The 72,089-nt window shown below is 41.4% G+C and overlaps 3 protein-coding genes across 3 annotated transcripts; 2 read left to right on the top strand and 1 right to left on the bottom strand.

Moving 5' to 3' along the window:
• Positions 1-10,862: 10,862 nt before the first annotated feature.
• Positions 10,863-14,595, top strand: MMP7 (matrix metallopeptidase 7; the record flags this gene model as incomplete). The annotated part of the gene is made up of 5 exons (XM_079548028.1): positions 10,863-10,970; positions 11,499-11,722; positions 11,829-11,977; positions 13,783-13,908; positions 14,420-14,595. The coding sequence occupies 5 exons, from the start codon at positions 10,863-10,865 to the stop codon at positions 14,593-14,595; spliced, it is 783 nt and encodes a 260-aa protein (XP_079404154.1).
• A 25,187-nt stretch (positions 14,596-39,782) lies between these two features.
• Positions 39,783-54,442, top strand: TMEM123 (transmembrane protein 123; the record flags this gene model as incomplete). The annotated part of the gene is made up of 6 exons (XM_079539167.1): positions 39,783-39,852; positions 44,440-44,511; positions 46,241-46,294; positions 50,645-50,830; positions 52,166-52,319; positions 54,418-54,442. The coding sequence occupies 6 exons, from the start codon at positions 39,783-39,785 to the stop codon at positions 54,440-54,442; spliced, it is 561 nt and encodes a 186-aa protein (XP_079395293.1).
• Positions 54,443-64,057: 9,615 nt separating this feature from the next.
• On the bottom strand, positions 64,058-70,835 carry BIRC2 (baculoviral IAP repeat containing 2; the record flags this gene model as incomplete). The annotated part of the gene is made up of 8 exons (XM_079547295.1): positions 64,058-64,312; positions 65,170-65,211; positions 65,329-65,583; positions 66,698-66,940; positions 67,768-67,813; positions 68,512-68,590; positions 69,756-69,855; positions 69,962-70,835. The coding sequence occupies 8 exons, from the start codon at positions 70,833-70,835 to the stop codon at positions 64,119-64,121; spliced, it is 1,833 nt and encodes a 610-aa protein (XP_079403421.1). The 3' UTR covers positions 64,058-64,118.
• Positions 70,836-72,089: the final 1,254 nt, after the last annotated feature.

Below are 72,089 nucleotides of genomic sequence, written 5' to 3'. Positions count from 1 at the left end.
GGCACATTAAGAAAATGGTGCACGCAGTGTACGTTTGTTCACATAAGATCATACCTGGAAAATGTTTCGCTTACTTTTGTATATGTTCTAATAGTCAGAGAATCAAAATTCTGGTTATCATACCCCTGTCTTCCTAAAACCCAATGTTGCACTTGGAAATGCAGTTCCAGACCTCCAAGGAGAGTAGTAGGTAAGTGGCTGATGTCTTTTTAACCTGCTGTCCTCAAAAGTTTCTTGTAATGGAGATTTGAAATCTCACCAGGTAATCTGCTGCAACACTCAACTATCTTGACATGAGAGCACATTTCCTGCCTGCTAAGTTTAATCATCCGCAGCAGGCACTGAGAAAACTTCCTTCCTTCTTTCCCTTTTGTCACTATGACCCATGCAGCTGTGGAGTGGTATCACATCTTGCTTCAACTCTTCCTTCTCCAGACTTAGCAGCTCCACTGCCTTAAACCTTTCCACATAGGTCATGTTTAAAATAGCACTCCTGTGACTCACCACTGTGCTCTCTCCAGTTGCTCCCTGCTTTTCTACATGCATCCTGCTGTGGAGAGCAATTTAAATGCGTATCACAGTCCACTTTAATGTGCAGCTGCAAATTCCAGAAGTTTTCACTACTATGAAGTACAATACCTGTACTTCACATTACATGCTTAGTTAAAAAATAATGGCTGTGGCTGATTTTGTTTCCTAACTCCAGTATATAAAACACTTTCTAGCATGTTTTTATGTCTCTGTGAATATTTCTTTCTAGCATTAATCATTCACATTGCACTAGGAACTGATATATCCTTATGTTTTTTCCAAATAGGAGTATGTCAACAACAACTTAATAACCAAAGCCTCAGCAAAACAGCTACTGCTCTGTCCCCAGTGATCAGCTACCTGCAGGATGCTGACATGAGCTGTTCTCAGCTCCACACAGAAGAAGAAGCTGGGAAGTCACATTTATTTCTAAGAAAATAAAGCTAACCACTTTGAATGAGACACTAACATGTAACACCCCAGTTTTAATAATGTGGTCAGACAGAACTTGGCCAGGCCTTTGTTAAAATTTACTGGCACTGGTAGGTCTAACATCAATCACATCTTGTCATTTTAAGCATTGTCTACAACTTTTACAAGAGGACTTTAGCATTACATAAAAGGAGCCGTCAAAATTATGGCACCAAATCAAGACAAAGCAGTGAAGATGTCTGGCACTACACTAACTTCTCCAGGGACCATATCTGTGCTCTGGGAGATCAGTAGCTGAGGCATGCACTGAGGCCGAGCGGTAACGGACAATGTGATCCCATGGAGGAAGTGAATGTTGCAATGCTTTGTCATGTGCTTTGCCAACCTGTGTCTCAAGGCCATATTGCCACATTTTACATTGAACATATTGCTCAATATGCTAAAATTATATTTTTCAATATCTAAGGAATCAATATTATTGTTTTGTGAACCCTTTCCTCATTATACAGAATTAAAATTGATCGGTCAATCATAACAAACTTCCATACATCTCACATGACTCCATCAATTCTTTTAAGGGCAGAATTGATACAGGGTTTTTCTCTGTCATTTTGCTGTAATTTTGGATTTGATACAACTTGATACCTTAAGAACCTCAAAACACTGAACTAGGTTAATATGCAGCATACCTTCTATGTCTGTGGTTGCCCTTTTAAAGGCAATTCAGTCCACCTTCATCTGTGCAACTTTGGCTATCTCAGAATCTGAGAATTATAAGATGTCTGAGTTTGGAAGAGACATCTGTGCCCCTCAGACCCAACCCTGCTGCAGCAGGGACACCCAGCGCAGGATGCCCAGGGCCGCGTCCAGGCGGCTTTGGAAGATCTCCAAGGAGGAAACGCTACAGCCTCTGGGCAGCCCGTGCCAGTGCTCTGTCACCTGCACAGCACAGCAGTGCTCCTGCTGTTCAGAGGGAGCCTCCTGTGTGCCAGTATGACCACTGCCCCTTGTCTGGCACTGGGCACCACTGAGCAGAGCCTGACTCCATCCTCTTTGCACCCTCCCTTCAGATATTTATGGATACTAATGAGCTCCCACTGAGTCTCCTCTTCTCCAGAACGAGCAGTCCCAGCTCTCTCAGCCTCACCTCTCTCTACTGTTGTAGAATTCTTTTCCCTCAGTCCCACAGAGCTGTACTCTGTAATAACTGAACATTAACGTAACTTAAATCATGAGGTGGTGGGTGGTGTGTTTCAGTTGTGGCAACAGCAACAAGAAAGACAAGTCATGTTCCAGGTGGCATTGCACAGTTGTCACACCACCAAAATGGAGAGTAACTCAATCTGCTCATCCACATGAATTGGTAGATTATAACCAGGGCAATGTGTACAGAGCTGAATATAGGGTTTAATGCCTATATGCCTGCTGCAGCAGGGCTTGGGTCTGAGGGCTTTAATGTGTTGGAAACAATGGTGACAACATTGGAATATCACAAAGTTTGTCCTGGATGTGTACTATAAATGCTCCCACAGAAAGAGAAAGAACACTGTATGCACATTTGTCAGGACCTACAGAGCAAATATGAGTAGCAGTTTCCTGGATCGCATTATTACCAGGGGTGAGATGTGGTGTCACCCCATCAAAGAAAAGGTTCCAGATGCAGTCGTCAGCAGGTACAGTGACATGCACTGTCTTTTAGGAAAGAAAGGGATGATCCTTCTGGATTTCCAGGAACCCAGATAAATCACCAACTCTGACCACTACATTGTAACACTGAGGTGAAGTCTCAAACTTCCAGAGTCAAGTCAGGGAAGACCAACACAATAACACCAGGCCTCTTACCAGTTTGAAAACCATGGATCACTCTGCCAATTTTGGCAAGGCTGTCCATCCACACCCACCGCATAGTCCTGATTCAGCACCTTCTGACTTACCTCTGTTCTTTCCAATGTCAGGCAGACAGCGTGGGCAACATTTTCCTACCAGCACCATCATAGCAGCTGCGCAACAGTGGGCTGCCTCCACTGGTGCAGATTTTTGTAAGTGCAACATGCAGGCTCTTTTTTATCACCGGGGAAAATGTGCAGCTAATGCTGGTGACTATGTTGAAAAACAGTGTTTTGTAGCTGAGAATTTGCTCTATCAAATAGGGGGGGTGGAGATTCGTGATCCTTGAGGTTTCTTCCAACCCGGGCCATCCTGTGATTCTGTGATTTGTGTCAGTTGTCGTTCCCATGGAAATAAATAGAAGTCATTACTTTCAGACTAACCTACACAATTAATGTAACTGACCTCAGTATTTTCAGTCACACATCCCAAACAAAAGCCTAATGAGATGGATATGTTTTTTTTTTGTCAAGGAACCATGGTAATAAAGCAATGAATTATACAAAAAAATAAAGAGTAATAATTCTATAACCACTGGTGTCAGCAAGTATATGATGCATCTCTTCTCTCAAGACTGGCACTATTGCTCATATTAACCACAGGAAAAGACATCCCTGCTTGACAGGAATGTTCACATCACTGAAAAGATCACTTTTTTTTCCCAGAATTTGGGAAGCCATCATAATCCAAAGTGTAACATCTGTAAGAGCCAACACAGGCTAACATCTTTCTGTTGTGATTAATTTAAACTAATTGTAAACTACAGGGAAAAAAAAAATCACCTGTAAGGGAACTGTATAAAGCATGGTGTGCTCGGTATTTTTCTGCTGGTGATAGTATAGTCACTGGTCTGTTAGCGCAACCTGTTAGCAAAGTCTTTCCACTCTTTTTAGCACAGTAAATGACAAGTATCTCTGGAGCAAACCAGATTAAAATCCATCTAGGGCAGTTCATATTCGGACAGGTTTCTGTCACAAATTAATTCTAACTGTAGAACTTACATATAACACATCAGTTATAATTGTCTCTAGAGAAAATGTAGAGATGACAACTTGATTTTAAAGGCCCAGGATGATGGGTAGTGTTTCACTCCATAGGGAGTGTGGGGTTCTGAAACCAGCCCCCTGACCATCCCCATTCCTTACACTTTGTTTCCACACTGGGAGCAGCCAGATGTGGACAAACTCAAACCTCTTTAGATGGTACAGATGAAAAGCACACTGCCCTCTTTACATCTACACCATAATATAGACATATACTGGGAAGGACTATAGGCAGATTTTCAGCAGTGACAGAACTGTGATGCAAAATTCCCCCTTCCCTTTTTTTTTGCCCTGAAAGCTTTATAGGTACTGGGCTGACCTTGACTGGATGCCTCATGCCACCCAGCTGGTCTCTCACTCCTTGCCTCAACAGGACTGGGAGAGGGAATATAATGTAGAAGGTTGGGGAAGATTAATTTTATTTACTGTCAATTAAAAGTATAATAGAACAGCGAGAAACAAAGGCAAAACTAAAATCACTTTCTCTCCCAGTCTCTATTAAAACTCCTTCAGTACTCACTCTTCTGCCTCTTCCACCAACTCGAGGGGCACAAAATGATGTGGTCAGGTAATAACATTTTATTTGTGTTGCTCCTTCCTCCGCACACTCTTCTGCTCTTGTCTGAGGTCTCTCGTACAATCTTTCACCAGCTGCTCCATCTTTGTTGTTCCCAAGGGCTCCAGTTCTTCATGAACTTCTCCAGCGTGGATCCCTCATATGCACAGTTCCTGCCAGCCCTCCTGCCCCACTGTGGACTGCTCTCTGCAGGCTTCAGCAGCTCTGGCCCAGGGCCTGTTTCTGCAGCTCTCTGTGGGCTGCAGGTTCCCTCAAGCCAAATCCACTGCTGCGCCATTTAAACTGAAAATACCACATTTTTCATTCAGAAAGTCTCAGAAATTACATTACTTTGATGTAGGAGTGACTGAAACATTGAGAAGTCTTTCTATCCTTGTGGTATACTTTTGTATCAGAGAAACATCATTTTTTCTTATCAACTCAGCTTTCAAACAGCAAACCATTCCATATTTCAGTTTTCATTGCGAAATCTAAAAATAATGAAGTTGGAAAGAATGATTAGAGACGTTCTAGACCAAGACAGATGGACCTTGAAACAAATTAGCCATTTCTTTCAGCATATGTGAGTGAACTCTGTTTGGTCCATGGATCTATGTGGACCTATTTCTGTAAGTAGTCCTTGCTTGGACCTCTAGACAGGGAAATGCTTTCTTCCATCAGCCACACTCTGTCACCAGCCTCCAGCGTGAGTAAGCACAAGGGCAGGTGACACCAGTAACAACAGAGGAAGAGGCATCAGTAAGTACTTCAGCCTTTTTCATGCTCTTGGTCATAAATTTCCCTGGGCTGCTGAGCTGTGCAACCACAGTTTCCATAGTCTGCCAATGTAGTCTGCCACAATCCTTTTGCTGCCAATGTACTTACTGCCCTTCACATCCATCGCTTGTTCCAATTCCAGCCCATTTCTGTCTTCTCAGAATCCACCCCTGAATGCCAGACAAAATGTTTCTACCCCTCAGATAGCCCATCTCCACATATATCTCTGTCAGCCTCCTTTGCATTTGAGCTCATTCAGGAGTCGCCTGTTCATTCATGATGGATTTCTGCCATATCTGCTGGAGCATCTACACATCCAGGTGGACTATTGTGGCTTCATTTAAACCATCTTTAGATGATCTTGTAGGTCTTTTCCAACCTTGTGATTCTATGATTCTGTGATTCTACGATTCAGACGTAAGCAAACATCAAATTGAATTCCAGCCTCAGGGTTACTCTTTCCTCACTGGGGTGGACTTTGATGCTGCTGCAACAGGCAGATGCCTAAAACCCGGCAGAAGGACATGGCTCCCTTAAGGAACATGGCTATACTTAAGAATGAAAATAATAATGCTAAGCCATTTCTGCACTTCTGCTGGTATGTGAATGAATGGATTTCACTGATTTTCTGAAATTTCTTCTTCTGCTTTCCTTTGCATTCTGATTTGGTTAGTCACATGGGGTCTGGTTAAGTAACCACTCAGGCTGGTGAGCAGCTATGTGTGAAAGTTAGAAAGACTGTGTGACTCAGTCTTCACCACTTGAGTGCAAGCAGCCCTTGGCTATGCAGCTCTGTAATGCTTATGTTGATTTTTAACGGTATCAAGGTCAAAATGCAGCATTCTAGAAAACAGAACATATCTTGATTTGTGTGAAACAAAGGCTGCAGCTCTGCTCCAAGTAGGACATCTTTGGTGACAGAACATCTTAGTGGTATAAACAAGTTTATGGAGAACCTGAAGTTATTGGCTTTATACTCAGTTGCTGGAAATAGTAGAAGAATAAAAGAAGGACCCACTCTGCATTCAGGGCTGTCTGACTAGCAAGCTGTCAGCTTTCTAGACGTGAATCAGCACCACAAATCAGGAACCATTTCAAAAGAGACAGTAAAGTGATCAGAACCTGCCTTTCTGTGTCTAGTCTGCCTTACAAATTCTGATCTCCATTATCATCAAAAAGAAATTCACCATGATGTATCAGCAGGTATGGATCTGCTAATATGCAGATTTTTAGAGTGAATAAGGAAATGCCTCAGACATTGCCTTACTCCTTACTTTGGTTTACATTTGGTGTGGACAAACTGAGTGCAGTATATCTTTCCATGCTACTACAGTGTACTTTGCCTGCCCTTGCAACATCGCTGCATGACCGGTCTATTTTAAATTGGACTCTGCTACTAATCTCAGAGATTTGCTGCATTACTGGAAATCTGAGATTGCCTTAGGCCAAGAGTGAACTTAAAGGCATGAAGGTATATGTCTTTGTCCAGACAAGATATATGCACTGCATCTTGGCCCAGTCCAGCATTGAGACGGACTTAAAAACGGATGGGGGCAGCCAGCTACAAGACGTGAATTCACAAATGAAAGTGTCTCTAGGAGGTCATGCCCCTGCTCCAGTGTCAGCAAGGTTTGCGTCCATATTGCAGTGAAATGTAGCTGATTGACCTCCTGCCCTCTTCCCTTTTCTCTGTCCTGTACACAGAGGAAGGAAAGACTGCATGCACCCAAAGGTTATATCTTATGACTTCAATTTAAATTGAATAAAGCAAATTATTATGAGGAAAATCTTGAGAGATCTGTGTGTTTCTCTTATCTAGAGACTTCTGATCCATGGCACTGAACAAAGAAGCAAACAAATTCAACAAGGCAGGATGTCAAACCTAACACTGGCAGGATACTTCCCTTGCGTTTTACTGGCCAAGATGTTTATTATAAAAACTTTTCTCCACATTTATGTATTTTTCCTGCATGATGTCCCAGACAAACTGTTCTAAATAGAAAGCCATTGAGTGCAGTTCAACTCTAAACAACCATAAGATGGTAAATCCACAAGCTGAGATTTCCTAATTATTAGTAACCTAAGTCTGTTAGCTCTTGTCGCGTTGTTTGTGCTGAACCCAAACATATAATCCCTTCCTCAGGCCTTCCTTCCCCTAAAGCCACAAGGCATGAGGTACATCCTGCTGAGAAACAGCTTAATGCAGCTTGATCCAGATGAACAAAAAGAAGAACTGGATTGTCTCCCTCCAGGGATGGGCAATGCTGAGAGGCCACGACAGGACCTCAGTGGCTAGGCACCAGTAACTGGAACTTTCTATTCTCACACAAAGGAGTCCTGGATTCCTTGTGCCAAGGGACTATTGAAGAAATTCCATCATAGTTAATATCTACAGAAGTGGAGTGCAGGCACCTTGGAAATGGGGCACTGGCACCTTCTACAGTCTAGATCAGCCAAGAAAAATGTCCATCAATAACCTTGAGGAGACTCCAGATTTGTGTTTCTCAGAGGGAATTCATCATCCACAAGGACTGTGCCCTGCAAAGCTGAGATGAAGATACCAAAGGTTTGTTTTGTGGAAAAATACCACCAAGGTCACAAATGCAAGTTTGAAATATTTTTTTAGTCATATTAAATAACCAGATAACAAAACAAAAGGTATCAAATGTTCTAGAGACCATAATAATCCAGGTCTATCCGGTTTGGTAAGAGCTTATATGCAATATTACATAATTCACAGGTGACCCAAACAAAACATTTCCCAGAAATTTTTGGCCACTCCTTTTGCCTGTTCTCCATTGCAGTGTGTTGTCCATGGCCACAAACTAATCTCTACACAACTGATGGCTCACTCCCCATCTGCAGTGGAACGCATGAAATAATAGAAAGAGCAAAATCAGAGAAACTCATTGATTGAGATAAAAATAGCAATTTAATAAGTGAATAATTAGGTGGAAAACAGAAAAAAATGATGTCAAGGCAATCCCTCATCACCTCCCTCAAGCAGATTGATGTCAAACCAGTCTCCAAGAGATTGCCAACTCAGAATTCTGCCTTCCCCTCCACTTTCTTCTTCTGCTAGCCCAATTTTATTTCTGAACATGATATTATATCATACAGGATATCTCTTCAGCAAATTCACATCAGCTGTCCTAGCTGTGTCCTTTCCTAGCTTTTTGTCCACCACCATCCTATTCAGTAGGGGAAAGAGAGAAAGCTTTGCTCTTTTACAAGCACTGCTGACCAATACACAAAGCACTGATCAACACTTTTAACCACAAATCCAAAAATCATATAGTCTGCTACAAATAAAGCTAACCATACCCCAGTCAGACCCAGTGCATTCACAAAGACAACTTAGCAACTCTTGATATACATCAACTCCATTTTTGGCCACATTCAGGTTAGCCAGAATCCAGCTGAGTATCATGAAACAAATGACCATGAAACAGAGATCATTCACCACTGAATCATTCAGTTTTACTTCCTTTTTTCATCCCACTGCAGAGCACAAAACTGCCCATGTCCAAAGGAGACTCAGGTCTTGATAGCTGTATCTATTTTTTTTCCCTAGACCAGGAGGACTCTGATGCTCATCAAAGGGCTCTTCAAAGGACATAGTTTCATGTAGTGTCCTTGTTCACAGCAGTTACTCGCCTCAAAAAAAAAGACAAGGTATAAGTGTTTCAATAGCATTATTCCAAACCTCCTCAATTGATTTTTATACATCATGGTGCACTTGAATTTTCACTGTGTGGACAGTTCCTGTAGCCAGTATTTCTTCCAACCTCCTTGAACTTCCTACCTCCACTCACTGTCACAAGCATAGGTTCTCTGCTGAATGTAAATGCTGTGACTATGATGATTGGGCAGGAAATGGTTTTTCCCAACCCACAACATTTTTTCTAATTTAAAACGAAGGTAAAAAGACAACATGTAAAATTCACACAGACACATCATAGAATTAGCATCAATTTCTTTTTTATATTGATCTTATTAGTATCAGATTTATTTCCAATGATTTTGAGCCCCCCAAAAATGACTTCATTTTCATTGAAAGATCTTTGTTTCGATTTTAGTCCCATGTTCACTGAAATCTTCTCTTTTTTTTGAAACAAAAGGAAAAAAGAAGTATTAGTGATAGGTGGATTATTGAACTGGACAGTCTTGTAGCTCTTTTCCAATCTTGGTGATTCTATGATTCTATAATTCTATCAAAAAAGAAGAGGGTTGACAAATTTTGAGGAGAAAATAAAATGGAGTATCAAGTCTGTCCTTTCTCAGCAAGCTTTCATGCTTAAACTCTAATTTTCAGCTGTGGCCATGGCCCAGTTAAAGATTCAAAAGATACAAGGGAGTTTTTCAACAGTCTGTTGATTGGAATGGGGCTTCAAATTCTGCTGAAGTATGTGGGGAATTTAATCAGCACCGCACCCAAGACTCACAGGACTCAAGGAGGCTTCAACACATCTCACCTGAAACCCAGGCCCTGGTCCAGATTCTACTTGATTTCCACAATGAGGCATAAAGTCAGTTGTTGAGGAAGAAGACAAACCTGCTTCTAGAAGTAAATCACCTTTTGTCATCAAGTTTTCCAATTTCAAAATTCACGTTTCCCATAGGCCTACCAGAATGTTCAGAAGTGATCATATGAAGACACAGTCCTTTGACAGCTATTTCAGATGAGCAATGAAATTCTCCTACATAATTCATCAGTTCTTTTTGGTACAGATTCTCTCCCTCTGAAATCAGAAGTTTTTCTAATCAACCAGAAGTACAGTGAATTAAAACAGTAACCCAGAAACTCTTCCATAGGCGTTCACTTATGCCCACATGAGCTGCCCTGTGTGAGAAGCAGTAACAGTATTTTCTCTTTTAAGTGCAATTCCTTCTGGATTAGTGCTAACACTGTCACAAAAATGCACAGCCTGAAAAAAATCACAAGTCAGCTTGCAAGCTGATGCTTGCAGTTCTCAAAACTCATCACTTCCAGTGGGGTTTTGTGGAGTGCAGCTGAGACAGTGTTGATCTCAAGGGACCAAGCAAGTGGTCTCTGCCCTCCTCAGCAGTGGTTTCCTTCGCCATGGACCTCCAGGTAGAGATGGAGGTAGAAGATAGCTACATACTTGTTAGGATAAACTCCTTTTTTCTTGAAGGCTTTCACATATTCTTCTCAGGTGATATAGCACACCCATTCATCTCATCTCTGCCTTCTGCATCAACGCAGGCAAGCTGTCAGACCAAAGTGGTGCAAAACTGTCTCTGTGTATAAGGAACTTTGAGGGAAATGCAGTAAGAAGTGATTATACAGTGACTGTATTGATTAAGTTACAGAAAGTGAACTGTGCAACCCTGTGGTTTCACTTCTAGAATAATATGAATAGAGAGAGCCAAAGCTGGCTGCTAGCTGTGACATGACATCAACAGGGAAGTCAAAGGGAGTATTTGTTTAACATGCTTTCATTTATTTCTTAGAATAGCAATGCCATTACATTTATACCACCGAAAACTGAGTCACGTCCATGATTGCTGCATGGAGCTCACAGGATCCATATAAGCATCTTAGCTCTGGTCTTGGGAGACAGAAAGTCTAACACTTTCTGCAGCAGTGAGGCTCTTTGGCAATGCTGGTCACCATGCAATACCTCCTACTTTGTGCTGCCATTCTCCTACCTCAGAGCCTTCCTTTTCCAGTACCACTTAAACCAGCATTATGGAGCAACGCAGACTTAAACATTGCACAGGTATGTTACCAGGGAGGCAACGTAACTGCATCATGAATAGCCTGATTTTTTACTTAACTTCTACATTCCTTTCCTGTCTTTTTATATTATCTGCTCTTAATTTTTGCGGAGGTGACATAGAACTACTTAAACTTGCTGACTGGCTTAAACAGCCTAAGTCTAAATTGCAAAAGAGATGAGTTCCAACTGGTAGGTAAATAGTGGGGACATATCATTTTTAAAGATTATAAAAATATTTTTATGCTATTTTGGAGCTCTGTGTATTTGAATACTCAGTAAATTGCATTTGCTTGAAAGAACTGCTTGAACAATGAACAAAGAACAATGTTCTGCTGTTCAACTCTTTTCATGTACATTAATCTGTACTACAAAGAAAATACCATTTGTTAAACTGAAATGGGACAAAAAAAATGCATCTAAACTAACCATGACTGCAGGACAATGGAGCAAGTCAATCAAATGTAAAATGCAGTTGCTGAAAGATCGCAGGTATAAATACTAATTTTTGTTTTCCTTTTCTTTTTCCAGACATATCTTAACAAATTCTTTCCACTTCTTGAAAAACATCCTGCCATCAGCCTAGAAGAGAGGATTAAAGAAATGCAGAAGTATTTCCACCTGACTGTAACGGGAAAATTAAATGCAGAAACAAAAAACATAATGGAACAGCCCAGATGTGGAATCCCTGATGTAGCAGATTACCAAACATTTTCTGGAAGTCCACGATGGAATAAGAAATACCTGACTTACAAGTTAGTGGTGGTCAAGATTTTATGGAGAAAGGATTTGTTTTGAGCTTAAATTTACAGGTTTCCTTCACAGCTTAAATGTCATTTGTCTGTTTCCTTTTGCTGTTAGGATTGTTAATTACACACCTGACCTACCCCGAGAATATGTGGATGATGCAATTAGAAGGGCTTTGATGGTATGGAGCGATGTGACTCCACTGAACTTCAAAAGAGTCACCCGGGGACACGCAGACATCATGATTAAATTTGCACGTCGTGGTGAGACTATATAATTTTTAAAATTCAGTGCTCTTTGCCTGATTTACAGCATGCATTCTTATAACCAGAGGCTTAGGAAAGAATAATAAGTTTGGAATTACCAGTAAGTTTATCTTCCCTTTATCATGCCACCAATTTTATGCATAATGAATCACTTGAACTCCTATGTAAGCATTAGAAAATCCCTTAGGATTTATAGTTGTGAAACGGAGGGAGAATTCAAACTCCAAACTCCAAACTGAGACATTCAATTTTAGATGTTCAGTGACCGTCTGCCTTGACAATCAGTGCAAACCAAACAAATTAGAAGACGTGTGTAGAGGAAAACAGCTGGTGCTGAAGACCCAGCATCCACAAAGCATTTAGGCAGGTTCAGGCAGCTTTACTTTGGTCTAGCTCCAGTTTGGTAACCTGGACTGAACACCTTATGCAAGCTGGGGTGCATCAGGGTTCAGAGAATCACAGAACTGTAGAGGTTGGAAAGGATCTCTAGATATCAGCTAATCCAAACCCCCTGCAAAGCAGGCTCTCTACAGCAGACTGCACAGGTAGGTGTCCAGATGGGTCTTGAATATCTCCAGAGAAGGAGAACCCACAGCCTCCATGGGCAGCCTGTTCCAACCTCACTGCGTTGGTGCCAGAGAGGATCTTCTCACTGATTTTCTTCTAGAAGGAATCTCACTGGTGGAGTCTAAGACCACAGGTGCAAGACAGAGCATGCTAAATGGGGATGACCATTAGGGCCACTTATGATGCCCATATGTGATTCAGGCTAATATGTAAACACGGGCATATTTTTACTTACACAGGCACTAAATTGACTCAGTATAGCCAAACTGAATGCCTACTTTAAGGCCAGCTGACTTGTTTTACAGAGCCATTGATGATATTTATTAGATCTCCAGCAATGGGAAGTGAAGATCAGACAGCTGGTTTACATCACAGATAATAGCATATAAACACCAAACATGCCTAGCCCCTGCTTTGTTCCTGGGCAGTGTGTTGCTAGGAGGAGTCTATTGATGGGCTTGTCAATGTGAGAAAGGATTCTGCAAGCTGGTTTAAGTTTTAACCCCTTGTCACACAGTAGGACTCGGTCTCTTCTGCCTGTGCTAGCTCTGCCTCATGGTCCATGCCTATTGGTCTGAGGAAAAGGACACATATTCATATTCAGTACCCCAGAAATTCTCACTGTGGTCAGAGATCTCTCAGTGGGAGGGGAACATTTTCACATTTGGTACAAATATCCTGTCCTGTAGATTTTCCATGTAGGAATTGGTAGCATCCCACAGACACTGTGATAGCAGTAGCTAATAGATCATACTAAGACTGGGTAGAAAAGAACTTAGCTATTCAGATACACAGTTTTCTGTACTCCAAACAATTGGCTTCCACTACAGTCAGTACAAGTGAGTGTTTAAAACTTATACTGCACAGCACTGATCTACAATAAAAACATTCAGGGGCTTATAACATCTACCATTAAGGATTTATTCTGAAATAAACACTGGATGCTGCTTCAGAAACAGGTTTCCGGTAAAGGCTCAGCTGTCCATGCAGAAGTTCCATGCATGCAGAAGTTCCAATACTCGAGTTTAGTTCTTGGATTTAAGTCAGGAGTTTGGAGAGTGTTTCCTAAAGCCTTGCTGCCCATTTTCACAAATTTGCTATCATAGCTTTTTTTTTTTTTTTTTTTTAAGAATAATGAAAAAAAGGTAGCACAAACAAGCAACATGCTTTGGTTTGCTGAACATGAGCATTAGAGCTCATGCTGTCTGATGACATTTCTTTCTTTCCCAATGCAGAGCATGGTGACGGATATCCCTTTGATGGCAGAGGTGGCACATTAGCTCATGCTTTTGAACCTGGAGAGGGGCTAGGTGGAGATGCTCATTTTGACGATGATGAAAGGTGGTCAAAATACAATCAAGGTAAAATTCACTTGTCTTTATGAAAGGAAAAGAGCAAACATTGCATATCTGTGTCACAAGAACACAGCCACAGGAAATATTTTCCATAACACTTCATGCTTCATCACCGCTTCAGTATCAACCTTTCCTTCTTTTCAACAGCCTAAGTCCTTGTGTTTGCTTATTATTAGCAGTTACATAATGCTTGTTCTGTCTGGATTTCAAAGCAGGCTAAGCAAGGATCACGATATGCTTAACTTATGAAGAGATATAACAACTTGCTTGTAGGAGTGGGTTGATTTAAATCAGAGGGGGAAAGAGACTGAGTCTCTATGTGTGTGTGAAAGGGGTAAGCAATATTTTTTATTAAAATATTACAATTAAATGAGAAAGTTCAGTAATAAATAATCAAAACTTCAATGCTCCAGTTCAACTGAATGAAAGACACAAATTCTCCTGCTGCTAGGATTCTTTATATGTTAAAAAGAAATGCCCAACCTTTAACATACTTTTCCATGCTTTTATGCTGCAGGAGTTAATTTGTTCCTTGTTGCTGCTCATGAATTTGGCCATTCTTTGGGACTCGCCCACTCAAATGTCCGTGGAGCCCTGATGTATCCTCTCTACTCATATGTGAACCCAGAAACCTTCACACTTCCTCAGGATGATAGGCGAGGAATTCAGAAGTTATATGGTAAATTCACTTGATTTTCAAGATGAAACCTACCAGTGTATAGGTTTCACTCTCCCTGATTGCAGAGGCTTCCTTGTACTACCAAAAAGAAAGAAAGGAGTAAATCTCAGGAAAAAAAACATATTGCTGTATGCACTAATCTGTTCTGTAACATGCCCCTATTGCAACCAAGAGCTGATGAAGAGGCAGTGCAGCAGCCTGGCGCACTGTCTTCCTGCACACCTGTGCATTGCCAGACACGTCCTATAGACCTTACTTTGTAAATGAGCTATTTCAGCAAGTGGGGATATTGTCTGAGTACAGTATTGCTCCCTGGGAAAACGATACCATCCCACTAACCAAGTCAATGGGACAGACGAGTGAAAGCAGAAACTACTCAGAAGTAATAGTGGAGCATAGGTGGAACAGATCTCATGGGATAAACTTTGCCGTGGTTTACTTCCTTTAGGCACCATTTTCATCGGGCGTTGTAGAGGAACACTGGAAATAAAACATAATTATTTGTGTTGTCTATTTCCAGCATTGTCTCTATGTTTCATGTTTCTTTCCCACAGGGAGAAGGTCAGCAAACTCTTGAAGAAGGTGTTTCAAAAAAACCGAAGAATTCAGATCTGGTAGTTTTGGTGTTCCAAAACCATTTAAATGCTCTGGCTAATTACACGTCTAAGCATCACCTTGAACTTTTCATGATTTGTTTACACGTTATCCGATTTCATGTGACAATAAAAAAAATCAAACATCTTGTATATTTTGTTGACTAATGCTTGTTGTTTGTTGTGTTGTTGTGGGTTGGTTTTTTTTTTCCTTCTGGCATTTCAATGGTGTATTGAAGAACTCCTACAGATATATTAGACAGAAAAATATTCTCCTGAATAGAGGTGTGGGTACCAAAAAGAGCCTGTGTGCAACTACTGCTGGATTTATGGTTCTCTTCATGGTTCCAGTTCCCAAACATGTCCCATCCCTTCTCAGTCTCTGCTACTGACTCCTCAGAATCACAGCGTGCTTACTGTATGGCTCATATAAATCCAAGCACAGTGTTTCCAGAGCCCTGGGACCACCTTCTCTCTGCTGGAGCCATTGTCCTGGGGCACCTGAGCTGCTCTGTGCTGTAGAGTGGGCCTGTCTTCCTGCCATAACTGAAGGGCTCAAATGACACAGGGAGATGCATCAACGTCTCTCAAATCCCAGGACAAAATGGCCACGGCTCCCCGGCTCCTTGAGCACTACCTGAGAAATCTCAAAGTCTCCACTGGGCTCAGTCATAAGATGAGATGGGAAGGGTTCTATAAGTACAGCTTTGCAGGCAGGCACTGATGTACAAACACTTGAGATTTTCTTCCTCCATTCATCAGGTTAAAATGGTACAAGACAAAAACTCTTTCCACTAGGAGTTCTTGTGTTCCCTCTTGTGGAGAAAATGCTGCTTCTACTTCAGCACCTTTGCAAAATGACAGATTTCCCAGCATTTCTCCAAAAGTAACGGATGAAGTAGATCGCTGAGACATCTAGAGTGTCAAGATGATATAAACATAGGGTGTGAAGCATTTTCCTTGAGGTGCTTTTTCCTCAGAGAAGTTTCTCAGATCTGTTAAGTCAAAAGTTTGAAAGCACTCCTATCAGTTACCAGACATTTCTTATACCTGAAACTCAAAGATGAAGTATCTGGGACTATTTGGACATTCTCCTGAAGGCACAGATCTCAATGTAAGAGAAAAACAGAAAGTCCCAGGTCAGGTCCCAGACTGCGTAAAAGACTGCAGAAAGGAACTGGTGAGCTCCACAGCCTCTGGGGATGCTTGACCAACTTAGTTAAGCTGTGTCTCAGGAAAACCAGCTGTATCTCAGTGGATCCAATGCTGTTTCACTGATACCAAAGGGAAAAAAAGGAACTATGTTGGTTGCTCTAAAAGTAATGACTCCTATTTATTTACAGAGAAACTACTACAGATACGGAGAGCGCAGTAACATTATTTGATAGAGCAAATGCTCAACTACAAAAGAATATTTTTCAACATGGTCACCACAATTAGCTATAATTTTCACAAGAGGTGAACCAGAGCTTGCATGTCACGCTTGTAAAAATCTTCATGGCCATCACAATGTAGCTTGTCTTTCATGTCACTGTCACCAGTGCTGAAACACATCACCCACTGCATCACTGTGCTCACACCCAGTGCTTGGTATCCAAAACATTCAAGGCATCAAAGAATGTCAGTGGGTGCAATTTTCACCACATGGAAGAATTCAGTGATACACCTTTGCTTCAAAGGCACTTCCATGTACTTCCATGCACACTGCCCCTCTGCTGCCATCTATCACATGGCCACACAGTGTAATGCAATTGCCATACCACCATCTGCCTCTGACCATCAAGGGTCAACATCATAATGTAGGAGGCATTACTGGCACACTTGGTCTTCTTAAATCCAGCTGACAATTGAACCCATGCCAGTGGAGAAGTGGGTCTCTGTCTCCTCCTGTATTGTGGAGGGTTTATTCTGCTCCACATCGCAGACTTTGAGGTCAAGGGGTACCCTGAGGATAACTGGTCTGACTATTAAAGACAGACGTAAAGAAGGCACTGAGAACTTCAGCCTTTTCCTTATCCTCAGTGGTCATATTTCCCACCACATCCAGAAAATGATGGACATTCTTCTTAGCCCCCTTCTTGTTTTCCCAGAGTCTCAGAAAAAGCTCCATGTTCATCCACATCTCATCCTCTAGCTCATCTTATAGCACTCAGGGACAGCCTGCTCCTGCACCTTCAAGTCTTCCTACTTGAGGAGCATCCAGCCTTCCTGGTTCCCTTCACCTTTCAGGATGAATTTTCTTCTAAAGTAGAGACTTTAGGAGCAGCTGTCCTCTGGGCCCCACTGAGGTGAGCCACATAAGGCTTCCACACTGTCAAAACAGCCCTAGCCACTTCTTCTCACACACCATCATCACACAGGAAGAAAGATGAACACGGTATTCATAACTCCTTCCAAAGGCAGCACGGCAGATTGCATGGCTGAAGAGAAAGATTAGTTAAAAGATCTTTCCAGCTGAAGAAAAGAGGAATGCCTGAAGAAAAGAAATGGCCATCACAGTGGATAGTGACTGAGGGATCCTGAAAAGGTTTGATGCAGACAGAAAGTAGCCCATTCTCTTGGCCAAGGTCGCACAGGAAATATAGAGATAAATCATGCCCTTTGTTGATCTCAACCTGATCCTGGATGCTTCAAATAGAATGGAATGGAATGGAATGGAATGGAATGGAATGGAATGGTTCAGTTAGATAGAATCTTCGAAGATCAGTGAGTCCAACTTCCCAATAACTTTAGGACTAACCAAAATTTAAAGCACATTAATGAGGACATTGTACAAATGCCTCTCGATCAATCACAGGCGCAGGCAATCAACTACCTCTCTAGGAAGCCTGTTCCAGTGTTTAACTATCCTCACAGTAAAGAAATGTTTCCTAAAGGCCAGCCCTCCCCTGGCACAGCTCTGTATCATTCCCATCCTGCCATCAGTTCCACGAGCAGAGCTTGGCACCTGCTTCCACTCCTCAGGGAGCTGCATAGAGCAGTGAGATCTTGGCCTCCTCCAGATTGGACAATCCAGGTGTCCTCTTCACAGGATGTGTGCTCCAGACCTGTCATCAGCTTTGTTGCCCTCTTCTAGATGCTTTCAAGTATATTAACATGCTTCTTATATTGTGGGGCCCAGAACTGTATGCAATAGTCAAGATGAGACTGCACAAATGCTAAATACAGTGGGAGGATCACCTGTTTTGAGCAGAAAAGGAGAAAACAGTCATGGGAGACAGACTTCATCAGAGGAAATTGTGCAAGATGCTAGAAAGAGTCATTCCTAAGGTCTCATGGGACAATCCATGTACCATACTGGAGGAACCACTGTACTGACAAAGGAGGAAGGCATGAGAACAAAGACTTGACCGAAAACAGATGTTTTCTAGTGTGCAGTTACTTTCCATATGAACTGAGATGAAAAACTCAGAGGTATATTCCTAGAAAGACCATCCTGATCATAGGACCCATCTGAGGATCTCTTCCAGCAAGCACACAATCTGTCTGCCCTGCATCAGGGCCAGCACAAGGTGGGAGTGAGCACTCTTTTATCTCCAAGGAGGAATCGCTGCAAGAAGCAGGAATTCACATCTAGCACATCTACAGCATCTGAAATCCAGTAAGAACCAGGATCTTCTGCCTCAGAGATGGCAAAGGCAACACTTACTAAGCAGCCAGCGGCATCTCATTGCCTGCCAAGCTCTTGTTGTGGTCCCCTTAATGTAACAGGACATCTGCTTTGGGGAACACAGCTGTCGGTGGCTCACCTCACATTCGGTCTGCTCCTCATCCTGTCTGTTAGATCGAACAGTACAATATCTGCCTCCACCTAGTGGTACAGCTCAGCAAACTCTGTACTGGTTTACACCCTGTTGTACAGTGCATCTAGCCATCCCACATGCCCACAGAAGTTACAATGCAATTCATTATTAAAAGGAAAATCAGAGAGAGGAACAATTTAACAAGGGACTGCTGCCTCTTCCTTCTTCATTTTGTTCTACTGCGTAAGTGTTCACATGATTTCCTGAGGACATGATACTCCTGAGGACATGGAAGTTCATTAGGTTATTTAAATATTATCTGCTCCTTCCTCTGCCGTACAGAAAAAGATATGGGTAATTACATAAGATTTTGTGTCAGTAGGGGTTTGAAGTTTCATTTGCCTGCAATACTGTTCTGTTAAATACATAAAAAGATATCTAAATGAAGCTTTGCACTACAATGAGCAGCAAATTAAGTCTGCGTTTGGAGAGCAAAGTATTTACAATTAACATGGGTCCTTTGACTATCCACATATAAAAGATAAGCCTTACTCCTGTAAAAATGTTCCTGTCCTAGAGACTATTACTGAGCCTTTATACAGAATCACAGAATCACACAATTACAGAACTGTAGGGGTTGGAAGGGACTCTAAAGGCCATTGAGTCTAAACCCCTTGCTAACGCAGGTTCCCTGCAGCAGGTCACACTGGTAGGCAACCAGGTGGGACTTGAATATCTCCAGAGATAGAAAGTCCACAGTCTTTCTAGACAGCCTGTTCCAGTGCTCTGTCACTCTAACAGGAAAGAAATTCTTCCTTGTATTTGTAAGGAACATCTTGTGTTCCAGTTTCTGCCATTGCCCCTTATTCTTTTTTAAGCACTGGAATAGGCTCCCCAGGGAGGTGGTTGAGTCACCATCCAGAATGTGTTTAAAAACCAGTGTGATGCTCAGGGACAAGATTTAGTGGAGGGCTGTTAGTTAGGATAGTATGGTTAGGTTGTGGTTTAAAGTCTTTTCCAACCTGAATCATTCTATGATTCTATTATTTTATTGCTACCTGTCACCAAAAAGAGTCTGCCCCCATTGATTTGACTCGCACACTTTATATATTTATGATCAGAAATCAGGTCACCTCTCAGTCTCTATTCTCCAGGCTCAACAGTCCCAGCTCTCAGCCTTTCCTCATACAGAAGATGCTCCAGGCAGCCAGTCATCTTTGTGGCCCTCTGCTGGACTCTCTCTGGGAGTTTCCTGTCTGTTTTGAACTGAGGAGTCCAGCACTGGACACAGTGCTCCAGACGCACCAGAGCAGACTAGAGGGGGAGGATCACCTCCCTCGACCTGCTGCTCTTTTTAATGCACCCCAGGATACCATTGGCATTCTTGGCCACAAGGGCACACTGCTGGCTCATGGCCAACCTGTTGTCCACCAGGACACCCAGGTCCTTCTCCACAGAGCTCTTTTCCAGCAGGTCACACCCTAGGCTATACTGGTGCATACAGTTATTCCTCCCCAGTTGACTTGTCCTTGCTGAACTTCATCCACCCAACTCATCAGCCTGTCCTGGTCCTGCTGAATAGCAGCACAGCCTTCTGATGTCCCCGCCACTCCTTCCATCTTCATATCAGCATCGTTACCCACTGCTTCGGGTAAACTGAATGTAATTCATCAAATGCAGGGTGATGTTCTGAGAGAGCAAAGTTGATATGCTTGTGATAGAAATGACATGCAGAGAAAATGTAAGAAAAAATAACTTAGATTCACACTGCATATAAAAAAAGGATAAAAAGAATCAAATTGTTCTTACTCCTTAATTTGTCCCCAAAAATTAAACAGTATTTACGGTCTTTTGCTAATTCAGAGGAGCCATGGGGGGTAGAGGGGCAGATGAAAGAAAATGATAAAAGATTCAGGAATTCTCTTTATTTTATAATCTGAGTACTTAAAGTTCACAAGGATAAAATTCTGCTTGAAGAAATTCCTGAAGGGGAAGAAAGAAAACCACCAACAAAGAAATATTAAATAAGTCAGTGCAACCCACTAATTCACAAATTACAAAGCCATAAGCCATTTTTCTGCGACGGTAAAACTATTAATACTTAAGATTTGAGAGGTCTTGCTGTCATTCTCTCTCATTCCTTTTGTCTAAAAGCTCATAGTCAGATAGTTCCCAGCCCAGTCACTTCTCAGCCAAGATAATGCTGCATGTGCCACTCCTACAGCCTCCACCAAGAACCATATCTCCATAGGGATGTCCACATCTCCAGATGTGCACCTGGCTTTGTTAGCATTGAAATGATTTCCCCTCACCTCTTCCTTTTCTTTGAAGCAGTATGTAAGTGAAGTCTCTGCAATTACTTGGCAGAGGACAGGAAGCAGAGCAGAAGCTGCTACCCAAACGGTCTCTCACTACTGTGATAGTTAATAAAGCCTCTGCCTGATCTGTCTTAAACTGTATTTGTGTCACTTTTCTGTGCTGTACTAAGTCCAGCCATTCATTTGTTTGGCTCTTTTTTTCTCTACAGGAAATATCCTTACATCTAATCTGCTTTTTCCAAGCTTCTTTGCAATCTGCTCAAATGCTCTTACACTTCTTTTACCAGCCTATTTTGCCAGCCCAGTTCTCCCTGTCTTCATCTATTTAACAACAGTCTACTGCATTCCTTCCTGAATAGTTCTCCATTTTCATAGAATCATAAAATCATAGAATGGCCTGAGTTGAAAAGGACCACAATGATCATCTAGTTTCAATCTCCTGCTATGTGCAGGGTCACCAACCACCAGACCAGGCTGCCCAGAGCCACACCCAGCCTGACCTTGAATGCCTCCAGGGATGGGGCATCCACAGCCTCCTTGGGCAACCTGTTCCAGTGTGTCACCACCATCGGTGTGAAAAACTTCCTCCTACTATCTAACCTAAACCTCCCCTGTCTCAGTTTAAGACCATTCCCCCTTGTCCACCCTCGTAAACAGCCATTCCCCCTCTTGTTTATATGCTCCCTTCAAGTATTGGAAGGTGATGATGAGGTCTCCCTGGAGCCTTCTCTTTTCCAAGCTGCACAAGCCCAGTTCCCTCAACCTTTCCAGTGCTCTGATCATCTTTGTGCCCTCCTCTGGACCCGTTCCAGGAGCTTTCTGTCTTTCTTGTACTGGAGGCCCCAGGCCTGGACACAGTTCTGCAGATGGGGCCTCACAAGAGCTGAGTAGAGGGGGACAATCACCTCCCTCTCCCTGCTGGCCACCCTTTTTTAATGCAGCCCAGAACACAGTTGGCCTTCAGGGCTGCAAGCTCACAGTGCTGGCTCATGTCCAGCTTCTCATCTACCAGGACCCCCAAGTCCTTCTCTGCAGAGCTGCTCTCAAGCCATTCTTCCCCCAGTTTTTATAAATACCTGGGATTGCTCCAACCCAAGTGCAGCAGCCTGCATTTTGTTCTTCATTTGCATAGAATTCCATATAGGGCCCCTTTTCCTCCTGAAACTAGTAATGAAATGAAAATCCAGGGAATGGTGAATCCAGGGAAAACTGAGCTGTCCGACAGCAGAGCTCCCAGCCCAGCTCTGCACGGAGCTTGGCTTTGCACAACGGTTCCTGTTGTTTCAGCTTTTAACTCTGTAATGGGACTTAATTGCTACATAGTCTAGATGAGGGCCATTATTATTAACAGGGGAATGAGATCTCTGGAGTATAAATTTAATGACATCAATGGCAATATCTCCAGCCTTAGCCATGTACATTAAAGCTGCTGCAGATTAAAGGCTTACAAACATGTCATGGGAAAGACGTGATGAGCCACAGAATTAAGAACTATGGCCTCTCACACTTCCATTCTCTTGGTTTTTCCTCAACAGTATTAACTGCAAATTTCTTCCAATCTGAAGATACATTTATTTTTTTTTCTGTTTTTATAAAATTACATCTTCTACAAAACCTGCCTCAAACAGGATGTTCTTAATGTTATCATATTTATGTTTTCAGTTTCAGCTATGTCAATCTGAAGAAGAGCCACTGACGTCAATGGAATTACTTTGGATTTATCTGTAAGAGTAAATGTTAGCAAAGGACCGGAGAAAATATTATCTGTTTTGATTATAGTTACAACAGGAACCATCACAAGCCAGAGAGCTACAGATAATCACTGCTTGTTGGAAATGACAGAGGAAAATTATTTGGGAGTGGAAATTTGTACTGTTTTCTGACAGCTGTAAAAATAAACTTCACAGATAATAAAACAAAAAGCATAGAGGAAAGCAAAAGGGTGGTCAGAGATACAGGAAAATGCAGATGTCCATCTGTAACAAAAAAAAAACAACACCTGAACAGACAGAAGGTCTTCAGTTTGCTCACATGAAGGGATCTGATGGAGCTGACGTACTGAGCATAGTGAAGATGTCCATTGTTTCTGGTAACTCAAAAGGTAACATACTCCCAATTGAATGCTCTGTTATCAAGAGATCTTAAATGAAGAAGAAAGTCCTTTTTTTTACTCAGCAAATAGCTCGGTTGTGGAGTCCTCTAATAGAAGACATTTACTGACTGTGGAAGCTCAAATTATAAATGGAGTCTGGAAGGGTCAGATATATTGATGTAGGATAAGAGCTTTTGGACCTGAAGGTCTGGAGGGAAATGGTGACTCATTATCTTACTGATGACCAAAGGAAGATCAGTCAAAATTTACCCAGTTTTGTCAGCACTGCAAATCTTGCTATAGAAAGGAAAATCTTGTCTGCAAAGTCAAGAATTCTTAACTTAGCAGCTTAGTCAAAGAATTACTATTATTCCAGATTAAATTATTATAGAGAAAACAAAAGAAGGAAAAATGTAAAAGAAAGAAATGAATACTAACAGAGAAGAAGCCTCAATAATGATATAGCCAAAATAATTAGCACTCATTTCACACAGTTTACCCATTTATCTGATTTTGGGCTCACCCTTCCCTGCCCACTCTGAATTCTACAGCTCTTAGTGTTGGTCCAAGGGGAGAGTTTCAGCAAGGTGCCAGATTTTGTTCTCCCTTCACTCTACAGTCTGCCTGCCGTTGAGCTAAACAAAACAAATTCTATTTTCAGGACACATCCCAGTTCTCTGCTCAGTCTGCTGAATCAACTTTTTTTTTTTTAATTGTAGGCACCATAAATGGATATATTCAAGTGATCGCTTATCATGTCAAAGAAATGGGTGAAGCAAACAGAAGACCTTCATCAACATCTCCTGCTCCTTTGTGAGACATCCTTATTTATTTACATAATGAGTGTATTAAATAAATGCTTTAATTACTGCCTCACACCGGAATATCACATGCAACCAGTTATCTACCAAGAATTACAAGTCACAGAATTAAAGAGTCACAGAGTGGTTTAGGTTGGAAAGTAACTCTGGGTCCATCTGGTCCAACACCTGCTCAAGCAGGTACATTCAGAGTAGGGTGACCAGAATCATGTCAAATCCTTTTCAGAATCAGTGTCCCGCCACACAAAGCCAACACCACCCTCCTCTAAAGGTCACGTCCGGGTGAAAATGATTTATAGTACTACTCTAGGCTTTCTCTAGATGGAGCTTTGCACTCAAAGCAGAGATACATAGAGCAAAAGTGAGATAGTGCACAAGATAGTGCAAAACAGTTTGCATTCAACACATCAGAGCAAAATAATCTAATCAAATCAGGCATTAATTGAAAAATATAATGCAAAAGTATTTGGCCATTCCACTAACTACTGTTTGTGCAAATATTTTGAATATAAATTAGAGTGTCTAATGTTAAATATTTTTGTTTCTCAAGTATAGGAAACTGACATGGTGGCATTCATGATCAGTACTACTCCTCATAAATAATTCACTAAGAATTGAACTGTAATTCTGAAATTAACAGTTACTTGATAAATTAACAATTTGTTCTTTCCAAAAATTTTCTGGCTTGGCTACTGCCTTACGAAACCTTGGGCAAACATAGTCCGATGAGCAGAGCAGGGACAGTCAGCAGCAAAAAGAGACTGCAGGTAAAGCAATCCTGCACAGGGCAGCACTTGGTGCAAAATACTGGCGACAACAATTGGCCCAAACATGTAAAAACTTAAAGATATGGATATATATACAACGTACGTGTAAGACTGAGAGACCTAGGACTATTTAGTCTGGAGGAGACTGAGAGTGGGTCTTATCAATACTTATGGATATCTACAGGTGGGTGCCTGGTGGATGGGCCCAGGCTCTTTTCCAAAGTGCCCAGTTGCAGAGCAAAGGGCAATGGGCACAGACTGGAACACAGGAAGTTCCACCCGAACACGAGAAAGAACTTCTTTACTTTGAGCATTTCAGGGCACTGCAGCAGGCTGCCCAGAGCTTATGGAGTCTCCTCTGGTGGTACTCAAAAGTCAGCTGGATGCTTTCCTCTGCAACCTAATGTAGGGAACTTGCTTTAGCAGGGGGTTGAGCTCCATGATCTCAAGATCCATTCCAACCCCTACAATTCTGTGATATATTTATCTGATAGATTAGTATGCATACGTATATAAAGCATATCAATGTATTTTAACTACATATTTAAGTGCAGCTTTTGTGACATGTAACTAGTTTATCAGCCACAGTTTCAACAGGGAGACAATTCACATTATTCCAAGCTTTGACTTTGTGATTCAGAGATATGTCCATATAGTATGACAGAAATAAGAAAGGCAGTAAACCAATAATTTACTGGCTACCAGTCAATTAAATCAGAGCTGAAAAAGTGAGGTTAAGCCATCGCACGAATATCTACAAAATGTCTGTTTCAACTCAGAGGAGTTATAGAAAGGAGAATCAAAATCATGTATGTGCTGTGATTACTACAGAGAAGCGAATTATCAGCTGCTTGCCTTCTTTTGAGGAAGAATTTGAGAGATCTGGAACACAAGGTCAGGGAGAAAATTCTCTTAATTTACAAACCCATTGCTCAATCCCAGGAAACATTCATTTGTGCAAATTCATGCAAATGGAATGAGGATTCATACTATTTATGACTAGCAATGTATTTCTTTCTCATGGTAGTTATGACTAGAAGATGAAGATGAAAAGGAAAATTATTGCAAAATACATCAAAAGACTGTCTCCTGTTACTTTGAAGCTTCCAATACTGTTGCATTCATGTAATACTTGGGGAAACATGCTGTGTGAACTGACATTACTTAATGAACAGTTGATGTCTATGAGAACAATGGTTTTGTCATCTATCACAGAATCATAGAACTGCTCAGGTTGGAAAGGACCTTAAGGATCATCAAGTCCAACTGCAACCTAACCATACTGCCCTAACTCTAACAACCCTCCCCTAACTCATGCCCCTGAGCACCACATCCAAATGGTTATCTATTGGGATTATTGAAACATTTTTGCCACAGGCTTCCTTCTGAAACATACAGATGGGGCCCTGAGAGACATGGCTAGTGGGCATGGTTGTGATGTGTTGATGGTTGGACTGGATGATATCAGAGGACTTTTCTAACCTAACTGATTCTATGATTCTTTGAATATGCATGGAAAGAGTGATAGAAGAGTTGGGAAAGAATCATAATGTGGTGAAGAAAAAGTGTAGCATTTTGTTTCTAACCATATTCTTGCTTGCATTCCACTTCTGAAGCCAGAAATAGGAATCCTAAGTCAAGGTTATACCTCCTGAAAATGAGAGGATAGGTAATGATCTGAGCAGAATTCATGCAAGCTAAATGCTGGGAAAGCACTAATAATTGCACAATATGCTTAAATGTGCCTTAAGTTTGCAAATAAAACCTGATCATTTTTAATTCCCCTTAAAATAATTTTACAAACCATTAGATGAGTATCCAATCCTGATGTAAGAAGATCCTATTTTTATTTAGCAATAAGTAAAACATTGCATGATAATAAGGAAAATACTAGTTTTTGTAAGAGTCCAGAACAATCAAGGAAGAAATTGATTCCTTCTCTTAGTTGTGCTTGCTGTGTGGCCACAAAGCAGACAGCTGATACCATATTGCTATCAAGCTAGTTCAAACAGTCCAAAGTTAACACAGATTGCAACTCATGGTCACAAAGATGAATAAACATTGGTCAGTGCTTTCACTGAGCTATTTTCTCCCACAGTTAAGCACACAGAAGCACTGTAGATGTTGGACACTTTACATAAGTACACATACATAAGCTGAGGAATACGATCACCATTTTCCTACGTTCCCTCATACAATCTTGAAGGATTAGACAATCCCAGCACAAATTCCACCACCTATTGTATTGTCCATCTTCACACTTTGGCTTAATCATTTCTACTGAAGTTTTTCCTAAATTCTCCACAGTGGTTAGGGATCCTGAACTCCTGCTTCTTAATGCAACAGTACTAACCTTTGTTTCCTATTTTCCTGAGAGTTTTATTGCACTGTTACCACTTAGCTTTGTGTTGTAAAACATTTCAGCTGTTAACAATGTTTTCATCCTGTTTATACAGTATCTCAGACAACTGACCCCCAGTCAAGTGCGTTTGGCCTCTTCACAATTACAGAAGAGGTAGTGGTTTAAGATAATATCCTCTCCCCCCATCATCAACATGCTAGAATTGATGCGTAGAATCACTTACATAAATGGTAATGATAATTCTGCTTATAACTCAGATATAAATGCTACAGACCTTAGGTCAAATTTCTCATGGATAAACATTACTATCTATCTAGATGACAGCTAAGCTGTCCAGGTAGCAACTTAGCACTGTTTTGCTTAACAACCTATATGAAGAAGAGAGAAAAAATACCTGGCAAGAAGTTCTTTGTGAAGAACTGTGGAAGTGACAGATCAGATCAAACACACTGTTTCAAAGAGGATGCTGTGTCCGAAGTCTTTCCTGGACATTCCTCCAAGCAGTTTTAGCTTCTGCACATCACTTGTAAAATGTTTCCACTGCCATGGTTTTTTTTTCTTCTGTATATAATATATACTGCAGTGCAGTCTACCTCACAGAATCACAGAAACACCAAGGTTGGGAAAGACCTACAAGATCACCCAGTCCAACATCCACCCATCACCAATAGTTCTCACTGCACCATGTCCCTCACACAAAATCCAAACGTTCCTTGAACACCTCCAGGGTCGGTGACTCCACCACCTCCCTGGGCAGCCCATTCCAGTGCCTGACCACTCTTTTAGAAAAGTAGCATTTCCTAACATCCAGCCTGAATCTCCCCTGGCACAGCTTGAAGCCATTCCCTCTGGTCCTATCACCAGTTATACAAGAGAAGAGGCCGACCCCCCAGCTCACTGCAACCTCCCTTCAGGAAGTTATAGAGAGCAATGAGGTCTCCCCTGAGCCTCCTCTTCTCCAGACTGAACACTCCCAGCTCCTTCAGCCGCTCCTCATAAGCCCTGTGCTCCAGACCCCTCACCAGCTTTGTCGCCCTTCTTTGAATGCGCTCCAGGGCCTCAATGTCTTTCTTGCAGTGAGGAGCCCAAAACTGGGCACAGTACTGCAGGTGCGGCCTCACCAGAGCTGAGTACAGGGGCACAGTCACCTCTCTGCTCCTGCTTGCAACACTGTTCCTGACGCAGGCCAGGATGCCATTGGCCTTCTTGGCCACCTGTGCACACTGCTGGCTCATGTTCAGCTGAGCATCAATCAATACCCCCAGGACCATTTCCTCTACACAGTCATCCAGCCAGTCTGCCCCAAGCCTTTAATGCTGCCTGGGGTTGTTGTGGCCGAAGTGGAGGACCCAGCACTTGGCGTTGTTGAACCACATCCCATTGGCTTCAGCCCAGCTATCCAGCCTGTCCAGATCCATTCACTGATTCTCAGAATACCACAGTTCCTTCATACCTTCAACCCTCTTTTTCTTAATGTGCTCTTTTGAGATGAGAAAGATGAGGTAACATTCAGAAGAGTTTCTGTGAAAAACAAAGAGAAAAATAGAGCATGTAAGCTTAAGAAGTTCTACTCTTACCAAGTAAGCAATACAAAGAACCAAAGCAAAGTATGCAGCAGTTTTATAAATCAAACTAAGTGCCTAAATGCATTCCCATTTAAAGAGTTGAAGCAGGAACACCATATTTGCAGACATCAAAATTCAAACACTGAAACTTGCAGACTTTCCATGATTGACCTTTATTTCGAAATGTGAGAAAAACATTTCTCTTTATGGTAATTTCTGCTATCAGAAAGGTGCTGTAAATGTAATGTTAGTTACTGTATGCACTTTATTTATAGACTATATCTATAAAACAGAAAATACTTTTGTGATCTCTCAAACTTCACAGCATGCAAATCCCAGCTTGACTGTGATGAGTTCCCAAACTGATGTGCACATTTATATGAAGTCTGTGAATGAGACTCATTGAACTGCAAAACAGCCCATGGATTCAAGTTGCAGATAGCATGTCCCACAAATGTGGCAACTCAGAACAAACTGAGAAGTGAGATGCTCACTAATTGTGTAGTTAGGGAACCAAGTCTCAAGGTGTCGTCTTACTGTTGGCTTCTATCTTAGAAGTCAGTGACACTGGTTTCACTTGTTTTCTTCTTACCAGCGCAATAATTATTTCCACTGAAGTGAATGAAACTTCTGTTTGAAAAATGAACCACGTGTGCCTAAATCTCTACCTATTTATTTTTTTATCACATAATTCCCAGGAATTTCTGACAGCAAATGACTTAAATGAAGGAATTTGGAAATGAGTTGGTGATTGGACTTGGCAATCTTAGAGATCTTTTCCACCTTATTGATTCTGTGATTTTGTAAATCAAATAAAGACAACATAGATGCATATGTACCCATAGTAAGAAGTCCAGGTATTTGGTAAATCCTTTTCAAAATGCCGTGAATTACTGATTGAAAATAGTTCCTGTGATATCTGTTTTTGCCTTCTGAGTTTTACAGTATTTGTTTCAGTTCAGGATCAAAACCTGACATAACTTTTTTGCCCTCATTGTTTTATGAGGTGTTTGTTTTCCAGTTGCTTTGCAGTACTGCTCTAATATTGCCCCGAGAGTTTCAATATCGTGGTGCACACAATGAGCAGTGTGTCAAATCTGCATATGAATTCACAGCTCACAAACTAAATTCCCCAAAAGGTGATCCAATCCACCAAACAGAATGACTGTCTGACTAAACTAACTCTGATATAAATATTCCATATTAGCATTAATCCCAATTCTGGAAGAAACAGAAGCAGAAACCTCTGGAATCAAAAACATACGACGAAGAGTTAGCTTCCAGCATACTGCAGCACTGACCTACTTTGCATGCATTTTCATAGCAACAGCAGACATATCATCAGTGGTTGCTTAAAAGATATCAGCATAATTAGGATCTGGAAACAGTATCTGCTAAAGTGGGTGAAAGCATTTAAAGACCATTAGCAGTGAAAGTGTTGCCCTATATGACAGACAGCATTTGCAGATTTTTCTGTTGCTAAATCACAAATAGTACTTCTGGCTCTTAGAAGGGGTATGGTTTGTATTTTCTGCAACAGTGCCTTGACTGTTTTTCATTAACAAAGAGAAGAATAAACATGAAATACATGTGCTGTACTAGAAAAGCCAGCACATTTCAAGATTCCCAGTAACATTTAAACAAAAAAAGAATGGAATAGAACTTGGCAGCCATGACTAACTGAAGTAAACTGCTGAGCACTGTCTTCATTAAAATGTATTGCCACAGGCTGCTAGTTTCTACATTAATAAAGTTGGAAGACAAGAATTCTTTGTAACTGATCTAGAAAATTTGGCTCTTTAAAAATAGAAACCGTATTTTACCAACCTGTAAACATTTTTTGCATGAAGCCAAAGGAATGCAAAGCAAGGGCTGTGAATAATTTATTGGATGTACAAAACAACTCATTTGAGGATTTGTTAATATTTTCAAATGTCTCCTGAAAATATGAGATGAGAAATTTTAGGCACTGCTATGTGTATAAATGTATTGCATAGAAAATCAAATGTACTTACCAACAAATAATCAATCTGATAGACGTTTTGATCTTTCTCTGTACACCTTGTAACTTCTTTCTCAACCTGAGTGTGATACATTAGAAGATAATACATGAATACTGCTTTGAAAATGAATGATACAAACTGTATAATGTCTTTTAAATTTACCATTATTTTTATCACTTCAATTTCTCTTTAAATTTTATACAAATTTAATATAAATTTATATAAATTTTTATATAAATTTAAATCAAATAAGGCATCTATGGTGCTACAAAAGTAAAGGTTTAATTTTCATCCCTTTTCCTTCAAGTCTGTTCAAATGTTATGCATGCATTCAAATGTTATATTGTTTGAATATTTCAGGAGAAAAATATATATTTGAAAATAAATTTATTTTCAAAATCTCTATTGGAATAGCTGCATAGCAATAATTTTAGTAGTAACTTAGTAAGAATGTAGTCACTGAAAAGAAAGGAGGAATAGCATTTGGCTTCACACACCCTTTATCTTTTCTCATGGCGTTTTTCTTTACCTATAGGACTCTTATCACTGCTTTGTCACATATGGCAATCATCAGATCTGCTTTTATTTTTTTACACATTTTATTTATTTCACTTATGGATTCTTCAGCTTTTTGATGAGGTCTCCTCAAGGTTATCCGAATCACTGAACTCATGTTTCTATGGCCAGAGGGAACTGAGAGGCAATGGCATCTTTAGATATTCCCAGAACAACAACACTGAATCTGCCTCTTTGCAACAGATGGGATTCATTAAACTGATCTGATGCACAGCACAACCCCCAATGGATGCAACAGGCATGGCTAGGACATGCAGTATGGGATCAGGGATAAGTGGCCAGAAGTTCATCAAAACTGATTGCCTGAGTTTCTCACAGTGGGATGAAAGTCAGTGTTGCATTCCTCCTTACTAATATATCTTACGTAGTTTCTATTGCATATTTGCCACATCAAGAAAATGGCGAGCATCAGTTCCACATAATTAAAGAGTTATCAGTCCATTACGCACAGCACGTATCCATGGGGAAAAGGCACAAATTCCCAACAAAAGACAGAACCATGTTTTCAGTTCTCCCAAAAAACCTCATTAATATTGTGGAGATGTTCTCTTTGGAGAATTTATGCCATTTCCTTTATTTCTGATCCAACTATTTTTATATTTTCCCAGTGGGATGCAATCAACAAAATGGAAGAAAACAGGCTTGTATGTGTGCTGAAATTATTACAGTATTACAAACACTAACCATTTTAGAACTGTATAGCAGAAGAGTTCATAAGTTAAAAAGACAAAATGGCCTGTAGCTACAATACATTCTCTCCAAACAGCATTACTGCAGTGCATTACATGCTGCAGTGCGGTGACATCAGCCAGCTGCGAGATGCCCACCAGCCACTCACTGTCCCTCCTCAGCAGGACAGGGGTTAACTGGATGAAAATGCTCATTGGGTTGGGATGCTGACAGGGAGATCAGTTACAAGTTACTGTCATGGGCAAAACAAACTTGAGTTAGAAATAAATATTTTTTTCCAGATAAAATAGGCTTGAATAGTAAGAAACAAAAATTAATAAAAAGCCTACTTCCCACCATACTCTCTTTTTCCAGGCTCAATTCACTGTCCCACACCACAGAGCTGCCATACCTGGCACAGGATCCATCAGAAGTCCCTGTAATGGCCTACTGGAGCCAGGAGTGTAGAAGCACGCTGGACATCTAACCTGAAGTCCATGCAGCCCCAAACCTCCTACTGTGGGCAGGGTCCACCCAGACCAGGCTGCCCAGGGTCCCACCCAGCCTGGCCACCTCCAGGAGTGGGGCTTACACAGCTTCTCTAGGCAGCTTGTGCTAGGGCCTCACTGTCCTCTGAGTAAAGAATTTCTGCCTGACATCCAAACAAAATCTCCTCTCTTTTAGTTTAAAGCCATTCCCTTTTGTCTTATCACAATCAGACGTGTAAAACATTGATCTCCCTCCAGTTTATAAGCTCCCCTCAAGTAATGGAAGGCTGCAGAGAGGTCTCCCCAGAGCCTTCTCCAAACTAAATAAGCCCAGCTCACTAAGCCTTTCTTCATAAGAGAGGTGCTCCAGCCCTCTTCATGGCCTTCCTCTGGACCCACTCCAACGGATGCACATCTTTCTTGTACTGGGGGCTGCAGGCCTGGACACAGTACTCCAGGGGGAGCCTCACAAGGCAGAAAGTTATCATCAAACTTGCTGAGGGTACACTCTACCCACCAAATAGTCCAGCCTTCAAATCCATCTCTCCCTAGTTTATAGATAAGGATGTGGTGTGGGAGCACCAAAGGCCCTGCACAAGTCCAGGTAGATGACATCAATTGCTCTTCTGTTTTCCATCGATGCTGTCAGTCTGTTAAAGAAGGCCACCATACAGGTCAGGCAGATCAGAGGATGCTCTGAGATCACCTGGGTGTAAGTTTCAAAACATGATAACTGGCCTATCAAAGAGCAGTATGGACTGTCCTGTGTAGCCTAAAATTTTATCCTCAGGTCAGCACGATAAGAGGCAAATGTGCTACATTGGCCCTATATGTGGGCTCCATACTACAAGGACTTCTGTTGTCAACAGCACAACTGGGGTGCTCTGTGCTGTCTCTAATCTTCATCTGAGGCCATTAAAGAAGCACAATTCTCTTACTGTTCTCCTTGGAAATTGTCCATACCCTATGGAATTCCTTACAGAATTTCACAAGAACACTCACAAGAAGCTGCGTGTGACTGATATTCTGAATTTACTGATAGAAATATTGCCATGCATTATGTTCAATTCCAGGGCAGACTTCAAAGATTTTTCCCAACATTTCATAACGTACTTGGGTTTTTATTGTTGTTGTTATTGTTTTTTAATATTCACTTTCTCAGAAAATTGTAAGGCTAAGTCAACAATAATACTACAGTGCTGGGTCATAATGATACCTCAGTAACATCTCAAAATCATGGCAGAATCTTTGTTTTACCAATGTATACAAGCAATTTTTATTATTCAAATGCCTCTGGGGTCAGCTTTGCCATGAAAGACAACACAATGCTCTTTTAATTCTTAGGAATGGAATCCCATTTATTGCTTTTCTATCATTAATTTTTGTTATATTTTGAACCAATGAAACTGCTAATCAGATAATGAAACAAATGTACAAAATTAGAATAGCGTCCAGATGAGATCCAGAGCCTTAAGCTAATTGGCAATTTAAAACCTGTACCCTTGTTTCCACTCCCTCTGTTCTGATTTTTGAGCCAGACCTCTCCCAGAAATGCCAGTGCTTATAAAGGAAGTGCACCAGTCATGTTTTGCAAAGCCAAGTATGACATTCTCATGGTACTCAAAGAGTCAAGAAAAAAATACGTGTTTAACATAAGAATATTTTTAAATGAATCTATCAAGATAAATACGAGATATGTTTCAAAACTGTACTATGAAAACCTTTTTCTTTTTATACTTCAATTGGAAGAGTGTACCAACTTGTAAGATGACGCATACTGCAGTTAATAGCAAGCTTGAGATAACAAGAAGTCTGGACCTAGTTAGTGTTGGGATCAGGATTTATGTCACTAGGGTGAGTGCAAAAAGAGACCAGAAGCAGCAGCAGGGAGATCTCACTTTATTAAGAGAGCACTCCAGAGCAAACCATGACCAGCTCACCAGCCCTGCATACTCATTTGCAGGTAGCCAGCTCCTTCAGGCTCTGCCATCAGTGAAAGATATTCGCTTCACTCCTTTTTATTAAAGATTATAAAAGCTTTTACATCATTATTATTTATCTTCATGTTTTATTATTTACTATTTCTTCCAATTTTCCATATATGATTGTTCAAAGCAATAAAAAGTAGAAATCTTTGCCGTGATCAGCAAACTATTAGGTGTGGGAAAAAAACTATCATTTTACAGAATACAACATGTACAGAAACATTTTAAAAGCCCAACTTTTATTGAAGTGTGTTCTGCATATTCCTTCTGTCTCTATTTCAAACTATTTTCTATTTCATTTTTAATCTTGAGATTTCTACTCAATGATTGTCATAGCATGCTTGCTCTAATTTAGGTTATTGTCTCTGGAACCAGGATCTCTTCACATGTTTAGTTTTACATGGTGGTTGTATTCATATTTCTGGAATGTTCATTTCATAAAAACTAACCTAACAATGCTGTGTTCATAATAGGCTCGTATTAACGTGCATTGGAAACAAGGAGAGCACCAGCATCCTCATCCTTCATGAACATGACAGAAGGACCTAAAAATGAACTGTTGAGCACAAGCAGGAACAGCTCAGTGCTGGGAGCCCCAGCTCCCCTTGGAGTGGGTCCAGAGAAGGGCCACTGAGATGATCAGAGGGCTGGAGCACCTCTCCTGTGAGGAAAGGTTGAGGGACCTGGGCTTGTTCAGCTTCGAAAAGAAAAGGCTCGGGGGTGACCTCATTGTGGCCTTCCAATACTTGGAGGAAGCATATAAACAGGAGGGGGAACGGCTGTTTACAAGGGTGGGTAGTGAAAGGACAAGGGGGAACGGTCTTAAACTGAGACAGGGGAGGTTTAGGTTAGATAGTAGGAGGAAGTTTTTCACACAGACGGTGGTGACACACTGGAACAGGTTGCCCAAGGAGGCTGTGGATGCCCCATCCCTGGGGGCATTCAAGGCCAGGCTGGATGTGGCTCTGGGCAGCCTGGTCTGGTGGTTGTGACCCTGCACACAGCAGGGGGTTGAAAGTGGATGATCAGTGTGGTCTTTTTCTACCCAGGACATTCTATGATTCTATGATGCTGTGATTCTATGAATATAGTCCTTGTAACAGCAGCATTCGCGCAAGACCCACAGAGACCACAGCAAGGGCTCAGGCCTTTTTTACCTCTTGATGCTGTAATAATGCAGAGGCAAAACAACAGATTCACGTGAAAACTAGGACACTTCTAGCAATGGACATCCGTTGTTAACAGAGTCACTCCACTTGACTACATGCTTCCTGGCTACAGTCCATCTTTAAAAAAATTATTCCTCTTAGCATCTGCTTAAATTGTATCAAACTAATATAGTTTTAAAATTTTGTTTTGTGGAATCCTTTATTTACACACATGACTTTCATACATTCCATCCAAATGTATGAAGGATTCCCTTCATATTCAACACAAAAATATTTTGGACCAAAATTCCACTTAGAGGAATGAGAAGGAAAAGCATTTGAATATACTAGCCCCTTGTCAAATATCATAAAGCAGTTCATTCTGTGAGAGAGTACAGCCAATTTCACAGATGCCAGGACTAGAAATACATTTTTTTTTTAAGACTTATCTAGAAGCATAAGCCTACTCTAGTGATACATGTGTCATGAGATTAGCCTACAGTGAGAGAAGGAAACAATTACGTTTCCTGAGAGTACCAAATACAAACCATCTGAACTAAATGGAGACGGACAAATTAATCTCTGAGTCACATCAGCGTAAGTCCAGAAAGTCTCCAGATATTTATGAAAGCCTCCCTGGACTGAATCCAGGTAACATGAAATATAATTCATCCCATCCTACAGATAATAAAAACAACACTTCCGGATGTTTTTATTCCATATTGTAAAGCATTTACTTTTTCTGTCCATTCAAACGTACTTTAATATGATCAGAAGTGTCATACTCCCTTTCCTTCCCATTTTTTTCTGAAGAGTAATGTAGTGAAAATGAGTCTACTTCAGGGAAGAGAAAGAACTTCAACCAAGATCTTTCACTCACGTGAAGGGGAAACTATGGATTACTAGACTGTCCAAAATTATGAAATCCATTCAGCACAAAGGAACTTTGACTGATTTTCAGTTTTTGCATTGACTCAGATGTAGTCAGAAGTTTTCTAGTTCAGCTTGAGGACAGCTGAGGTTTTATCTCACTTTTTTTGTTTTTTTTTCCTCTCATTGGAAATAAATGCAGATTGGCTAACACTGGCTAAACAGATTGACACTATGGTCAGCAATGGTTCTCATCTCACTTAAGGGCAGGTTTCTACAGAGCCTGTGTTAAATCTGCACCAAGAAGCATGAATTAAAATTACTCTCGACAGTATTGCAGCAAAATATGTTGCATGTTCCTGTATTTTCCTGAACAGGAGCACTCTGCTGAGCCTGCAATGTTGCTTTAACTCTGACATCTCAGAATATAAAAGCAACAAATCATCTGTTATGTTTGGAATAAGACCTTTGGGGTGGGTAATCAAAACTTTTACAAGATGGATCTAGACACAGCAGACATCAAACTAAGTAAAGGCTGGGAATTTCTGTTCTGGGTGTAACCTAACTTAACGTTACTCAAGAGAAAGGAGACAGCTGATAAAGTATGTCAACGGGAGAGATGGCAGTCTCGTTGATGAGATATAGGAAAGCTATAGTGGTTAAAACTTTCACTGAGTAAATACTGAGTCCATATTTTTTAATATTGTTTCCACTGTTACAAACGGTTGTGGTATCACCCCTGCAAAGTGGTGATTGCACTACAACTGCACTTAGCCAGCAACCCCATTATTGTCACAGACAACAGCAAGAAGTTATCTACCTTGAACTCCTCCCACTCATCCCCAAAGTGTCTGTGAGCTTCCACTATAAACTGAGGTCAAAATAAGGAGTCCGTTGCACTTGATTTTCATTAGGTGCTTTGATCTTTGTAGAGAAACTGCTATATAAGAGAAAAGTGCACTAACAATGTTACTCAGATATCTTGAGAAAGGAAGATAGCTAATAAAGAGAGATGGCAGACTATGGAAGTGAACTTCTGTGGAAGAAGAATGAAACGACCTATCTGAATGTCAGGGCCATGAGCGCATTAATGAACCTGAATGGATAACAACAAACCCTGGGGCTTCCATCCACGTGCCCTCTGCTCATTCATTCAGAGCTCAGTTTCACCTCAGGCCTGCCCTTAGTGACTGACAATGGGAGCAGCACCATGTTCTGCCCCATCCCCTGCACTGACCTTGGGCTTATGTCACAGACTTGTTCCTGAACCATCTCCTGCCATTCCCACCTGGACTCCCTGGATCAGTCTCATCACCATGTCTGAGACTGTTGGCTGACCACCATGTGACTGTCACCTGGCTGTTCACACCCTGGGATTACACCTGGCCACAGAGCTCCCGCATGTGCTGCTGTCACTCCTTGCACACAGACATCTGCTCCAGGGGTAGCCCCATTTTTGCTGCTCCCTGACACAGAAAACCACAAGCAAGATTAGGAAGAGAAAAAGAAAACCCTCACCAATCCCAGTTTTATTAGGAAATCTTGATCACTAATTAGACTATGTACCAGAAGGAGACGGTAACTTCCACTAGATTTTCCCAGCACTTAGCATATGAACAACTCCCTTCCACCCCCAGGTATAATTGTCCAAAAGTCACGTCCCTAGTGAAATGAGATCATGTCAAAACAATAAGCGTCAATTTTTCCAGCACCTCTGTCTCTACACAGTAAAGAGCTTGTACCGATTTTCAACACATCTCAGTTCCTGCTAACTCACCACTTCTACTGCAGTTATGTACATATCTCCCATGACGTCACTGCTTGATGTAGTTTGACTGCTCTTCTCCTGCAGATATACAAGTTGAGCAGTGTTAATAAGGCTAGTCCCAAAATTGTTTCCAGTCTGTCCTGAGCCTGATGCCTGCTAGAGTTGTGCAAGAGCTGAAGGACTTGGATAATTAATACTTTACCTTCTAAATACTTATCTCAATAGAAAACTCCCACTGCAGCTTTGCTCTTATAACTAGAAGCCCTTATGCTTACCAACAGATGTATTTTTACCATTATTGGAGTAAGGCTAGCTGCAGATATTATTCCTAATGCTGTCATAACAAAAAGCTTTGGGGAATCAATTCAGAAAATTCACAGGAAAAAAATGCACGTTGGTCTTCACATACCTTACTCAGAAGAATTGGATAGGAAGCAAAGAACAGAGGCATAAGAAAACCCCATAGGTATAACAGACATCTATTTCCACCAAGTACAAAACCTTTGTTCAAAATTTTAGTTTAGCACTCTGCAGGACTTACAGAGCAAATGTGTGTAGCGGAGTCACGTAGGAGGTAAGCCAGGGCTTGAGCAGTTCCTAAATTCAGCTTCACAGCTGTGTCTATCATCCAGACAGGCCCTTCCTCTTGTCCTTAGATGCTGTGCTCAGCATGCAAATATCTCTGTGTTACAGTGATGTGGAGGTGTTGTGTTAGACATCCTACTGTGACTTTTACAAAGTCACGCATTAAAATGTTTTCTTATTAGACTGCAGTCTGTTGCAGCATATGCAATTATTTTTTCTTCCTTTCTAGCTGTTTTAATTTGTAAGAACACAGAATCACAGAATAGTTTGGGTTCGAAGGAACCTAACAGTCCACCCAGCCCTAACCCCTGCCATGGGCTGGTTGCCCCCCCCACCAGCTCAGCTGCCCAGGGCCCATCCAGCTTGGCCTTGGGCACCTCCAGGGATGGGGCACCACAGCTCTCTGGGCAGCTGCGCCAGGGGCCTCACTGTCCTGAGTGCAAATCTTCCCCGATGTCTAATCTAAATCTCTCCTTAGTTTCCAACATCGATTTTAAGTTAGAATTACACAAGAAAACTGAAAAGTGTTGAAAAGGGTTGTTCCCTTTGACTGTTTTCTACAGCCCTTATAGTTGATTTCACAGCTAACGAAGGATAAGTTTGTCCAAGCACGTGGGAAAACTTCAGATCCCTCTGCGGCCTTAAATCCCGACGGCGCGAAGCACGAGCAGAGGCACAGCGATGCGTGCCGCCTCAGCCCCACCCCGAGCCTGCGCCGAGCCGCTCCGGGCGGGCCGTGCAGCCATGGCCGCCTCTCGGGCCCCGCCCCGCCCCGCCCCGCCCCGCGCGGACAGGCAGCGCCCGGCGTGCCGCAGCCATCCCGGCACCGCGCGGCTGTCTCCGAGGCCATGCGGCTCTTCTCTCCCGGCGCTGTCTGCGCGCTGCGGGCGCTCGCGCTGCTGCTCCTGCTCGGCCCCCGTGAGTAGCGGCAGCGTGGGACGGGCGGTCCGCAGGGCGATGCCCGTGGCCGCGTCCCCGGCGCGGGGAGCGCTGGGGGCTGCGGCTCGGCTCGGGGTGGCGGCGGGCCCTCGGCCGGGAAGTTGTGTGTGCCGTGCTGGGGTAGGCTCCGTTCGGTTCCCGCCCGCGTGGCTCGCGGCGCTGCGTTCCGTATTGCTGCGCGGGCTGTGCTGCCCGCCCTCGGGCGCTGTCCTGGCGGCCGGCGGGTCCCGCTGCTTTCCAGCTCCGCCGTCGGGGCGGGCGGTGCGCTGTGTGTGTTGCCCTGCGCTACGGCGGCGCGTCCGCTCCGGGACTGACCCAATTTCTCGAGCCCGGTTCGGGTGGCAGACGACCACGTTCAGGCGATAAATGAAGTGCGCTCAGATAAAAGGCGAGATGCAGAAATCTGAGCTGCCTGTGCTGCTCTTTCGAAGGCTGAAATGCCCCATGCTGTACGTCACAGCTTTCTAAAGTAAAGATGCAGGGGAAAAAAAAAAAAAGTACCAAGATTAACTTGAACGAAAGAACGTTATTGCACTAAAAATAATGTGTGTATATATATATATATATATATATATATATATATATATAAAAAAGCTTTTTAAAAAAGATTTTAAAAAATGTATTTGCAAAGTGCGTACCGCCCTGCTGGGATGCTGGCATCGCTGTGCTGTGCCAGGCTGCCACCTGCCCCTGTACAGGTGGGCCTCGGCTGCCTTTGGCTGCGTGGTTCTGCCCTTGTGTGCTGTGGCTGCTCCCAGGGCAAGGCCCGGCTCACCACCATGAGGCATTTGGATGTGCTCCTTCCATCACACTTGGTTATGTGATCTCCGTTATAACCTGCTCACAAAAACCATGCCCTTTTGATGCTCACCTCAGTGCACCCCGGAGAAGTTCCTGGGTTTCGGTGTGTTTGGATGTGCCTGCTTAGAACACAGCTGCATTTGGGTCGGCCTCCGCTTATTCAGAAACTGAAGTTTGCGTTTCTTTCAGCAGCATTACTGTGCTTTGCGAGGAGTGCTGCATGAGAAAGTGAGAAACTCAACAAATAGTATGGGTTACAAAACATGAAAGTGGCAGCAGGTTTGCGCTCATTCCTGTTAAGATTTTAGGGCCAACTGGTTATTTCCATGTGATGCTGTTCTTTTTACTCTGCTAGAAAGTTTGTTTCTGTGTCAGGTAAGTGGAAGAAACATTTAGCAAAATATTATGATCTACAAAAATCCAAGAACCCACTCTTCTGTAAAATCCAGCTGGATCCACAACATCTTCCTTTCAAGTACTGAAGACATACTTAGAAGCAGGAGGAAACTGACTTTTTACACAGTCTAGTAGTGGTGGGGCAACAGGGAATGGCTTAAACTTAAAAGGAAGGTTAAGGTTAGATGTTATGAGGAAATTCTTTACTCGGAGGTGCGGCCCTGGCACAGCTGCCCAAAGAGCTGTAGTGCCCCATTCCTGGAGGTGCTGAAGAGCAGGCTGGATGGGCCCTGGGCAGACTGGTGGGGGGAGCAATCAGCCCATGGCAGGGGTTGGAACTGAGTGATGTTTAAGGTCCCTTCCAGCTCAAACCACTCTGTTGTTCTGTGATCTCAGTGAGGAGACACAAGGCAGCCCACCCCATCCAGCTCATTCAAAAGACAGCTACAGCATCTCTGGTGGGCCCACCTGCACTGAGCTGCTCATGAGACCAGGAAAAAGCAGCAGCAGTGTCTCCAGGCCTGACAATGAGTGTGGTCTTTTGGATGTGGTATGTTTCTGTACTTCATTTAAATCCTTGCATGGCAGCAAAAGGTGTAGCTGTGTTTCAGTCTCAAACTGACTGAAGCTCAGTATCAGTTTGATCCCTGCTGTTTCCATAAGCATCTGCGTAATGGTTTCTTTTGCAAGACTGTGAGATGGATTTCACAATGCTGAGGCATGGCAACCTTTCCAAATTGCTGCAGAGGTAATCCTGTGTGATCTCTGTGCCGGGCTCATGCAACAACCTTCTGTTAGCTCAAGACGGCTTGAAAAATCAGTATCAAAATCCCTTTTTGAGTCAAGGGAAAAAGAAGAATGGAGCGTTCAGATAGCAAGTCTTGGGATTTACAGTTTGTCAGATTTACAGATTGCCTGTTGCAATGGATTTAGGGCCACTGGGTAGCTTGTGTTTTAATCTCCAGAATTTGAGTTTCATCTGTTCCCACTGGAAGTTGGAGCATGCTGGGGGTGGTGGTGTTCCTGTTGCTGCTGTTAGCACTCCAGCACTGTGACTCGAACATGTTTGGATTGATCAAAGGCCGCTGTGCCAGCACAGATCTTCGCAGCAAGCTGTGCGCTGTCAGTGCCTCCCTACTTTGTTGTTGTTATATTTAAACTAACAGAAGCAGAATGGCTTGGAGATAAACCTACCTCCTTAACCTGCTTTGCATCAAACTTGAAAAGGAAAGGTTCCCAGGCACAGTTTGGATGACTTTTGAAATGTCCACAAAGTGAATATGTAAAGCTGTGCTTAGAATAAAACATGAGTCCTATTCCAACATCTTTCTGGAGCACTGGGTTTAGTTAAGCCAGGGTATAAAGCCTGAGAATGCTCAGAGATGTGCTTATCTTCCTCATAAGTGTGGGAGTGAGCAGACCACCCCATCTCATGCTGGGAACTGCCTGAGTTGTGCCACTGTTGGTGCATGGGTCTCCTGCCAGACTGCACCTGCAGGGAGCTGCAATTCAGCGTGTGCCTCAGTTGGAGACTGCACATTTCTAACATTAAGAGCTTGTGGGAATTACCCACCGTGTTGGTTTTTACCGGATACAGTGAAATTATGTCAATTTAGAATTACATCCTGTTTATTTTCAGCTCTCACATCTATTTCTGTATTTGAACACTGCTCCTGGAAGCTACCTTCCAGCCAAAGCTGGAGGAACTGGATTGGTTCTGCTCTTCTGGAAGTTTGTGTGTCCAGATTGTCTCAGGCTTACAACTTTATATGCATCAGACCACCAAAACTACAGAGAGGCCCTGAAAGTGCTTGCTGCAACCAGCTGTGCTGTGGCATCTGGCAGGAAGCACGCCTGCCTGCAGTGCACCCCAGCCCGCCACAGGCACTGCTGTTTGTAGCTGCACCTCTGCTTGACCTTGAAGAGAGGAACGCATGGAGCTGTATGATGAAAAACCTGCTTGTCCCCTTTCTCTGTCCTTTTGTGGTATCTGAAGTTTTGGTGCATTGTTGGAATCAGGCATTTCCTTGATTCAGTGCATCGTGAAGAATGAACACAAAGATCTTTTTTCTCCTCTGAATCACAGCGTGAGCAAACAACATCAGATTTTCTCCTCCCAGGATTTCACACCCCAACATTTCAGCTCATCCTGTGGCCTCAAGAGCCATATCTGCTCATGCACAGAGCTTCCTTGCTGCCACATCTATGCAGAAGGGTGTAATGCTTCTCCTGTTGCTGTGACCTAGGATGTCCTTACAGTTTCCCTGGCTAAAGCCTCCTGGTTTCCCCGGTGACTGATGTACGCATCTTGGATACTAAACCCACTGTTTGGGGATGGAGAACAGTTTGGGAATGGTGGTGGTTTCAGATTCTCTCATTCTCACCTGTCCTATTCACGTTCCACATGTTCCAACATGGCATACCCTTTACACTACCCCTTATTAGGATGTCTTTGTCTCCCGGAGCAGCTGCAAATTAAACCAAATTAAGGAACTTAGCAGTTTTGGTTTAAAATACATAATAATAAGTATATCTTTGAAGCTGGGTGAGATCTTGATCCTCTCCAACTTCCATGTCATCCTCCAGGGAGCCCATTCTGCTGACTGAGCAGGGAAGGACATTGCATGTTCTCATTTGTATTTACAAGCTTTATCAGTCTGAGCTCTTTCTACTACTGAGAAAATGCCTTATTTCTGAGATATTTAGTTCAGGTTACTTGCTTTCCTTTAACAGAATGTTGTGGTGAGTTATCAGAACTAAACAGTGCTGGACAAAGGTAGGATCCACAACTGATCGTCTTGCAGGTGTGTGAGTGCCAGGCTTTGCATTCTGCATGGTGTGTGTTTACATCTTACTGCTGCTGTGCAGAACCAGGCCTGAGGACGGACTCATCAGGTCTCTATTACTCTTACCAGTATGATATCTATGTAGGGATGGAGCAAGTGCTCCTCCGCCTGCAAAGGCCCTATAGGAAAAGATTCACATGAGACATTCTCTCCTTTCTGCCATTGATATTGTGAATCATATATAATTACTGAAGGAAGGAGGCTGACTTTTTCCTCTTACTTCTTTCATTCTCCTTACATCTGAAGGAAGAAGAGAACTTTGTGTTGATGGGGAAGATAAAATGGGGGATGGGAAGGAGTTCCAGTACATGTGATGGTTGAATAGTGTGACCGTTGTCATTTGTGATGTGCTGAGAGCAGGCTGTTGTGGTACCATGCTTGTATAGCATCATTACCTAATTCCTGCGTGCAGTTCCTTAGTCATGTAGGTGCTCAAAGTGGCAGTTGCTATACCAACTGTTTTTTTTCTCTTCCTGGAATTAAAATATCTAAACTAAATTGTCTTTTTTTTTTTTTTTTTAAGTTGGAAATGCCTTTGCAGAGGTGAACATCACCAACACAAGCTCTAATGCGACTTCACCACATGTAATGCAAGGTAATACTCTGGCACTTCTTTTTCTGTGTTTCAGTAGTGTTGAGAACAGTAATGCGTATTACTGCATGGCTTGAACTGCCCAGTAATGGTTTAGCTTTTAATGGTTCATGAACAGCTGTAAGGCAAGATGGAGGTACTCTGATTGTCACACTGATTTGCTGACAACTAAAGATATTTAGGAGAAACTGATGACAGCATAAACCATCGGTTCTTATGCCCTTAGATACCCTGGAGCAACAGGATGTTACTCCTTGCCAGAGAGGTGGAACAAAATGAGAAAGCTTTATGTGTAGAACTAGAAATATCTGCCAGCATCAATTTACAGTTAAAAAGAGAAGCAAGTAGAAAGTCTGTTGGGCTGTTATTTCAGTGCTGCTGAGGGAAAGGCAAGGCACTTGTGCATTTGAATATTCTTCATATCAAAACTGATTCCAGATCTCTTGTGCTTGAGCTTGTTGTTAAAGCACGTGTTTGTTTCAGTGTGATCTCTCTTGACTGCATTAAGGTGCACGCCTTTAAGCAATGCATGGCGTTTAAGCCACCCATGCAGAACGGATTTTCCCTGAGTCACTTCTACTCTGTATCCCTTTGCTCATCTCATTTTCTGTTGGGCAAGAAATGGGATGAATAGCCAATGACAATAGACAAATAACTCAATGACTCACTTTGTTATTGTACTGATTGCATCAGTGACTCGCACCCAAATTCGGTGTGTGTGGCTTCCTTTCACCTGTATGAGCATGCAGTCCACGTCCAGATGTGTTCCTGAGGTTGCAGAGCTCAAAACCTTGGAAAGACCAGAGCTGCATAGCTACAGCACTGGGCCAGTGTGGGAAAGGTTTAGCCCTAGGTGTGTCTGTGGCTTATACTGATAGAAAAAGCAAAGTATCTGAGGAAGAACATATTTGTAATTGTAGAATCATAGATTGTTTCTCAAAGTCAATTACATCTGTAACTTGATATCTCTGCTATCAGTATAAAAATTGTGAGTTTAGTGCTCAACGCTGGAGCTAGTTGGCAATAATTAGACCTCAAAAAAAAAACAAAAAGAAAAACAAGAAAAGAATGATCCTGTGCATCTCCAGTGCAGAACTGGAGGGAGAGATGGCTGTTGCAGGAGTGGGAGTTTCAGATCAACCCAGGTCATCACTAGGCAGAAAAGACTGTTGGCCTTTAAGAAATGTGGAAGAGGATTACAGCAGAGAGGACACTGAGACACAAAAGTAGCATGAGTAGGAAAGAAAAGAAAAAAGAAAAAAAAATTGGAAAATTAGAGGTGAGAGAAAGGAAAGAAGGACAAAAATATGAACAGTCTTTGGAAATAGGTGTGTTCACAGGAGCCTTATTGTGTAGAGACAGCATGAGCCAACATAAAGCTGCTTCTATCCCCGCGTCACAACTATGAAATGTTACCAAAACGAGCCCAGTGTGTAATTGAGATGCTGCAAAATGAAAGAAGAGACTGAGAGACAGGAAATGAAACTGAAATGGAGGAATAAAAACTGGAAAAAACATAATGCTTGAGTAGGTCAAGAGTCAGTGAGAACAGGGTTGATACTGAAGTCTGTAAGCATTTTGCAGGATAAAACCATGTGGATTGAGGTGGAATGCTTTCTGCTTTATTCCCACTTGGAGCCTGCAAACATGGAGTATTTTGCTGTTGGTACTTTATAGTAAGTTGAAGTGGAAATGAATATTTGTTTTCTTGTTTTCTTCTTTTTTCTTGAAGAAAACAGCACTTTATCCAATTCCTCTGCTGTGCCATCCACGCAGTCTGCAGCAGGTACGTATGTTCATCAAATAACGTATGTTATTTTGGAGCTAGCTTCTAGGACCATAACTACCCCTAAACCATACCAAATTCTGAAGAAATATCTATGAGATATGGTTATTTGAGAAAGGCTTTATCCTTTTAGGAGATAGAGATGCAACATAAAATAATGCTAAGAGGTGCCCTGGAGTGCCGTAGAAGAACAGGAAACAAAACATAAAGCTTCAGGAAATAATTCAAAAGAAGTGGGGCCGTCATCAATGTTGATTCTTTCTCTCTTCTTCCATTTTCATGGAATACAGCTGAATATGTTGTTGTGTAAACACTGCATGTCTGTTTAATCATGTTTCACAGTAAATAGGTGTAGAGTATAATGAAAGCACTGAGGCTTGTGTTTCAAGAATAAGACTGTTTCCTTTTAGGTGAAATTCATGGCACCTTACCCAACAGAAATTAGTCTTTCTAGATCTCTTAGCCCAAAACATTGCAGTTCAAAGGAGACATGAACAGCAGATCTGGGACAATCTGTCATGGTTATTTTTGCATTGAGTATCTTACCTTCACACCTTCACAAAAAAACTACAGGTAAAAATGACTTCTCGAGGCAGTACTGTTGCAGCTGTGATGCTTCAACATAAGTAATGTGTTTACAAAACACACCTTTATTGAAAGAAGAAATGTCTTTATCACATCAGCTGGTAGAGTTTGAAAGCAGGTTTTTGACCTGAGACACAAACGTGCAGGTTATCTGCTTGGATTAGCAGCTCCCCAACCCTTGGCTATGTTAATGTAGGCTTATTATTTAAAAAAAAGAAAAAGAAAAAGGAAAATTTTAAGAAAATGATTTTCTGGAAGAGTTTGTGCAGGCATATTTAACCACATCAGCAGAGGCTGAGTAAGAATTAATGTCATGCAGTCATTCAGTCTGTGATGCACAGATAAAAGATTGTTTTTGAGAGAAGAAAAGGTTCTATGAATTGGGTCCCCTTCATGCCAAAAACCCTGTGAAAGCAGGGCAGAAATGCTGTGCCGACCGTAAGATACTTTGTGCATTTGTGCAATTTTATGATGATCCTAAGTCCCTGGTAAGTCATTGCATTTCCAGTACAACTCACTGCCACATGCAGATAACCTGAGCTACCCTGATTTGCTTGCAGTTCCATTAAAACATTCATCAGTGGAGAACAAAAAAAACTTTGTAAATGCTTTTGTATAGCAAGGAAGTGGTGCAGTTTCTCATTCCATTGCCTGCAGTATATACCAGTTTAGGCATGCCTTACTCAGAAAGTGGAGAGGTTCTGGTAATCCCCTTGTTGCCTTAAAGTCTTTGTCATGTGCAGAGCCACTGTAAAACACAGGTGCTTAATTAACCCTGCGCCCCAGCCCTGACGTCGGGCTTCTGGCAGAGGTCTGAGTTGTGCTGTAAAAAGCAGCTTGAGCCTGTACACTACCAACCTCACAGAGAGCTGTGCCTTGCTTCACCCAATTTACAGTTCACCTCCTTCTTTTTTTTTGGGGGGGGGAGGGGCTTTTTCTTTTCATTGTTAGAAACTTCATAGACACTAAGATAGTCCACATCCATTTTAATAACCTCTTTTGAATGAAGAGTACCAGGTTTATTACTGGATGCATATAGCTAGTTAATTTTGCTTAGTCTCTGCTTTTCATGGCAAGAATGAAAATCTTATTCCATAGGAAGATCATATTCTGTGAAAAGAAGAGTGTTTATTTTGTGAAGACATTCAGTAATAATTACTTGTATGCTAGCACAGTGCTTATGCAGTTTGGGAGGTTAGTTACACAAAGAGTATTGCATGGTGCTAAGAGCCATCATTACACTGTATATGTAGCTCAAGCAGATAGAAGATAGGTAAGGTACTTTACAAAACAAGATAACTGTCACTTAAAAGTTGTCATAAGCCTGAACTGTGCTCCTGGTGTGCATCCTTTGTAGGTAGGAAAAATAACTTACGCAGCCTGGGTGTGTTTAGCATGATGTTCAATGAAGTACAGCTGGTCTTTTGGGGAAAAGTAATTAGGGAAATAAAAGATAAAAGGACAGATGTTTCTAGCAAATGTTCTTTCATCTTAACTCTGTTGGTAAAATAGTATGAGTAAGTTTTCAAAGAGAAAGAAGAACAGATTGGAGCCCAATTCACGTCAGCTTCCCAAATTTCCTACATGCCTCTGAAAACCTCCCACTGATGTTCTGAAATGACTGGCACTAAATATATCACAGAAGATAAGTCTGTAGAAGATAACCAGATTTTTCTTTTAACACATGTTGTATTACCAAGTGTTATATTCTTATTAGTGATCCTTTTTTTCTTCTTTATAAGAAAGTGACGGGGAGAAAGTAATGTGCAAATTTGCTGAAATTCCTCATGATAGCTGCTTGGATGCTTGGTTGGTTTTTTTTTTTTTTTTTTGCTGACTATGTTTTCTTAAGTGTTATTAATACCCACAGAGCAAATACCATCTTTGTACTGTATAGTCTAATAATGATACACCTGGACCCATCAACCTCTGTAGTGCTCAGAAACATGGGCCACTTTGACACTCTGTGATGGTGGTTCAAAAAACACAGCAAAATAATAAAAATAATAATTAATTTTTAAAAATCCCAACAAACTAAAATGCCACCTGTGGTTGGTTGGCAATTGCATTCAGATTTGCCTTTTCTTCTGCTTGATGTCTTTTTTACATAAAGAATGTAGTTGCTGGGTGTGATTTCATCTCATGACTGTTGATGGTTTCCAAATAGATTTCTATTTCCTATAACGAAGAGCTATTTGATATTTATGAATGGTTGTATATTTGGGGAGTTTGCCTGCCAGTATTAAAATGTGCTCTGAACTTTATCCGATGTGTCTTACACATGCTTCATAGAGGAACTGAATTTCCTAATTGTAACAAGGTAAGCACAGTGTGGTCCTCCATCTGTCCCATCCAATGAATGGTCAACCAATTTCATGGTGTCACCTAGAGCAAAGTACAAGGATAGCAGCAAAGAGGAAGATAAATCGTATTTACTGAGGGGGAGGGTATTGGGCTGTTTCAGTAGTTTTAATGTTAAGTGACCCAGAAAAGTGGCTCATAGGCCTCCTCTTTCTGAACACTTACGTTGTCTCAGTGTTTGCTTTTTTATGTTTTTGGCATCTATGGCTGTATTGGAAGCAGTGAAACCAAAGCCTTAACAAGGACAATGTTTTGTGCGAGGCTTCCTGCATTTTAGACCACATTTACAGGAAGAGCATTCTTTGGAAGCATTTCTGATGTTGTACAAAAAGAACTGAAACTGAGTATCAGGTTTGCTGTGGAACTGAGATGAAAACTATCCTTTATGCAAGTGCTCTAAGTTTTTAGATTTAGAAAACACAAGTGCACTTGGATGTTTGAATTTGCATAATGACAAGCTTTGATGGTGTTTAAAATGAATCCAGATTGTATGAGACTATAGAAATAACACAGCAGTACAGAGTGCAAAGGGAGCTTTTTCACCATGAAATTACGTCATGTGTAAAAGCTGTTTGCCTCATATTATCTGCTTAGAGAGGTTTCAATTCCATAAAAAGCTCATGTTTCTCATTAGCTCCTTAAAAAAATAGATAATTTTCTTATGATTATTCTAGGTGGCTGCCTTCTATTAACGCTATTTGCTATAAATGTCAATCTCCTCTATTGTTGCTCTTGCATTTTGTCTCATGGTACTTCTATTCTGAATAGTTTGTTGCTTTCAGTGGAGAGGCAAGAGGGAGTGTTAGGTAAAAGCAGAATAAAAGTTAAAGATGTTAGATATCAACTGAACTTGTGAAACAACATTCCAGTCCTCTGCTTTAACCTCGGCAGTAGCCTGCTACAAAATAAATGCTACAAGATAGCAGGCTGCATTCCATTAACTTTTCACCGTGTGTGGAAAAAATGGTGACGCTTGAGTTTAATGTATAATACGTTTAAATACACACAACCTTAATAAAATCGCTGTTGTTCAAAGGTAAATTAAATCAAGTAAAATTAAATCACTACTAAAATATTCTAAGTCAGGAGTTATTCTATGGACCTGGATAGTGTTACCAAAAGACTTCATACTTTTAAAAATTACTGGATATGATCCAGGTTTTATCGAAGGCCTTTCCTTAACGCTTCTCCTGATCTTGAGCCCTAGAAATGGGAGTTAGGCCTTTCCAAAGGAAGAGAGCAGGGGAAGGGTTTGTGTGCAAACCTAGGTGTCCATGCAATTTTTTTTTTCATTGTTATTCTTTCATTCTGTGTGGGTATGACAGACGTTATGTTAGTCGGTGAGTATGCCATTGATTAATTTTATCTGTTTTTCTGAACGATGTCAAATGAAAAATTTCCCAGGTACGCCCATCAGTGCCAGCCATCCCACCAGTGCCAGCCGTCCCACCAGCACCGCTGCGTGTGTCACCGTTCCTGTTCAGCCTGCTGAAGCCAACCAGACAAGATCAACTACAGCTTCATCAGTCACATCATCACAAGCGAATGTTACAGTGACCACTTCTAAGACTTCTTTCACGTCCGTTACAGGTAGGTTCACACTTCCACATGTTGACACGTTGTACAATTCTAGTTGATAGTCTCATTTTACAGTAGGTGCAGTAAAGGGAATATATCTGCATACTGAAAAGCTAGAGCAAGTGTCTTAGTTGGCCACAGTAACGTTCTTCTAAGTGCTCCACATGCTTAATAAGGCTTCACTTAACCTGAGTGACCTGAAACATTTAAGAAAAAAATACAAATGCAAGTAGTGTGAACTGGCAGCCACCAGCAAGGAGATTAATGATGGTAGGAGAAAGCCTGTTCATTAAGAGCTGGCAGTAGGCTTTTGAGTACCACTTCAGTACTTCTTCCATTCCCCCTTCTACAGTATATATGAACACATCTTTACTACTTCCTCTGTCTCAGCTGACCTGTGGCTGTAAAAGTGGCTGGCTTGGTAGCAAGGCTGAGTTCTGTTTGCCCTATTTGTGGCAATGTAGTTACTTTTCTTCTTAATGGAGAATGGGTTATGACTATGGATGGTTCACGCTTCATGTAAAAGTTGCCAGGTACACTTTGACAGTACTCTTGAGTACAAAAACAGTAACTGTAGAAATCGGTTTTTCCTTGCAAGTAAAACCTTATTGGGTAGGTCAGCAGAACTTTTATTTGGTTAAGTAACTCGCCGTGTGGCAAATACAAACAGGCACAAACTGGATCATCTTATGGCAGATGAAACCAGTTTTCACACGGAAACTTCTTTATCTGAAGTCAGTATTTATCTATGTCAGTATTTGATCTTTGGGGGACACTTGTGTTGGGCTGTGGAGCTGAGCTCAGTCTAGTTGCTATTAGCTGCAGATTGAGGCAGTGTGCCTATGAGAGTAGAGCAGCCAGCAACTAATAGCCACCAAAAGTACTTTACTCCCGTCACTTAACTGTCCTGGCTGACATGGTGGTTGTTGAACCCTGTGTAGGCTGACCCACTGTGTTCTGAGTCAAAGCAGCTTCCTTTTAGGCTAGGTAATTTCAGGCCAAGCTTATTAAATTAAAATGGAGGATCTGAAAAACATGGGACCTGGTGTAAGAGGGGCAGCAGATGTGGAACAAGGAGAGAGTGGAGGAAAGCAAGGGAAAGAGGAAGGTGAAAAGGAGAAGTGGCAATCACAGTCTTTCAGAGAGAGTGAGCAGATAGATCAGCTGCTCCCACACCACACTGTGGAACTTTAAAAAATGTTTGTGTGCTTGGCTGTTATCTTGCCAGTTGATCTATGTAAAATTTGTCCAGTTGTCTTTAAATGTGAGTCATCTGGGGAGTGCAGGATACAAAGGAGTCCCTTGAAACAAATCTTGTAAAAACTGTCTATTGTTTTCTTCTTTCAGCCACATCAAAATCTGAGACTGTCATAGCCAGAGCCTCCAGATTTGACGTGGGCAGTTTTGTAGGTGGCATTGTGCTGACACTCTGCGTCCTAGTTATTCTCTACATTGGGTGCAAAACGTACCACTCAAGAAGAGGCATTCAGTACAGAACCATGTAAGTTTCAGAGGCATTATCCCTAGACAATTCATCTGACTTTCTCAAGGGGAATAAGTAGAATAAGGATATTATTGTGATGTAAATTTATTTGTGTTTAAGAGATTTAACTATGATACTGTATTTCATCCCTTTAGTGTCTCCTCATTATTCTTATGCCTCTCTTTTGTGTGTTTTAATTTTTTTTTCCTGTGATCTAGTATATAATTACTATTTTTAGGAGACCCTTGTCTGTCAACTATTTCAAATTAAGTCACTGTGGTTATTACTTGTGTACTTTCTTCATTTTCTAGTTTGTTCAGTTTTCCTTCCGTCACCATACCATACCAAGACTCAACCTCCATCCATGCCAGCTGTGACTGAGTCTCATGGATGACGGTTTCTTCTGTACAACAACTTTATAAAATAATTGTTCCACAGCTGGGGTGCCCTTTACACCTTTGCTCTGCTCTGTGTGTTACATACTGGATTTTTTCGTGGCTGGTATTTGCTTAAATAGCTTGGTGCCAGAAGTATTTCTTATGTATGTATGCATACTTTCATCCTAATTTGCTAGCACTGTAAATATTTCTGCCATCTTCTATGCCCCTTATGCACTGATTGTTCACAGCAGTATTTGTGAGATGTTCAGTATATTTGGTAGGCATCTGATTCTTCTGATACTTTTTCCTAGACTCATTTGTCTGTTCATTCTTTACCCTCACTCCATCCCCCAGCGTATTGTTCCTGTTATTTAGATGACATTTTATTGGAACCCTTTTACCGTCTCTCTTTCATATCACCTCTTACGTACCTTCAAGTTTAGTTTGAGCAGCCAGTTTCAAAGCCAGACATGTCATATTCCACTCTCCCTAGCCACCACATTGAAACAGTTCATTTGTTTTCACAGAAAGCATGCAACTGGCAACAGAGCCATTATTCACATTTTTAAGGCTCAGTGTTTGATCGTTGCCAGCGTGAACAAGGCAGCTGGTTGATTTCTAACATTTGTTTTGTTATTTTGTTCCATAAAATTGTATGCACTGAATATTCTTCAAGTAGTCTAGGCAAGTTTGTAAAATCAGGTAGAATTCATTTAACAGAATACAGACATCTGCACCTAAACTGGTTATATCATTTCTACCACCCTAAAGTACACACTTAAAATCTGCTAGATGAATCAGCCTGCCCACATTTGTTTGTATTCAGCTATTGAGGGCAGCTAAGAGTGTTCCATAGAAAAGTACATGTGAAAAGGTATCGTTTGGCTCCCACCCACAGTCACTTGTTTGTTTTGTGTACACCAGCGACTTTGAGCCTTCTGTGAGCTGCAGCATGCTGTGGAGCGTAGGTCCTACACAGCAGTTACAAACATGCTGACAGTACGCTTTCTTTTCTTGAGTTTCTTTTCAAGATCCTTAAGGTTTTCTGTGAGCTTCAGACAGCATACAGATTGCAAGTGGAAAACCACACATTTAAACATTTTCTCTAGGTATTTTCCCAGGTGGACAAAGTAAAGAGTATGTCAACAGCCTCTTCCAGACAACTCTCTTTTCTGAAATAGGTTTGGGGGCCATCTTGTCTTGGGCTTGGTTTGTCCTTGTCGAACTTCTCTTTTCCTCTCTCCTCAGAAGCATTTGCTTCTGAGAACAAAGCACATTTATAATTCTGAGTTCACACTGTATCTGTCTCAACTGTTTGTAATGAATGCTAAAATTTTGATGGAACCTTATTGGCATGTAATGATTAAGGAAAATGAATTGCTTTTTACTTTACTATTGACTTGCAGAACTTATTTGCCATTTATACCCAACTTTTCTCAGTTTTCTTCCAAGCTTGCATCCTTGTCCCAGTCTTAGTTTAAGCATTGGGAATTCTTAAAACTAGGTTGCTTTTCCTATCCAGTATCACCCATCTCATTTGAAGCAGCTTCTTTTAACTGAGGCGATGTCCCCAGGCACAGAGAGGCCTGCAGCGCCAGGACTAACAAGTGCTTGGCCCTTCTCATTAAGATGGCCTTTGTTCACAGAATAGCCTTCTTAGCAGCAACTAGGTGTCAGTTTCTTGTACTGATTGATGATTGTACTGCAGAACATTAATTACTGTGTTTCTATTACAGTGATGAACACGATGCCATCATTTAAAGAGACTTGACAGAGGACGGTAGTGGAAACCCATCCTGTCACAGCTGTTTTAACTTGCTTCTGGAAAACATTCTTTTCATGATTGCAGTCTCTTAGGCTGTTTGTAGGTGTGATCTGCAAAATTATGAGACTCTCCTATGTGTCCTGATTTTTTATTTTTTTTTTTTTTGTGTTAGTTTTGATGAGAACAAGAGGAACTCAGCACTTTTTTGAGAGATTATTTTCTTTTTCCAGTATTTGTAACCAAATTTAAAGAAATCACATTTAAGTCATTTGAAGCTAGACTCACAAGGCTCTAAAATGGGTAACTTGCTAAACAGTAGACCACATCATTACAATTCTAAGTTAAGTTCAACTGTTTCTCACATGTCCCCATAAATCCAGTGTGTACATAATGGGTACTGTAGGATAGGATGGACTACCTTTGAGACCAAGTGTAAGTTCTTGCAAGTAAAGCTTTTTGTTTTTTTTTTTTAATGTTTTGTATTAAATTGTATTTATTTTGAAGTTTGATGTGAACTGTAATTTAGAAACTTGTGGGCTTGAACACTTCAGTTAATTTTTATTAGGATAGTAAAGGGGCAAGACTTGCTAATGGTGTAGATGATAAGTACTGTAAAGTTCAGTCATTAGCTCACCAGTGACTTGTAGAGAATTCCCTTCATAGACTACATGATGAAACTAGCTGCAGGAAGCATGGACAGACTGCAGATATCCATCCACAATCCCTTTTTCTAAGAGGGTTCTTATAAAAAAAAAAATAAATAAATAAAACAGACTATGCAATCCATAACTGCTATTTAATTGTATATCCTAGTGTTCTGATGAAGTCAGAATTTTCCCCTCATAGATATGAAAATTTTTGCTAAAATTATATTTTAAGTTGAATGCAATGTTTTAGCAACATTTGATAAGCATTCAAAGTTACACAGAGAAGTTGAAAATCTGTAGGATATCATTTTAGAAGAATATAATCTGGATTTTTTTTAAGTATTTTCCTAGACAAAATTATCTGAAGGCGACAGGGCCTCTTAGAAAGCCATAGCATTAAGGTCCAAGTTTGCCATTCCTGTGCAGGATTGCAGATGCTGCTTCCATACTGCTATTGCATTTACACTGAAGTAAACTTGCTGCCTTCAGCAGACAGGTACATGATTTACACTGGTGCAGGGAGGAGCACAATGAAAAACAGGAAATGCTTCTCTGTAGCACCAAAAAATTGTTTAGGCCTATCGAGGCCCCATTTGTAGATCAGGTCATCAGGGTCAGTGTGGTGGCACTTCCCCATCAGGCAGTGCACAGAAGGGAGGTGGTGACACCTGGGGAAGGTCCTGCAGGGACTGCTCGCAGGCCTGTCAGTAGTAGAACGTCAGGGGAAGCAGAGCTACAGCTCTGGCACAGATTTATTATTTCGTTGATTCTTACACGTATGCTTTCCTACAGTATTAAGATGGGTGTGTGAGTCTTCCTTTTTCATATAGAGTAATAAAGCTTTGTCTGAGGCACAAATAAGTCCAACAAATCATGACCTAAAGAAACATCAGCCACACGGGTGAAGTAGGGTTTGTATGACTGTTCTGTATTTCACTGAGAGTGAGATAGGGACGAGCAGTAACCTGAAGTAATTTTTCCAGTTTTGTGTTATCGTGTGTATGGTTATTTCTTTTTTTCTTAATGAATTGCCTTGTTTGGTGAATTTTTATTTTTATTTTAACTTGATGATTGTTACATAGCATTGCAATTCTTTACTTTGTAGAAATTAAGAGAATTCAGTGCAACCCCGTTACTGGGATTGCCTCGCCTCTGTTGTGCAGACGAATAAAGGAAGTTAAATCTTTGGAGTTAATGTATCAATTTCAATTGGATTTTTATTTTATTAAATGCTCTTATAAGTTCTTCAGCCATTTCTACAGTCACAACAGTGGAAGAAGTGTTCACTCTGTATACTTCTCAATGACCAGAACCACGACACTTCTGTCCAGCTCAGTTGTGTAGCATACTTACTTGCGGGTGCCATATTTTAGTTGTTCCTTAACTCAGCTAGGCTTTATTTATTTGGTAAAGATTATTCAATACTGTTTGTAGTCCATGCATCCACCAGGACACTGAAGCTGTTTGGTTTTTAAGAGTGCTGGTGCTTGAGCAAATGCTGTTCATGTTTCTCCCTTTTTATTAGGAATCCCTCTGGTGACGTGTCACAGAACTGCATTTGCAGGGTCATGGTTTACGACTGTCACCAGCAGTCAGCTGATTTCACTTTTTCACACAACCCAGACATTCACTTTTAATTAGTAAAATTCACATTTTATGCTTCCACATTAAAAATGAATTCACTTACTCCCTAATGCAATCTTGGGAAGTCATTCACTGACTGCAGAACAGAGCCACTTTTGGGCACAGATCCAGAATGTTACTTTTTTCCTTCCTAAGTAATAAAAAATGAAATAATAATAATAATAATTACTAATAATAATAATTAAGAAGTCTCAGGACTCAACATTGCTCCTTCCTCCCACAGCTCTTTTTTATGCAGCACTCCCCTCCCCTGTACTTTGCTGTTAATTCATAGCCTTTTCAGTTTTACTTTTTGGAGCCCAATATCAATGGCTTCAAGGCAGTCCAGAAATGTTAGAATGCTATATTTGGTTAAAAAAAAAAAAAAAAAGTATTAAGCTGATCAAAGTAACATGATCTTGCTTTGGTAATTTGTACATGATCCCTTTGTAAAGCAGGTTTCATACAGTTCTTTTTTGTTCAGAGACTTACAGCTCTTATGTACTCATGGCATTCTCCCTTTTTGCCCTGAAGATCATTCTTAATGTGCTTTACTGAAAAAGATACCAATAACAAAATAACAATTCCATATAGACCAAATGTTTCCAAAAGTAAAATAAGTAGAATATCATCAGAGACTGAAAATTGCATAGGTAATGCAAGAGGTTAAGAATTTAGTTGTGATACAGAAGCAGATAGGAACCAAAGCAGACCTCTGCAGAATATGAACTTGCTCTCTAGACTGCACTCAGCTATTTAACTCTCACAGAGGTGGCAGTCTTAAAGGCAGGAAAGTTATGCAAGTGTAGGTATTTGTATTTGAGTGTTCTCCCCAAGAGTACAGATATGGAGACTGTTTATTCCTCATGTTGATCCTACAGTGCCCAGGCTATACCTTGCATTAGAATTTAGTGTTTGCTTCACTGTAAGGCACGTTGAAAACTGGCACAATGATTATTCTTCAGTGTCAGGACATTGCTGTGCTTCAAAGTGCCAAATCCAGCAACATAAATTGGAACTCAGAAACCATGGTGTTGCACCCAGCCAGCACGGAAGTGGAGGATGCTTCTAAAGAGTTAAAGTTACAAACAGGGCTCATAACAAAAGAAAAGCAACAAGTGATTGTAAAAACGGGATGGCTTTCCATTGTCATTGTTGTGTATTTGACAATTTTCTAGGCTTCATTCTTTGCTGGCAACTGAAGCTGTCTTCCAGATCACAATGCTAACTAATATGCCGCTCTCCATAAGTATCCAGCATTTCATATTTCTCTGTGGAAAGAGTCGAGCATCAGTGCGGCAAGCTGGGTAGATTTGAGTGGAGGAGATGAAGATGTGACTAACGGAAGTCACATGAGTGCTGAAAGGCTTTTTCTAAAAATAAGCACCAGGCCAAAACTAAATGTGAAGGCCACTTATAATGCATGGCTTGTCACACAAATGACTTCATACTGTGTTTAGCATATTTTGTGCTACTTTGACTTGTTCAAATGGAAAAAGTGACTCACTTTTTCTCTTTTGAAAATAGAACAGCAGGATCTGCTGTTTGAAGTTCTGCTTTTCTTGTCTACAGAACGTAGACAATACTTCAGAGTCCTGACCTGATGGATCCTAAGCCATCAATGGGTCAGCAAGGGAGCTGGACTGGATTCTCAGTAGCTAAGTACTGGAGATTTTCTACTTCCTTAGGAGCAAGAGTAACCAACAGTGAGTAGTTAAAGTAGAGAATGCTTCTTTTTCAGAATATACCTCCTGCCTGAATTCATACACTGAGGTGGGTCACTTAGGACTAGCAAGAGAACTGAAGGTGCAGGTTTGGCACATCTGCTACACTAAGCATAATACTGTATGCCCTAGGCTCACTATGCAACAGTTGCCACAACACAGTGTTAAAGGCGGATGAACACTAATTCCACATGGTTCTCCTCTTCTGATGTCCTGTGAGGGTAGGCTGAATGACTGCAAGAACTAAGTCTTGAGAAAGTCTCACTATGATGTTACTAAAGAACTGCTGATCATCATAAAAAAAGTGCAACATAAAGCTCTTTTCTAGACTGTGCTAATGTTGTTCCTTGATATTTCATGCATGGCCATACATTTCAGCAGATGAGAGCAGTGCTCCATTACAACGTCTGTTGTCCATCTTGATCTTAGAATCATAGAACAGTTTGGGTTGGAGTGGACCTTATCACCCAGCTCCAACCCCCTGCCATGCACTGGTTGCCCCCACCAGCTCAGCTGCCCAGGGCCCATCCAGCCTGGCCTTGAGCACCTCCAGAGATGGGGCACCACAACTCTCTGGGCAGCTGTGCCAGGACCTCGCTGCCCTCTGAGTAAAGAATTACCACCTAACATCTAACCTAAACCTCCCCTCTTTTAGTTTAAAGCCACCCTCTCCTGTCACTATCAGACTGCATAAAAAGTCTCCCTCCTGCTTATAAGCTCTCTTCATGTACTGGAAGGCCACAGTGAGGTCTCCCTGCAGAGCACAAGTGGAAGGGTCAGCAGAGCTATGCAGGAAGTGGGGCTGGAGGGACTTTGGGCTGAACTGCGGGAAGACCTGCACAACAGTTGTGGGACTGCAAAAATGACACAGCTCTTCAGCTTCCCCAGTAAAAGCTCTGGAAAAATGCTTTCAAAGAAGGAGATAAGTGCAGAATGAAGTAGGTTCACAAGTAAGAAATGACTGTTCCTCTCCAAACATTGCTGAACACTGTGCAGACTGCCTTCTGTATGGTTTAACATTTTCCTAGGGTTCTGTTTACAAAGTGCTACAGACAGTTTTACACAGCTGTCTTGGAATAGCGCTGAGAGCATAACTGCAGTGGCACAGAATTACCAAGCAGGGCAACCACAACCATCAGAGCAGGGAGGGGCAGAAAGCTGTAACCTAGATTGGCCTTCCTGCCAAAACTGGGTCAAGGAACTTTACCCAGTGCTTTCTAAATTAAGTTCTCCCACTTCTCAGAATGCAGCTCTGCTGCCAGTGCTTCTGTGAGATGCCTGGGACTCTGAAAGCACTCAGCAGGCAGGGACAATATATATTTTATATATATATATATTTATATATATATATATTAGGGCCTGAGATACCCTCAGACACCAGAAATGCCATTCACACCTGCATGAAGCACCTGAATCACTTGTTGCTAAAGCCCCGTATATGCTGACATCCGAACTGTATGTAGTTACTGATATTGAAAAACACTGGCCCCATATAGGTCTAAAGAAAAACACAGCACAGTAATGGTTTGCCTGCTCCTGTTTTGCCCTACTATCTTCTCCAGGTCCCTCTTCAAAAAGCAGGGCTTCCACACCAGCACTTCTTGTTAGCCCTGCTCCTGCTCCCCATGCAGACTCTACCTTCATCAGTATGAAGTACAGCTGGTTCCAGTATTGCTGCTTTCCAAGTTTGAACGTCAACTTCCAAGTCATACACCTTACGCCCTATCAAGTTGGTTTTTTGGGTTTTTTTTGTTTGTTTGTTTTTGTTTGTTTGTTTGTTTTTAAATCATCTTTAGCTTTGTAAGACAAAAGAGCCTTTAGGAAGTTCAAAAGCAGAAGGATGTTAATCAAAGCTGCTTAAAGTTATGTTCTATGTTTGAAATATTTGCATTTTATATTGCAAAATTAGAGGAATTACATATAATACAGTTGGACAAAAGTACAGCTAAAGAATCCTATGCACTGCAAGGTACGTATGTGAAAGTGGTGCTAGCTGTTGTACAGTATTAAAGCAGCACTGTGTAAACTATGGAAGAATGGATGAAGTCAGCGTCACTGAATTCACACTACAAACATGTAAAGATGAACCACTCCTCCCCCAGACTGCAAAGCAAGACTGCTTCAAGAACAGTACCTCCAGTATTACTTCAAAGGGACTCTATCTTGCTTAGAGATGCAGAGGAAAGACAAACAAGAACTAAAATGCATTTGCACAATTGCCTTCACTAAATCTGCAATACTACTGGTGGAAACACCCAGAATCTGCTAACAAATCAGTCACATAGAATCATAGCATCATTAAGGCTGGAGAAGACCTCTGAGATCATCCAGTCCAACTGTCTACCTACCATTAAGACTGCCCACTAAACCATGTCCTTCAGTACTACACCTACCCTTTCCTTAAAACCTTCAGTGGTAGTGACTCCATCACCTCTTTGGACAGCCTCTTCCAATACCTCACCACTCTGAGAAGAAATTTTTCCTAATATCCAACCTGAACCTCCCCTGGTGCAATTTGAGGCCATTCCCTCTCATCCTACTGCTCTTACCTTGGAAAAGAAGCTGAACCCTTCCCTCACTGAACCCTTCCCTCACCACTATGTAGGCAGTTGTAGAAAGCAATAAAGTCTCCGCTGAGCCTCCTCTTCTTTAAACTGAACAATCCCAGTTCCTCAGCTGCTTATCATAAGGCCTGTGATCCAAGACCCTTCGCAGCTCTGCTGCCCTTCTCAGGGCACACTCCAGGACCTTGAATTCTTTTTTGTATTGAGGCCCAAAACTGAACACAGTACTCGAGGTGTGGCCTCACCAGGTCTGAGCACAGAGGGTTGTCCCTGCTCCTGGTGGCTGCACTATTGCTGATACAAGCCAGGATGCCATTCCCTTCTTGGTCACCTGGGCACACTGCTGGCTCACATTCACAAAGCATCACCCAACTCCCAGATCCTTTTCTTCCACAGCGTCTTCCAGCCACTCTACCCCAAGCCCATAGCATTACCTGGGGTTGTTGTGGCCAAAGTGCAGGACCCAGCACTTGGACTTGTTCAACTTCATCCCACTGGCCCCAGCCCATCAGTCCAGCCTGTCTCCAGGCACCCTCAGAAAGGTGTGGCTGCAGTTCTGCTAGAAATACAACATACAGCTCAGTCCATGCAGGAACTCAGCAGGCAGACTGCCAAGCCAGGAGACCCAGAGGTTTCCCTGAAAGACTCAGACAAGGGCGCTTTTGTTAATCTACTGTTCAGATGTACAACAGGAAAGATATATACAAACACCACCCATGTCACATCTTCACGCATGGATGGCAATCTGCTAGAAACAAGCATTTCCCTGCATAATGCAGGTCTTGCTCTGAACAGTAAGCAGCCATTTCACTGTCACCAAATCACAATAACCAGACACAAGCTGCACAGCTTCTGCCACCTTCATGTCTGTGGAGTGCTTTTTACGAAAGATGTGTACACGTAAGATCTATAGGTGAAGCGATGGGAGTCAGTTACACATCTACATCTTGCCACCATCCTGGAACTTGAGAAACAGCATTTTCATATCACACTAGAACAAAAGACACTAAAATATTGTTATACACAGTTGTGAAGATTAAGAAACCTACGAACACTTCAACATTACCATGGAACTCTGAAAGATGAAGTCTGACAAATCGGCAACACTGCAGGATTTAATAGCTGCCCCAGCATATTCTTCCCCTAAAATCTGATGTTAAGGCCTTGAAAAATATCCATGAATACTTTCCCCCCATAGAGGTGAGCATCTACCATGCCAGCCCAGGGAGATAGAGCAGAAAAAGGTAAAGAGCCAGTAGTTAAAGGAGTCATGGGATTACCAGCTCACAAAACAATCCCAAGGCTTCCAAGGAGGCTGGGAGATCTTACTATTAAATTGCACAGTCACTGTAAACTTTTAAATACAGCATTTACATTTTAATTTTTCAACATTAAGGTTAGACTGCTACACAGCTACCCTTCATTTAATCTCTAGGTCTTTAGAACCATTCCTGGTCACGGTTTCTATTCTTTGAAAAAAAAAAAAAAAAAAAAAAAAAAATCAAGACAGAAGGAAGTACCAGATGCTGCTTTATTTAACTAACTAAATAATAATGTCAGAGTGTGAATCCCCTACTTCGGGGGAGTGAAACACCAAAGACCGCAGAACTGAAAAAACTTCTGATGGAGAATTTTAGTGACTGCAGCCTACAGAGAAAAGCCAACAATGAGAACAGAATAAACAAGCACTCATTTGCTAAGTAAAAATATTTTTAATTCTTTCTTCATATAAACTGTTATTAATATACATTACACAAATATCTAAACACAATCAAAAACTTTAGAAAGTCTTGCTTTTCCTGCAACAGTTAGCCTATTTTCTCCCCCTGGTCTACAAGAAAACCAAACCAGAAGAACAGTACCTGAAATTCACTATCAAAGAACATCCCTCTGAATTGTTTCCTCACATCCTGTACTGACCTTACATAGGAAGATGCTGGAGGCAGAGGGTGCTTACAAAGATGGCCTCTGTGAGAAGAGACCATAGGCTGACAGACTTAACCAGTTCCAACATGGACTCACGGCTGGCAAAAAACAATCCAGTGAGCAATGCTGCTTACATTCGATAGCAGATTTAAGAAAGAGTAAACACCTCTAGACAAGCAGCTGGGAGAGACAAGGGAGAAAAAAAAAAAAAAAAGAGTGAAACAGCCCTGCAGCCACCAAGGTCAATACAGGAGGAGGGCAAGAGCAGCTCCTGGCACCAGAGCAGACTGCCTTGACCATGGAGGATCAGGCTGTCCCCCAGTAGCCCATAGAGGATCACAGCAGAGCAGATATCCACCTGCTGGCAGAGGGCATCCTCTGTGAGCTGTAGGTTAGTTATGAAGCTCCTGCAGAAGCAGGCTCCTACTAGAAACTGTGACTCTGGAGAGCAACCCCCATAGAGCAGGCTTTCTGGCAGGGACTGCACACATGGGGCAGACCCACACCAGAGTAGTCTGTTCTGTAAGAGCAGTTCTATACTTGAGTCTTCAGAAGCAGCAGGCGTGAATAAAAACCACATTCTGGGCAGGGGGGAGGCAGAAGAGTTAGGAATAAAGCTGAGCCTAAGAAGGCAGCAGGGGTGGGGAGGAAGGTGGTCTGTTCTAGTAATAGTAGGACAGTGAGAACTAACTATCAGTAAATTAAATTCACCTTCACCCCATCACTCTGCCTATGACAGAGATTCTTGAGCCATCTCCCACTCATTATCTTGACCCATGTACTTTTCTATCCTGTCTTCTTGCCCCACCTTGTTAAGGAATGAGAGAACAAAGTTAGCCCACCACACATCAAGGAATAAATGCATGATGAAGACTTATGCAAAGCTCCATTTGAGAAACTTGACCAGAGGGGTTTTATTATTCAGATAACAGCATACTAATAGAACTACTTTCCTTAGAAAGGAAACATCATCTTAGTACTGAGTTAGTGTTATAAATAGAAATTTTCTTTGGCAAGCAAGACCCAAAATATTCATTATGTTGATACGCTCCACTGTTACACAGACTGTGTTAGATAACTGATTAATCATCTTCTGTAACACAGTTTTCCCATTCCGGAGACATTGCTGGTTTAAGCATGAATGTTTCTGTCATCTGTTGGGCAGAGATATTCTGCAAGTTCCCCTCCTTACGAAAGAAATGTACGAACTGTACCCTTTATTGTCCCCCTGCAAATAGGGCATTTTCTAAGGGATGGTGCACATTCTTTGCATACCACTAAGTGCCCACACGGAATAAAAACAATAGAAACTTCTTTGTCCATGCAAACTTTACATGTTCTTTCCTCTTGCAATCTCCTCAGTTGTTCTTCCATAGGTAAACCTGGGGGGAAAAAAAAAAAGAAAAAAAAAAAAAGAACTGTTAAAAAGCCTGAGTAGAAATGCATTCTGCTTAGAAAGTAGGGGAATAAAGAATGAAATGGAATGTGACTATCTGTATTCATTAAATATACACGGCAAACATACTTGTGGACAGAAGCACATCTCAGCTCAGAAACTGGTGCGCAAAGAACCAGCTAGTCCGTACTTGCCATTTCTGTAATACAACAAACAGCTCAGGGATTGCGACCAGCTCCAGCCCTTGAGCCTTCTGTTCATATTTTAGCATATGCTGTACTCTTCATGTTTAGATATTAGAGACACAGTGTACACTGACTGGTGGAAGTGAACTACATTCAGGCTTGAATACTTTAATGCAGTCTATTAGCATATTAAATTTCACAAACATCTGAACTATAGGAGTAAGAACTAGAGCAAACTAACTCACGTTTGATTAATTCTTCTATCCACCTGTTGGCCAAACTAGATCTTAGGACAGCTATAAGCCACTTTGAAAAAGTGGCAATCATGATATCTGCTGTGAAATGCTAACCTACTATTCACTGCCCAACTTCAACCACATGCCTGAATGAGACTTCGTACCAGGCTCAAGTCCAGCATGTGCCTGAATTCTTAAGCTCTAGAAAGCTCTACCTAGTGCAAAAGAACATTGTGCTTTACACAGGTAAAGGCAGACAGATGAGCTTACACTTAACTTTCACATACACATATCTTACTAAAGCAAATCAGGGAGAGGGTACAGAATAAAACCCATTTCTTAAACAAAGTTCTTCTCTTTTGAGGATGTTAACTATGTGTCCCACAATACCCCTCAAATTAAGAAAGCAGAATTTAAGATACCTGATACATCTTCTGTAGGAACGTACTTTATGCTCTTCTCCACTGAAATAAGAGGAAAACATTCAAGTTATTTCTCTATATTCCAACAGCATGTGATTTTTATACAGCTTTAATTAGCCTCTGATAAACTGACAACTGTTAAGAAAAAAAATGACATACCAAATAAGTCTTTGTAAAGTACGGGGTCACAATCTTTTAGGCAGTTTCTGAATATGCTGGCTGCTGCATTGCCTTTCACTAGAACCATATCGATCAGTTCCCTTGCTTGCAATGGTGTCTGAGTCTTTTGCTTAATGACATCGTGCTCAAGTTCTGTTATCACTTTAGCTGAAAGTAAACTGCCAAGGATTGGAAGTACAGAGGTCAAACGCTGGAATAAAGCCATCCGATTCTTCCGGATTAGGGACAAATCGTCTGGAATACAGAACAGATTACATGTTTGCTAGGCATACAGTATTCCAAGGTGCATTTGTTCAACTCTTCAAAACATTCACTTACTACAGATCATCAAAAAAAGACCTGAAAATTTTAGCAGTGTTCACACACACAGTAGGTTTAAAGAAAGCCAAAAAAAGCGTTGAAGCTTTTTCTACTAAGGAAACTTCCTGCTCCCACCACTGGATGAAAGCATGCTGGGGTATCCTATCTAATTTCACACTAGCAAGAATCATCCTCTGCATAACACCAGTGCTGAGAACTGATAGGCTGACATGTAGATGGGATCAATCTTTAAGAGTTACCCAACAGAATTATGTGCAGGAAAATAAGAAGCATAGCACAACTAGACTTGAGAATTTTGTTTTTTAATTAGTCTATCACATACAATTAATAAAAAAACCATGTAATTCCCATAATGATTCAGTGGTTGAAGCCATCTCCACTTCTGTGACAGAATATGCAAGCAGGCAAGAAGCCAATTCAACTTCAAATTGAGAGATTCAGTTTACTGCTTCACAGACTCTAGAATTGCAGGTTTTTGCTTCAAAAAATTAGACAGTCTAGAAACAGCAGCAAATGTCAAAGGTGCATCAAATAAGCATTGTTAATAGCTGACATACGCGGTTGAGTCAGACACAAAGTCTGACAAAAAAGCCTTGACCTCTGACAATCCTACAGGATTTAAATTACTAAGAGTTTACGTCCTCTTCTAAGAGGTTGCTATGTTGATTCACTAACAAAAAGCAGACAAATTTGGAAGGAGACCAAGAAAAAAAAGTCTTGAAGGATTTTGCTTAAATTTGATTGATAGCAATATAAGAGCACAAATTTATTAAAATATGACTCTGCTTCTATTGAGTTTAGAATTGCCTTATTCTCTACGAGTACCTGTAGAAACCATGCTCCTGGAAGGGAAAGAACTAACTGAGACTGCTAGTTCTATACAGACAGCCAAACAATACTTTTACAGAAGTTGATTCTAACTGCAAGTTAAATTACTTTGTGAATAAAAAATAACTAGAGAAGTCAGGCCAGAAAGCTGAACAATGCAAACACCTCATGCTTTCATTTCTATTGACTCTTTGCATACCTGATGCCACTTCTTCAAACTGCCTCTCTTTTTCTTCCTCCCTCTTCTCATCTTCAGCAGTGAGCAGATCAGACACAAGATCATTAACAGTCTTGTAGTTTTCTTCAGTGGCCAGGATTTTACTTTGCACTGTTTGCTTTACCAGACGCCTACTGAATCCCATCTCCAAGGCAGCTTTAACTACAGGAGTATTCATCATGATTGCATCTTCTGAAGGACTCTCTCCAGGTTCAAAATGAATAACTAATTGAACAGAAGAAGTCATTGTTTATCAAAAAGAACAGAATACTCCTACAAGTCATCAACATTACCTACATGCAAAACCTAAATACTATAAAAGCTAATACCTTCAGTGGTTAGGCTTTTTCAAAGGCATTTTAGCAATTAGTTTTAAAAACTAAAACAAGTTATTTAGATTCAGTTGTACTGAATCTGTCATCGACTCTGATCCACATCAAGTCTTCACTTAATTATCTAAGATAGCTCAGAGAAAGCACACAGAATCCCACTGTGACTTGGGATTTTTTTGTGTGAATGTTGGTTTGCAGGGCTTTTTATGCTTAGTTATTTCTAACTTCAGCCTTGAGAAGCTAGAAACCCTGAATTCAGAGACCAATTCTTTGCGGTATATGCTATTTCAGCTCTCAACAAATACTTTCTATTCAACTTCCTGAGCACCAGGCACGTGGGACTGAGTCTTTGTCCTTAACCAGCAGGAACTACAGCATTATCTCCTACTCAGCATAACTGGAGTTCTGCTCACAATGGAACTTAAAGGCTTCACTTTATCAGCTTGTCCTACCCTTTCCCTGATCACTGCTGCCCAGTTCCCTTTCTAACCAGCTACATGCTTAAAAATGGAATTGCACAACCTCACGACATCCTCAAGCAACTGCTCCGCCAAGTTCCAATCTCTAGAAGTAGCTTCTCTGAAGTCATGTAGACAACTGTAACACTGCTGTTCCCAAGCAAATCTAACAATTGCTGAACAAATTAGTTTCAGAGATCCAGTCATTAAGAGCACAGAGTGCTGAGGAACTCTGACAATGTGCTTTGCATGTTATACATACTTGGATCCATGTTTTCATCTACGGGTGTATCAGAAGTTGACAGGAGCTGTGGAACACAATGAAATTATATTACTATCCAAGCGTTGCTTTTCCCTCTATGTACCACACCAGCACAGTAGTCTCTCAGTCAAGCTAAGCTTTCTAACTGAATGGTATCCCCTTACGGATTTGACACGTGGTTACATAAGCCTGAGTTTATAGATAACCAATACAAAGTTAGTGCTGACCACTTCTGTGAAGAGCTCACCTTATTCTTATCAGAAAACGTGTAGACAAAAGTAACTCATGTGTGAGGAGCAGACAATTAGAACTGCCCGTGTCCAGTTCCTCAAACAGCAGCTGCTGATTTGCATTATTCACCAGAACTTGCATAATCAGAACTTCCTTCTCCTGACACTGAGGTTCAAAGGATCTAATTGCCTCCTAACGAGTAACAAAGGATTGTCTGTAAATGACTGAGTGTTGTAACCTTGGAATTACTACGATAACATTATACCGCCTCCTTTTTAATTTCCCGTGACACTCCTTTGTGAGTAACCCTGTACAGGGTAAGCTCTAATCACTCAGTCCCATTACCCATGGCTCAGCACTAATTTTGTTGTTTTGTACTCATAAAGAGCATTTACCATGTTGTAAACCTAATAGAAATATATCTAGAAGGCAGAAGGAGGAACTGAACCCTCCAGAAGAGCACAGCACTATTCAGCGAGGGAAAAAGCAAAGCTACAGAACTGTAAGGTTTACCTGTTCAAGAAGATGAGGAAACCTGGCCTGAACTTGACTTACAAACTCTCCTCCTTTCACACGGAGCAGATACTCACACCTGAAACATTGGCAAAGACGTAATTTATTACATTTCCTATTTCACAATGGAAACAACCAGAAAATAAAAATGCAGAAGAATGAAACCACCTACAACAGCACAGCATAAATTAAATGCATGTTTCTCTTCCTTTTCATTGGGTGAAGAGTTCTCTAAACTGTAAGCTTGATATAGTATAGTATCTGGTCACACTTTGATAAAGTTTTTCCACTGTGTTCAGCAGCCAGTAGGATTAGGCATATAAATGCAGCAGCTCTACATGTGCTACTACTTTTAGTCAAAATGGCACTTCATGAGATATGACAGCACATCAGTTCCATTACAAATGCAGTGATAAACTGTTTCTAACCACATCTCATGGTTTTTATCTCCTACTCACATCATTCAGAAATTCAGAGAACTCAACTCTGCTATCAAAGCCAGATCTGCTTCAAGAATTCAGAGTTTCATCTCTTAAATACAGAAACAAAAGGCATTCACTTTATACATGCATCCTGCAGTACAACAGGAGCAGGTAAATTGGCTATGAAAGATTAGCTGGAGATCTACAATGTAAAGATTTTCTATTAGCTACACTCAATTTCAAGAAAGCTATTTCTGTCATTAATGGAGATAGAGATTTTCCACAGGTATAGGCAGCAACTGAGTATGCAACTACTTCTTAATTACAGGGAATGTATTCAGAAGTTATTTTTACCATTTTTCACAGCCACTGAAATCTTCACAGTCCTTTCTATACCTAGGAGACTAAACTACTTGCTGAAAGGCAGGTTCAAGAGCATTCACGACACTCACAGAACCAGACCAAAGTTGAAGGTCCTCTCCACCTCACTTCTCGGCAGCTCTTCTCCTCGGCCTGCTTTCTGACTGCTTCCCTTACCTAAGGTGTTCTCATTAACAATGCAGTATCACTTGCTAACAGTGATATGGGGATGCATACAGTTTTCAGTCATTAAGTGGAAAGCATTAAATACCATGCTTCATGAAGTAAAGATTCAAACCCACGTTAGCACATCAAGAGTTTCTGCATGAAATATAACGAAATGATAATCTGTACACCATATGGTAAAAACAAATACATTTGGTGCCATACATAACTGCCAGAATTAAAACTACTTTAACAGTAAGGACGTGAACCAGTTGTGATAAAGAATTTGCAAGTTACCTTGGAAACCACTTTGCATGCTCAATCCATGGATCATCTCCAGATTCCCAGCACCTTAACCCACCATCACAGCAAAAACACTTGACATCATCGTTGCGGCCTTTAAAACACAAGGTGAAATATCTAGCAACCATTTACACAACTTACATTAAAGTAAATGTTGATGCAGCAATACGAATGACATCAGAGACGTCAAGTTTTCTTACCTACATAGTAAAAACCAGCATCTGCAAGCTGTTCAGGCTGAACTGGAATCCGAGTTGGCCAATTAATGAATGTTTTAACACGGGCTTCGTGGGTTTGCATGGTCACATTGGAAACATTGAAACTTGGTTGGTCTCGCATGAGGTTTTCCACAAAGGGGCAGTTAGGAAAGTGCCTCTGATGCTCTGACATGGCATTATCTTTTGGCTCCCAGTTACTCAACTGACCACCACAGGTGAAACAAGCAACTTTGTCTGCTGTCCCCAGGTAATAAAGACCAGCTTTCGCCAGATCGGTGGGCGAGAGAAACATCAGGGGCCACGTATGGAAAGTGCGCAGCCTAGCTTCTTCTGTACTCATGGAAGGGTTGTGAAGCTTAGATCTTAAGTGTGAGAGGTCTTCGGCAGCCCTAGTAGTTATTGGGTCTTGAGGAAAACTGGAAAAAGAGCCACTGAAATAGCCAACTTGTTCAAAGCTTGGAGAAAGTGTCATGGAACGTAGAGATGGTGAGAGATTGCTTGTGACCAGAGGAGAAAAGGCAGAATGAGTGGACAGTCCAAGGTTGTTAAATGATAGCATGTTTTGAACAAAACTGCAGCTAGGATACCCCTGTTTATGCTTCTCCATAGCATTATCTCCTGGCTGCCAGTTGTCCAGCACTAAGCCACAACTGAAGCATTTAACTTTATCTTGGACACCAGTGTAATAAAACCCAGCCCGGGCAAGCCTTCGTTCTGACACCGGCACATTAACAGGAAAAGTAGAAAACGTTGACATTCTGTAGAGCTCACAAGACAAGTCGTACTTCAGTTCTCCAGACTGAGCATTTTGCTTCATCACGTTTGCCAACAAAGGGCTACTATCCATTATGTTCATAATGAACTGTTGTTGGAAAAAATGGGACAAGTCTTCCTCTGGGAGGTAGTTGTGTGCACTGAAGGCAATTCTGAATAACCCTTGCCTATATAAATTAAGAACCTGGAAATGAAATATTTACGTGCAACTTTGAATGCACTGTATGAATACAATCAGACACGTGACTATCAGACTTAAAACATTTGTACTTGAGTCTGCACAACTGCTTTCTGTGCAAAAGCTGATCCATCCCACTGACAAATACAGGTATGTCAGAGGACTTTCCCTCACGCTACACAGTAACATCATGTGCTTTCCCTTTGCTGTGCATCTGGGAGAGCAGTACTGATCAGTCAGGCAGGTGGGCTTAGGGCCCTAAGGGGAAAGCCTCAAATGGGTTTATCAAAATCCTTCCGTTAATAAAGAAACTAAAACGGTGGGTGGAGGACACGTTGCATTTCCCAGCTTAAAATACTGCCAAGTGATTTAAAAACTATTTCACCCTATGCAGCTGAGCAACGATACAAACAAAATTTCAGTTTACGATTCTCATTAGGAATCTCAAAAGAGCCCCTGAACTGATGTAACTGAATTGATCTAGTCTATTTCCAACTGCTGAACTGCCAAAAATAGCCTTGACACACGAATATTGTTGTAAGAACTGCTAAGATTTCAGAAGTCAGTTTACACTCCACTTCACTTATATTAAGCTCAGCTATGAGATGTAATAAATCCTATACACTGCCTCTGACAAGGATGAGTTATCTTAACTAACAAGCCTGGAACAGCCCCAGGCTCTTCTATCTATAACAGCACAGAATGAACAGCACAGTGTTTCAGTTTTAACCTGGTGCCTTAGTTACAAGTATGCAGTTATCACCTTTAACATAAATAAACTGCTTTGCATTGGGACATAACAACACCTCATAGTGATAAATTAAGGTTTTTCTGTATGCCATGTTCATAAAGCAAACAGAACCCTTGGGTAAAAGGAGAAAACAGCCTTAGTTTCTTTATTTGTGCACAGAACTACCTCCCAGAGTCCAGACTTAAGTCCCGTTTGAGGTGCCTACGCCTCCATGCTGGTACTGACTGCTCACGAAGAAAAACTGTGAATGTTTGTAATTTCAATCAGCACTTTTGTGTGGAACAAAACCTGTGATGGAAAAAAAGAGAGGAGCGTTTCAAAATACACGAAACGACGTGCGTGCAATAGCGAGATAAGCAGAAGCTACAAATAGAAGCACTAAAAGTGCAAAGCAAGCTTCTCTGAAA

This window comes from Tetrao urogallus (genome assembly GCF_951394365.1).
Source record: "Tetrao urogallus genome assembly, chromosome: 1".
NCBI classification, from domain to species: domain Eukaryota; kingdom Metazoa; phylum Chordata; class Aves; order Galliformes; family Phasianidae; genus Tetrao; species Tetrao urogallus.
This window is presented reverse-complemented; position numbering and strand designations above follow the sequence as displayed.